The 72,089-nt window shown below is 38.8% G+C and overlaps 1 pseudogene; it reads right to left on the bottom strand.

Annotated features, from left to right (window-relative positions):
- Positions 1-2,973: 2,973 nt before the first annotated feature.
- On the bottom strand, positions 2,974-41,126 carry LOC129511579 (tigger transposable element-derived protein 1-like; annotated as a pseudogene).
- Between the last annotated feature and the right edge of the window lie 30,963 nt (positions 41,127-72,089).

Consider the following 72,089-nt stretch of genomic DNA (forward strand, 5'->3'; position numbering starts at 1 on the left):
CAGAATCCCCACTGCTTGGTGACCCCACGGAGCAGCACCAGCCTTCACAAGAAAACAGCCCACTACCCTGAGCTGACTCTGCAGTGCTGGTAATGTTGCACAGGGTGAAGCTGGACCCAAGGATGAAGGTCACTTCACAGAGGTCAGGCCAGCATGTTTTCTTTCAGTGGTTGTGCCAAGCTTCTGTGAGCCATTTAGACTAAGAGGAAATGGCATCAACACCCCTGAATCTGTCCAGGGACCAGGGATGCATGTGTGCTAGTCTCAGAGAAACATTTGCTATTATCTTCACGGAGAGCTATTTCCTTCCAAACACACTGTAAAAATCTCTGACGATACTTCTGCTGGGAAGTTTGCCTGAAAAAGGACATAAATGTAGGACCAGGGTAGGTAAACGTTGTTTGGAATTTTGAGGCCCTCGGAGATATTTCTCCTTTTACGAAGCCCAAGATACCCATTTACCATTCCAGATAGTATCTTCTGAGTGCCAAAAAAAATGCAAATTCTTCTGAATGCTTAAATCCCAGCCAATCACAATTAATTAACTGAATTTCTGTGAAGCAGCATGACCTAAACGATATGGGAATTATGACATCCCAGGGCAGCGCGAAATGATGGAAAGATTCTCTCCAAACCCAGTGAAAACTGTCATTTCACTTACAGGATCCCATTTACAATGTGGAAAGTCTGGAAGTCGTTGTCAAGACCAATCACCTCGAGTTTTCTGAAAACCTTGACATGCTCGCATTGATTATATGATCATCTGAGTAGGATGGAAATGCAAGCCGCTCCTGGTTTTTCAAGGGTTAGTTTGTGAGCTAACTAGTCCTTGGAGGCCTCACCCATTTCTCTTTGATTGTTACATTTAAAAAAAATACTCCTGGGATAAAAACTTTAATACAATTAGAGCTCCTTTTATATTTTTATATCTAGTTTATCATCAACTCCCCATGCCAACCACAGTCACATAAATAACACATAAGGCATAAAAAGGGGTGGCAATGATTAGTGACAGATAAATCTGGCAAAATCACCTTAATATTAACAAAGGCCATTATTTGGTTTCCCCTCAGCGTATGCCCTTTTCATCCATGCTGCCGCTTTCTCCTTCCTTCTCCAAGGACCTTCTCCAGATTTCATTAATAGAATTTTGTTCTCTGCAAACTAAAGTAGCATGGCAGTGGTTAATTTTAAGTTATGTTTAGATAATAATGGCAAAAGTTATATTCTTTCAGAAAGGCATTTGCATTTTAGGACTTGAGCTCAGTTTTTTGTTTCATGGGATATGTCAGGATACTTCTTGTGTATCCCTTCACATCCTTTTAGCCCCATATTTTATTCCAGCCACTGGAGACGTTTAAGTTCTCTGAAATTTGGCAAACTCAGATCAGATGAAATTGGAAACTTGCCTTCCTCAGCTCTGTACCATGTACTTCTCATTTTCTGTCCTGAGGCTCCAGAAGACTTCCTGTAGGACACCCACTAGAGCCCTGTTGGTACCCAGACATGTGAAGGGACATTTTGTGTGGAAAAAGAAGAAATCTGAAGTAGGAACATACATTATCCTGGGAAGTGACCTCTGGTCTAGTAGGAACATACATCATCCTGGGAAGTGACCTCTGGTCTAGTCATTTGAGCAGATGCTTGACAGGAAACGTTTGGAAGATTCGTGGTAAGGAGGTCTTGGTGGAGAAATATGGATGGACAGATAGGATTTGGCAAAACACGTGAAAATTCCTGTACAACTAGAAAGTAGCCATATGGAAGGGTCACTGAAGAACCAAGCAGACAAAATGATCAGCCTGCTTTCGTCATAAGCACCCCAGAACTGAAAAAATGGGTACATGAAGGGGGCAGATGTGCTGGCTCCATATGGGCCCAATAGCAAGGACTCCAGCACACTAAGGCCTGTCTGACCAATGATGCTGCCTCTAAGTATCCAACGTGTGAAGAACAGAGACAATCATTGAGCCTTTAGTAGAATGGAAGGTGGATTACAGTGCACCCCCTTTTGGAAGGGCCGTAAGTTCGTCTTTACAGAGATAACCACCTATCCAGGTATGTGCTCACCTTTCCTGCTCCGGGAGTCTTAGCAATCACCACTGCCTGAGGGCTTAACGGAGTGCCTGATACACAAATATGTAGCCCTACACAACACAGCACCTAACTAGGGGGTGTACTTCACAGTAAAGAAAGCATGAGAATGAGCCCATTACAATGGGGTCAAGTGATTGTATCACATGCTGCTCCATCCGACGAAGCTAGACTGATAAAGCACTGCAGTGCTCTTCCAAATGCACAGCTGAAGTGTCAGCTAAAAGCACATTCTGAAAGGATGGTGTGCTGTCCTTCAGGATATGAGATATGCATTAAATCAGGGACGGTTATAGATGCTATTTCTCCAACAGGAAGAAGCTGAGCCCAGGGACAAAGAATGGAAGCAGGAGTGCCCTTATCCTCAATCACCCACTGAGGAACTTCCAATCCCACGACTCCGGGCTCTGTAGGCTAAGACATCCTGTTTCCCAAAGCAGATGCATTCTTGCCGAGGAACACAATAAAGATCCCATTGGGCTATAAGCTGCAGGCGGCCACCAGGATAGTTTTTACTCCTTGTGTCTAGGAACCAACACGCAATAGGGGAAATCATCTTCTTTGGGAGAGTTATTTACCCTAATCAGGAGGACCTAGTACTGTTTTAACACTTTGGAGCCAAGAAGGAATATGAGCTGAATGCAAGTGATCCACTTAGGTGCCTCTTAATATTCTCTCGCTCCATTGTAACTATGAATGCAGCAACTCTGGCCTGAAAAGAGTATGAAGCCCTTTTAATGACGTCCTTGAAACTTCCCTCACCCATCAATATGGTAAATTAGAAGCAACAGCACATCTCAAAAGAAAGTGTGAGGATTGATGCTGCTACCATCGAGGGTTTAAAAGATTTGGGGTTGGCAATGTCCATTATATCCTCAATCAATAGGTTTGCTGGACTGTAGGAAAACTGAATGGATGATGGCAGGTGATGAATTCCGTAACTATGCCCGGTGGTGGCCCCATCACAACTGCCGTGCCAAATGAGGTGTCTTTACTGGACAGGATAATGAAGCACACGGTACTAGACGTGTAGCGATTGATCTGGTCGGTGCACCCTTCTAAGTCTTCCTCAGTAAGCAGAATCCAAAGCAGTTCTTTGTCATTGCACTGAAAAACCCATAAACTCTCTTTGCTCTATGACCATATTCATTCTCCCGCTCTGTCATAATATGAACCTTAATTATTTTGATATTACAAAGAATCTCATGCTTTTCCTAAATTGGTGGCATCATGTGAACAGGACATGTTGAGCAGATTGGAATCACTCTAGATGCCCTAATAAGGCATATGCATACAGAAGGGTAGGAGATTAGTCTTAGATATACTCAGGGGGCTGCCCTATAGGTGAAATATTAAGGGCTCCAAGAGTCTGGAGCATAGCAAGCATACAGAGTGTTGCAATTTGGGCAACACTACCACGAAGAATAAGGCACCTGGTAGGCCGCCTTGAATTGTGGAGGCAGTAATACCACACTTTGGAATCGTGCCCTATCCCATTTTTTAGGGGACCTAGAAGAGTGCCGATTTGGAGTGGGATCTAGAGAAAGAGAAGGCTTTATGGCAGTTTCAGGCTATGCTGCCTGGAGCCCTGATTTTGGGGCAATATGGCCAGCAGATATGATAGTGCTAAAGGCGGCTGTAATAGATGGGAGTTCTGTACAGTTCTTGACAAGCCTGAATAGAAAAATTTCATGATATACCCCTAGGATTTTGGAGGAAGGCCCTGCCTTTTCTTCTAGAGAACTGTTCACTATTTTAAAAAATAGTTCCTGTTATGCCCCTCATCTCTAGTAAAAATAGAGTGTCTGGAAATGAGACAAGTGATCATGAGACCAGGAAAAAACAGTAGGAACTGGGTATTATCATACCATACCATATGATGCCAAGTCATCATGGTGGATGGGCTCAGCAGCAGTTCCTCGTAGAGTGGAAACTAAACACTCAGAATTGGGCACAAGTAATTATAGAAATTACAAATAAATCACATGAACGAGTAGCCCAGATTTGCATGTCACCCAACCCCGCTGTATTGTCACTTTTTTTCAACTCGGTCATTTGGCCTCACGGAGGATTTCTTATGTTCAACTGATAGAGAGAGAGAGGAAAAAAAAAGACTTTATCAAAACTCATGCCTACCACACAAATGTATTTACTTTCCCTTCCCACTGTTCTTTTGCCGGCAGCCCCAGAAGTAAGGGAATGCCTGCCTGGATCCCAGATTGATCAGCACAAAGTAGAATTATCGCCATAAAGGCACTGCTGCCGTACTAGGACCCCCCTCAGACTGGGCCGCATGGTTAATGGTGAAGGGTGACTCCCTCCTAATGGCAAAGCTGTGAGAAGAATCACATTTGATTATTCAGTTCATTGGAAGAAATGGCCTGAAATAAGATAGATGCCCTGGCTGGTAGCACAAGGATTGGCTGGCTTAAAAGACCTAAAAGAGCAAGCTTGGGATTTGGGGAAGAGGCACCCAGTTGGACATATCAGAGAAGGCCCCAAGCGTGGGGATCTCTGTGTATCATGTCAGTACCACCAGAGAGCGAACAACAGAGCGGAGGCAGGACGGAGCCCAGCGGGTGGGGTGACTCAGCCACCCTCTTTCTGTAGTCACCCCAGTAGGGACACAATTGGTGCCAACCCCCACGGTGAGGGAAATGTACAATGGCTAATGAAAAGGGAAATGAATGATATGATTTACAGCCTCTGCACCCACTGCAGCAGGGAGGATTGTTTTCCCAGTAAACCTCTTATATTAAGTCCTTATAGAGTTTATGGTCAGCAGCAAGTTAAAGAGGACCCCACGATATTGAGGATTTAAAAAACGACACAAGCACCACTTCACATCCTCTCAGGCCCTTTTCTCTCTTACTGAACAGCTGTGACATGACCAGTTTTGTGCAGGATTCATTCTGCCTCACACAGTACAAGTTTCAGTGCCTCCCACAGGCCTGTACGGCCTCGTGCTGTTCTAGGTCTTCTCTGGTGTCCGGGCATGGGATGCTCAGGGCACCCAGTCAGCACTCACACAGGCAAAGTTCCTAAGTGCAAAAGGGCCACCATCGACTACAGGACTTGAGAGCAGATGGATGAACCTTTGTGCTTTTATCCTCTTGGCAAACGGTTCTAAGGCATGTTTTCTGTGGTTCTTTAGAAGGTGCTGTGGGCCTGAGCACCTATGGTGGACAACTTGGTCAAGCATCCTGTGTCCTCTGTCCTTTTCTGTTCAGTCCCAGTGTCCCCTGCCCTGGAATCACCTGGCAAATCAACTGTATGAAAGAAAGCCTTTATCTCAGGCTGTGGTTTTAGAGGATTCTAAGATTCAAATTTCTTACCTAAGACATAGATTTCGTATGTCTATAGAGTAAGTCTGCGTTCATCTGTTTGCACTTTTAAAAAGTCCCTTAGATTTCTATATTGCAACTAAGTAAGCAATTATAACGTTGTTTGAGCATTTATAGCTTTTCACGGATTATAGAGATTAATACAGACTCTTTGGACGTATTAATGCAATTGGGAGATACACAAGGGAGAAAATAGAGTGCATCTGTAACACCAGCACTAAAATAACTCCAGTTCCCATTTCTTTGAGGTTTTTATATGCATCACATACACACACACACACACACACACACACACACACACTCCTAAAAGGAAATGGACCATATCATACCTACTCTTTTAGAAGATGATTTAAGAAAAGAAAAAAAAAAAAACTCATGGAAACAGATTCTCTGTATATTTCATACCAAAATTACAAATATATTTTTTACTTTAATACTGCAGCATATTGTTAGATTATACTATAACTTAATCAATTATCTCTAGATAATTAAGTTGTTTCCAATTTCCTCTGTAAACAATGGTCCAGTGATTTCCTAGATAATGTGCTTGTGTGATTTGTCTGATGATTTTCTTAGAATATGGAACTAAAATTGAATTTTAGTGGGCCAAAAGATACATAACTTTTAAAACCTTAGATGTATGTACAGAATGTCACCTCCACCTCCAGGAATTTGATCCTTTTGCATGGCCACCAACATTTCTTCATACCTTCACTGACATTATATAACAAGAATGGAAGAATGTCATTTGGCAGTATCTTCCTTGGGTAAATTTGCCCTCCCCACTCTATTTATTTGGTATTTAACCCCCCCTCTCTCCCCTGGGTTATTTTAGTAATAGAAGAGTAGTACTAAACCACTTTCTTAGGTGCCTGGTCCTTTTAAATAGAAGAGCCTTTTAAATGTCTTTTATTGATGGTGATGAATTTGAGTGTTGACATTCGGAAGTAAAAGATAAAGCCCATTAGACTGTTCTGTGAAAGAAGGAATAAGGAATTGTGAGATCTCAGAGTGTGAGATGTGGAGACCAGAAGAAAGAAGAAGAGCAAGGGCAAAGGACAAGGAATGCCTGTGTGAGCAGAAAGGAAAGAGTGAGGGAGAAAGGAGACAGAAAAAGATGAAGAGAGGGCAGGGAAAAGGGGGGCAGGAGGGAGGAGGGAGAGAGAACATAGGTGAGCATTCACATTAATGCAAAAACCATAGGGATCCCTGGGTAGTTCAGTGGTTTAGTGTCTGCCTTTGACTCAGGGTGTGATCCCGGGGTCCTGGGATCAAGTCCCACGTCGGGCTCCCTGCATGGAGCCTGCTTCTCCCTCTGCCTGTGTCTCTGCCTCTCTCTCTCTCTCTCTGTCTCTCATGAATAAATAAATTTTAAAAAATCTAAAAAAAGCCCCCACTATATTCAAAGGGAAAAGAGAAGTGTTTAAAAAGGAAAACTAGAACTAGAACGAGTGATGAGGACATCTAGAAGGGAGGAAAGCAGGAGCTTTTAAATGGTCTGTGCTAAGATGTCCAATATAGGCATTTAAAAAAATCTTCTGTAAAGTCAACCTTTTGTATTAATGCTATTGTCAAGTGCAAAAGAAGAGGAACCTGGGATAATTCTGAATCCCCAATTTTTCATCTGCTTAGCAGTGATTCCCAGGGTTTTGTCAACATTTCTGGTGTATTCAAAGGGCGATTATGGGCAGTTTAGGATAAGTGAGAAAACACTCAACCTGTGGGCAGAAGACTAAATCCCAGTTCTAATACTATCATCTTAGTGATTGTAAGACTCATTTAAAGCCCTCTTGGAAAAAAAAAAAACTCTTTAGTCAGAATTTAAATGATAATACCGAGCTTTCTAGGTTTATTAGGCTGATTAAGGAGATCATTTTTGAAGGGGGGGGGAGATTTACACAATGTCTTCCATATAGTAGTCAATCAATAAATGTTTGCAGAATCCAAAAAGACCATAATTCTTAGAAACACAATAGACACAACCCAGAATAAAATATGCAAAGCAGTGGGACTAGGTAAGAGGAGGCAAAGGGATTTCGCAACTCTGTAAAATAAGAATTGCCCATATTATTTGACTCTAATTTGACTCCATCTCTTATTCACAAAAATCACCTTACTGAATTTCCATATAAAATAATAATATGTAACTGAAAACGTATTTGAAAATTCCTACAAAGGAAATATAAACTTTTCTTTTTTTCGGTGATTATCTTTTGCCCTCAAATAGTTAAAAAAGGTTGATTTAAGAAATATTTGACTAAAAACACCAACAATGTTGTCAATTCTTATGATTGTTTAAATATTTTTAAATATTAAAAAATACTTATATTGTGATAAGAATTTTCTGCTTTTTTCAGTTTCTACATACTTGTTTCCATAATCAGAGCGGTTTGGAGGGGGTGAGTTGTTTAATTTTAATTATCATTGCCTATTTGATTGACATAGGAATATATCTGATTACTTACAAAACTGCTAACTATATAAGTCTATCTCTTCAGAAGATATTGACTGAGAAAACCCTAATAATCTAGCGTCAAAATATGTACTCCAGGTGTTGTTAAAATATGAATTATTGATCCAACTAATAGCTCCAAAGGAGCTGTTAATGTCCATCATTAAAAATATTTAATGACATTTTAAAGCAATAGTTATTCACCTAATTGACCATAGCAGTTGCTTTGGTAGAGTTATGATATGTCATCTCATATCTAGTTAAAGACTTTTTTTAAAACTACAATTATTACTTCCTTATACTGTCACAGAAAGGTAAGTAATCACTACTACCAGTCATCAATCGGACAGCAGGATTAGCAGCTCACTTTCACTGTGAGAATAATTTTCAACAGTGTAACATCAAGATGTCACAATAGGAATGAATTGACCTATCAAGATGGCTTGGAGGCTTAAGTGTGAGGGTTACTAGAACCTCATGAATCGAATCCATTTTCCTAAATTCTTTCCCTCTCACTTATTTTTTTTTCCTTGTCCTCTCCTTCCTTGCCTCCCCACCTCCTCATGTCATTCTCTCCTAACTTTATTAGCGATTTTATACTGGTCTTGGGTATACTGCTTGACCCCGGGGAGCACAGATTGAATAAAACCCCTTCCCTCTCTCATATCTGGGTGGAATAGACAAAAAAGTTGATGAAGAGTGATGGCACAGTGCATTAGATGTTATACAGGTACGTGCAATGGCATCATAGAAAGATGTCTTCTCATTCAGATGGGAGAGTCAGAGAAGGATCCCTAGAAGCAAGGATGGCACGGAGCCTGAGCCTTTATGGAAAGAAGTCTAGACAAATAGATCTGGAGAGAGAATGGGTGCACCGTCCATGGCTCATGGCATGGAATTGTATTTAACTTATCTCAAACTCAACCATCAAGGGAGTTGAATTTTCTTGTCTTGGACTTGCCAGAAGCAAATGCAACTCCTACTGTCCATCTCTTAATTAAGAATTTGCATTTACATTTAACTAATGTTACTTCAAGTAAGTTGATACTTGTTACAAAAGAATATCATTCACGCATCACAAGAAAAAAGACCATTCTCAGTTTGAAAAGCTTAGCAGACTGCCAGGTGCTGCTTGCTCTTTGCTTGACACGGCTATGTGGTATCGAAGGTCCTGTAAAAAAAAAAAAAAAAATGAAGGTCCTGTATCTCACCCTTCTGATGCTTGGACAAGAGAAATTAAAGGTAAATTTGTAGTGTTGTAACCCCTGAGTCATCTATTGTTTCTGATCCTGATCCTGGTGCCTCCTGTTATTTGTTTGAATTAGTATCATGGTTTTTTCAGAAGTGGGGGACACTCACTCAAAATGTCCTTGCTTCACTTACTCGATGATCAAGTCCTCTCCTCCTCCCATTACTGACAAGCAAGAATGGGTAGTAAATTCAATTACTGACGGGATTTATGATAGCAGAAAAAGTCTGGAATTGGAGTGTCCATTGCAAAATTAGTTGACATTCTAAAGAAGAGGAAGGAAAACCCCTCAGGAAGATTATCAGGGAACAAAAGGATTAGAGGAACATTATTATTTGCTGAAGCACATCCCCACCATCAAGTTGGACTGAAAATCATACTGTCCTGTCCACAGATGCTCAGTCTTCCTAGGGCAAACAGGAGAACAGTATAGCAACCTAGAAATTTATAAGAGCAAATTTCTGACTTTGGATTTTGTTTTGTGCTCATGTGTCTGGGATCTGAAACAGGCCTAAAAGAAATATTACAGCCCTAGTAGAAATATGTGCGGCAAAGAAACAGAATATAGTGTAATCGAATAACTAAGTATTTCATTTCAGTATGTCTGGAGTATAAGATGCACACATATATGTGCACACATGTTCTCATGTGGGGTTTGTGCCGTGGCTTTGGGTGGAAGTAGGGAGTCAGTAAGGCATGAAGCTACACAAGATAAGTATGGAAGTGATTTATTAAACTGGTTTTATTTGGCCAGTTTGGGAATTTAGACTTTATCCTACAGATTAGATAGAGAACATTTGAGAGTTAGTATGGGAGAGCAGTGTTGGTTTCTGGAAACAACTGTGGTTTGCTTTCACACTTGAATGCAGGATAGATAAATGGGATAAAGGTCTGAATGAAATTGAGCTGATCAGTAAGGAGGTCCTGGGTATTGCAAGAATTAATCAAGAGATGGCCTGTGCTTTAATTAAGCATTGCCAATAGCACTAAGAGGAATGAGTGCTAGATAAAAAGCATTCTCGGGTGATAGTGGTGATAGCTGCACAATGATGTGAATGTACTCACTACCACTGAACTATACACTTAAGATGATGGTGATGGTAAATTGTGTGTGCATTTTGCCACAATTTAAAAAAAAAGTGAAGGAAAAGGAAATGAGAGATTTAAGAGATATGTAAGAGGCAGAAATGTGTTTTAGGGTCTGTTTACCATGGTGGATAAAAGGAAGGAGGCTCTGAAGCTTTTATTTCCAGGTTGTGCAAGTAACTGGGGAAGGTGGAAGTGGGGAAGAGTAGATTCTTCGCCTGGAGGAGGGGACAGGATAGGTCATGTGTTTACTGTTGGGCATGTTGATTGCGAGATGTCAGCTGCTGTCGAGCATATGCTGTCCAGGAGGCAATGAGAAGTATAGACACCCAAGGGAAGAAGTCTGAGTGAGGGATATTGGAGACATAAATTTAAGTCATAAAATTTGAAGTCATAAATAGGAGTCATAAAATTTGAACTTAAAGCTATGGAGGTGGCAGAGAGAATGCCAAAGAGGCTTAGATGGCATGAGAGCAGTTCCACGCTGAGGATCGAACCCTGGTTGCCCCTGTGTGAAGGGGGCAAGTGGAGAAGAGTAACCCTGGAAGAGGGAAGAATCAACTGCCAAGAAGGGGGAAAAGATAATAGGAGGGATTGAAATCATAGGATCTAAGAGAGGATAAGATGTCAAAAGAGAGAGACCTGAGCAGTGGCAAATGGTCCAGGAAATAAAAACAAGACCATGGACAGGGATACATGCCATTTATAATTAGGAAGTGTGAATGCGGTGGGGGTGTGATGAGCAGAGCTAAATGAGGGTGATTGGTAAGGAAGTGCTACCAGCAGGGGGAGGGATGCAGTGCAGACGCCACGTGGACAGGCGACAGTTCATGCTTCCTGTGAAAGGAAGTCAGCAGATAAAGGCTTTGACCTCGACGCCCTGCAGAATGCACAGATGTGGGATGAAGCAAAGGTTTTTATTTTTGTTTTCTCTTCACTTTTAGATGGGAGAGACTTAGATGTGTGTCTGTGTGAATGGAGTCAGTGTACAGAGAAAGGGTGAAGATGTACATGGGAAGAAGAGTGGGGTTCTAGAATGCATTAGCCTGGAATAAAAGAAGAAACAGTGTCTTGGCCAAATGGAAGTGTCATAGACTCTCTTAGCATCAGAATAACACTGTTACAAGCTGGGGCTCCGAAGAAAGATAAACGGTGGGTTCAAATCCCAGGCACCCTGCTTGGGAAGGTCACCTAGGTTCTTTCAAGCCTGTTTCCTTATTTGGAAAATTGAGGGTGATGTGGAATTAATGGAGATAATATATATATAATCAATATATATAACAATCGAGTGATTATTATATTGCATAGCAAGTGCTCGATTCAGGTTGGAAGCTAATATTTTATTTAGGAAACAAAAGAGAGAGAGAGAGAGAGAGAGGCAGTCACCTAAGGAAGTCAGATATATGGTGAAGGTCTAGGGAGGAGGGGAGGGACTTGGGAGAGTTGGCTGACTGCAAGAAGTTCCACATGGCATTGAGAATTTTGCTGAATGAAGCTGGGAGACCAGTAACACCATTCAAATATACTAGGCTCAAACACCTAGGTATTTTGCAGCTTTTTTTCTCATTTCATTTTTTTCCCATCCAGTCTTGTATTTATATGGCTTCAGTGGGTTCCCATTAAAAGCTTCCCCCCACAACTGATTTTTATTGAGCAGCTTCTATATGGCAGGTGCTGTCCCAGGTGCTGAGGATACAACACTGGCTAAAACAGTGGCCCTCATGGGATTTCAGTTAAGCAGGGGACTTGTAAGGAACAAGATACATTAGTGAAACAAGATGGCATGTTCACTGGCGGTAAGTGGTGGGAAAGCACAGAATAAGACGAAAGAGGGCTACCCTGTTAGGATGACAGGGGAGGCCTTCCTTGACAGGTGACAGTTGAGTGAAGATTTGAGAGCAGTGAGGGTCAGGGTGATGAGGGCAACTGAGGAACCCCAGGTGCTGATAACAGCACATGTGAATACACTGAGGCACAAACACACCTGGCACAGCCCAGAAGCCATGAAGACTGGACACAATGATTAAGGAAGCAGTAGAAATGTAATAGACGATTGTGCTCTTACTCTAAGTGAGAGAGGAAGTGGCCAATAACATTTTAAAAGACTCACTCTTGGGATCCCTGGGTGGCTCAGTGGTTGAGCGTCGACCTTTGGCTCAGGGAGTGATCCTGGGGTCCTGGGATCAAGTCCCACGTAGGGCTCCCCGCAGGGAGCCCGCTTATCCCTCAGCCTGTGTCTCTGTGTCTCCTATGAAAAAATAAATAAAATCTTTAAAAAAAGAAAAAAAGTTCACTCTTGCTACTATGTTCCACAAGGGAGAAAAGGAGAAGCAGAGAAGTCAGTTTGAAGACCATTACAGTAACACAGGCAGGAGATGCTGATGATGCCCTTGAGTGGTAGGGTGAGAAGTGCTTGGATTCTGGGTACATTTGGGAAGTAGAGCAAATATAAGGTGTGAGTATTGAAAGTGCTATCTGGATGTCCGTCTCTCTGGCCGCTGTTCCTACCTCTTATTTGCCTCTAAAGATGGAAACAGAAGACCAATATTAACTTACACTCCACCTCCCAAGATCCCACAAATTCCCTTCTGTTTGTTTCTGACATCTGACATCGTAAATTTCAAGACAGGATTCAAGGATTTTACACTATTCTCGTTTAGGCTTCTTCTATCATGACTTAAAGTATATTTACGTAATTTATTCTGACGTAAATGTCCTGAGTTGGGTCTAAAAAAAATAACATTTAATGTAAACGAGAACCTCTCTTAAATCTCAGTTTTTCAAATGATAGAATTAGGATATTAATTTCTGCCCTTCTAAATTCACTCACAGCAGTATTTAGGTCAAAATTGATCATGTGTGCTGTAGAAAATGTCCTGGGGTATTTGTATCACTTCTTATACATAAGCATCTTCTAGAAGAGCTTTGCCTTTTACAGATTTTCAGTCTGCCATGTGATAATTGGTTTGCTTACTTTTTATTCATCTTTGATCCCTTATGTGACAGAGCAATTAGAAGAAATTAGAAAGAGTCGATTCTTCCCAAGGTACCATCATAGAGATCAACCGTTGCTATTTGTGAAAAATAAAAAATATTTTGAAATAAAAGCACACCAGTATAATTTCTTTAAACTTCCTTATCTTAAAAAAAGAGGTACTTGTCTTTCTTACTTGTTCCATTTTAGTCCTGCTGCAGAATTGTAATTAAAATCTAAATATATGTCCAGACGTCATTTGCTAGAACCCAAAGACATATTATTAATAATGGACATTTTTGTCACAATGTCCACATACTTTGAATGAAGTGGAAGGAAACTAAATTATCATTCCACTCAAACAAGTTCCTGTGACTCTGTACAGTGTACTTAAGCAAACTGTTATTGATATTTGCTTGTTAGAAATTAGCTGCTTTGGATTGGGGGAGGAAAATAAAGCTAAGTAGGTATAATCATGTGGAAAATTGGTTTTTAGTATCAAAGTTCAACCCACTTCATTTAAAAAAGAATACTTAACTATTTTCATAATAATGAGCTGCACACGCGAGGTCTAGAAAACCACTTGATTACAATGCATTGTTAGTTGTCCTGAGTTTTAAGCTGTTTCAGGGAGGTATTACGAGGCTGTCAGTTTAAATAAATAACTAGTACTACTGAACAATTTGAACTTCAACTAAAATAAGTGGAAATTTATCTCCCAGAGTTTATTTAAAAATCCAACTGCAAAATGTTTTAGAACTAGTATGATTTTTGCCATTTGTTTTGACATTTTAAAAATAAACCTTACAAAACTTTCTTCCTTTTGCACTAGTTCCTTTTAATATATATATATATATATATATATATATATATATATATATATATAACTTATATCTCCCTGAGCCACATACTTGATAGGAAGTATTAAATTATAGGATACTTCAAGACAATGGGAAGTCGTAGAAATTGCATACGTCAAAATTTTACTTATACAATGAGAGTTTGGCTGCTTTATTATTCATCGTTTTAAAAGACACCGAGAAAGTACATGTGTCCATTTAAAGGAGAAACTATATAGATATAAAACCATATATAGGGACTGTTCTGGGTGACCAAGAGCCAAAATGTTGTAACTCTTAAAATGCACATTTTTTTTTTTTTGGCATTTTACTGTTTCTGACATTCTGGTACCTCTTACAACCAACAAATGGTATTTTAGCTTTAATGAAACATGGTAACCCTAATTCCCTTTACTAATACAACATTTTTTTCAAAGGAGATTAAGTCGACTAAACTGGTGTTAAGAGTTTGGGGGATAAAGATACAAGTATCTTGATCTCTTAGTTTATACACTGGGAGGAATCTTACTTGGATATTTGTGTCATGCTTTAAATCATGTGTATGTGTGCGAAGACTTTAGATTCTCAAGTTTTGAGCTCCTTGAAGCAAAGGGTAGCAGAGTATTCTTCTGTTTCCTCAGACATGTAAAGAATAGGCACTTATTAAACATTTATGAGGGAATCGAGATGTGATCATGAGGACAAGCTACAAAAGGAAGCATTTTTCCTTTCTCCCATTTAATTTGTATTTTTATTCCATAAATCATAAAAGATAATTTGTAAAGAGTCATTTGCTTGAACTTTTAACTATATAGGTATTTTCAATGAATATGTGTATGTGTGTGTATATATATATATATATATATATATATATATATATTCACAAACATATAATTTTCTTTATTATGGTATCTGTACTTAATAATATTGTGTAATGGGTTCCTTGGGTCGTTCAGTGGTTTAGCACCTGCCTTCGGCCCAGGGCGTGATCCTGGATATCGGATTGAGTCCCCCATCAGGCTCCCTGCATGGAGCCTGCTTCTCCCTCTGCCTGTGTCTCTGCCTCTCTCTGTGTGTCTCTCATGAATAAATAAAATCTTTAAAAAATAATAATAATAATATTGTGTGAATATTGACACTCACTTAAAGATAATAAAACATTTTGACCTGAAGCTATATCTATATTTTGAAAAATCCAAGATTAAAAGCTACAATAATTTTAGATATTTTGGTATTTGAAGTGTTCAAAATCATGTCTGTCTGTCTATACAGGCAGATAGAATCATGTCTATCATGTCTATACACAAAATCAGTGTATAGAATACTGTAAAACTATTTTGAGTTCCTTCAGAACATAAAATAAAGCACATAATAGGTCCCAACCAAATACGTGGGTGTTGGGCTAAAGTTATGTTCCTAGGTAGGGTTTTTCCTCTTGACCCAGGATTGTAAGAGTGTGTGTGTGTGTGTGTGTGTGTGTGTGTGTGGCTGTGCGTAATGCTAAAACTCCCTTCTTTCCTGCCCACAGAGACACAGATGGAATCCCGCAGGGATGGCTTGTAACCCTTTCTCATCTGCTTTTAGAAATTTAACTTGGTTCAGGGCAGCTTCGCCCCAAAAGCAGGCCAGTATCTTGCTCGGAGGTTGTTAACAAGGACTTGGATTTTGCATGGGGCGCAGAGAGTACCCCTAGCTTCCAGAACCACATGGGCCAGTTCTCCTGGAGGCCTGGGACGATGGTACCCTTTCTCCTCTTCCTCCCACTCCTGCTCAGTACCCTTGGCCTCTGTTAACCCTTCCGTTTAGTTCGCATTTTGTGGGGTTAGCTGTCTCCCGGTTTCATAAAATGGATTTGTGAACCTTATGCTTTGTATTTCCTGTTGCTTTCGGGTAATTCTCAGGAAGGAAAAGAAATGCCCCAATTACCCCATCATCCTCAAAGCACATACTCTCTGGAAATGTTTCACTATAGCAGGAACCACTGGATGTATTTTTACTCTAGACACAATGACTTTCTAAGGAACTGCTCTCAATAACTGATGAACAGCTAACTGTTCACCTACGTATTCCTGCCTCCCCTGAGTTACTGCTGTTTCCTTACTTCTGGCTCTAGGATCCAGGGAAGCCACACTTGTAAGCTGGATTTTGCTCCACCAGGAATTATATCAATTCCCATTACTACCTCCTAAATTGAGTCAAACAGGTTAGCTCCCATTAAGCAAGGTAATTTTGCGATTGGTCTGCTTTCTCCCAACCACCCCACAGACACAGTAGAACATTTTTCTACCTGTAGACAAAATCATTCTAAGTATTTGCCTTTTATTCTGCTCGGTGGCAGTATTTATGACCTCTGACATCAGTAGTGTATTCCTACATCCCAGGATTGTTGTTGGTATTTGTTTTTCCTCAAGCATTCTTCTAATAGGATTAGATCTCTACTCCAACTTTAGGTATTTATATATTAAGCTTTTCCAATCTTTTGGGAATTTATAATCTAATGCTTTCTCAGCCTTCTTGGGGATGCTGTACTGCTGGCTGACTTCCCTGTTGTGACTTTGAACCTCACTGAACTTCAAGACCTGACCATGCATTCACTCAGCACTATCTACTGGGTTCTAAACCTCTAGCTCTGGAGCTGTTTCCATGCCCCGGAACCCTAGTCTCTGCCTCAGCAAACCGAATGCGAGCATCTTCCCGATGTAAACAAAATCTGCTGCCACTGATTCTCTGCTGTGTCAACATCCTCAGATACACTAATTTTTTAACTATGCAGAAAATAATATTCTCCATAGTCTTTGGAAGTGCGGTAGAACCTATTTGTTAAGTAACTTATGCTGGCTTAAAGCAGAAAATTTCTCAAGAATCAGGAGAAGCATAACATGAAAAGTAAAGAAAAAGTGCCAAATTGTGGCTGAAGGAACAGCTGTGGCCTAGATCTAGAAGAGCTATAACAGTGGTGCTCTCAATTTAAAACTAATCCTGTGAAAGTCCTGAATGGCAGATCTCAGAGAAACCATATTTAAATGTCCACATATAAAATTAAAGAACTTTCTTTTATAAACAGAGCAGTAGGTATCAGGAATTCAAAGCTCGTTTCTCTTAAACAAATTTTCCACAAGCTCTTCTATAGTATTTCTCTGTACCTCTCTTTTTATCTCCCTAGAAACTAATTGCCGATGTTCATGTATTACCATTTGAGAATTGGTCGATTTAACAATATTAAAGTGGTAGGAAGTCTGAATGTTACTGAAAATATTTTTTGGAAGGCTTAATGAATAAGATGCCGTTTTGTCTATTTTGTTTTGAGAAAGTGTTATGAACATTTATGGTAATACACTCAAAATATAATATCATTAATAAAGGTGTTTTACAGAATACAAATATATTAAAGATAAAATTAAGGCACTCTGAATTTTGAATCAGTTGATTGGCTTGTTCAGTTGTTTCCTTTTTTTAATTGAAGGAGTGAGGCAATTATTCAATTATTCAGGCAATTATTTGTTTCCCTGAGAGCTTCTCTTAGAAGAAAAAGTGTATATTTGGAATGAGGAAAATATTTCTACAAAGATAATAAACCCAAAATGTATAACATAAGAAAAAAATATAGACATATTTGTCTTCCTACAAATGAATAAAATGGGTATGATAAATATAAACAAAGTGCAAAGACACATGCTAGATCGAGACAAATGTTGATAAAATATGGAGTTAGATGAAGGGTCAACAATCCTACCATTACCAGATGTCTATAAATTGTGAAGGAAAAGACAAACAACCTAAAAAAAATTAATGAATGATATGAGTGAGAATTTCATAGAAGTAGAAATTCAAATATTCAATGAATCCATGAATTCCCAAGTTCATTCATAGCCTGGGAAATGCAAATAAAAGGAATAATAAGATGCTATTTTTAAGCCATCGCATTGGCAGAAATTTAAGATTCATGATCCAGTCCTACTAAGAACATGGATGAATGTGCATCCCAATGTACTACTAGTGAAAATGTAAATCGTTAAAAATATTTTTGGAAACTAGTCTGGTAATATCTATTAAATTAAATATGAATGGACCTTTTGAGCTTGCCTGGTTTGGGAATCATTACCATAGAGTTAGTATGTAAGAATATATATGCTTACTCGACAGGATATTAAACAATTATTTAAAAATATTTATTTAATTAATAGCTGTTCATGTGGAATGACATCCAGGATAAACTGTTAAAGGGGAAAAGAAGTTACAATATAATGTGTACTAAATGTCCTCATTTTAATAAAAACAATTGTAAAACTAAGAGCACCATTTAAATGGCTTTATATGTTCGTGTATATTTGTATTAGCATGAGGAAAATAGTGTATGGATCAAACCATTAAAATTAATAATCCTACATGCAAGAATGAGAGTTTGAATGCAAAATTCATTTGCAATTTGAGAAAATGATTTCATAAAGACCTCAAATATAAAAAGTTAATAAAAAATAGACATAATGTATCTCTATCTCATATTTATCAGGGTTTAAGGAATGAAGTTGGAATCAAACCTTAATTTATCTTCTTCCCAAAGATCATTTAGTTGTCTGAGCACCATTTATTAAATGTCCCATCATTTCACCTACTAAGTTGAAATACAATTTTTATCTTCCATGAAATCTTCATATTGATCCATCTTATTTTGTACCGCTACTGCACTGTTTTTCATTTCTGTAGCTTTATAAAGCAATCTGTATTATGTAATTGAAATAATATAGCTATACATATATTATATAATTGAAATTATATAATTGGATTATATACTTGAAAAATTATATTAATGCTCTTTATTATCATTTTCTTAGATACTATCAGATGTGAGTTTTGCCATATAAACTTGAGCATAATCTTGTCAAATTCCAAAAAAATTCAATGGACAGTTGATTAGGATTCTATTTAATTTGCAGTTTTATTTAGGGAAAATTAGTATTTCACTATATTCAATAGTTCTTTCCCAAAAAGTATGTATTTTTGTTTATTCGAGTATTCTTTCAGAATATCAGAAAATTTCTCATTTTCTTCCCGTCAGTTTTGCACATTTTTTTTATTTGAGAATAGGTTATGCAGCTACGAAATACGCTATCTGATTCAGCTTTAGTTGAACAAAACTTAACTGTATATACTCTTTAAGTTTGAACCTGAATAATTCAGGAAACTATCAAACACACTTCAGTAACTGGAAAAATACTTTCGTGGTTGGAGACGGTTCTTAATACAAAATGTATTCTATGTCCTTACAATGTATAAATAATGCCTTATTTTAAGTTCTTTGGTTTTTAGTCTTATTCTTTATTCTAAATTGCATCGTGCTAATAATTTTTCAATATGTATGAAGGAAGAGAACACGGAACTGAAGTCAGTCACAGTTTTGTTAAGTCTTATGGGAAGTTTCTGATAGAATGTAGCTATTTCTCAATTTGTAGCTTATTGAGTCACAATGTTTCCTATAATAAGCATTTAAAAATAGCATTGTCTATATTTGAGGTAACTTCTAAGTATCTATGATAAAAATATTTTTATAATCTAAAACCAAAGACCACAATTAAGGTATAACTGGAGTAGTATTATATCCCAAACCAATGAGGTAATCTGACTCTTCCTTTCATTGCAACAAATTTTATTCAACAAATATTTATTTAGTCATTCATTCAGCAACAGTTCTGAATGCTTAACATGCACCAGGAATGACTAGATGCTGAGAATATAGAAATGACTATCAGTGGAGCATCTATGCAAATACTCCAGCAATTGTAACACAGTGTATATATATAGTATTTGCAACTTCAGATGTAAGCCCAGGGTGTAGGATAGGCTCCCTGGGTGCTCAAGCTTTTGGTGAGATCGGGAATGTGGGATGTCAGGGAAAACTTCAGAGAAGTGATGTTTAAGCAGAGAATTAAGAAGGAGTAGGAATTAGTATGTACAAGGTGGGGAAAGAGAGTCTGGCCAGATAGCTCAGTGTGAGGAAAAGCATGATAGGTTCAGACATCTTCAAGGGCTGGGCCAAGGAAGATGTATATTTGAATTTGATGTGTTTTTTGTTTGTTTGTTTGCTTGTTTGCTTTTTTTTTTTTCACCCAGGAAATGGTTAAAAACAAAAAGAGAGAGAGAGAATTCAGTAATACCCCTGCTGTATGCAAATGTTGAAAGAAAAAGTTTGTCTTCAGTATTTATTAATAAAACATCTATTGACAGAACACATACAGTTACAGCTATAGATTCTTAACATACTATGCAAACCTCAAAACATCTTTGGTTTCTGATTTCTTCTATACGGGCTTTTTCTTTATTGACCCTTAAGGCATTTAAAAATGCTGAAGCAATATTATATTTTACCCAAATTTTTAAGAATTCACTTAAAAAAAACTAAATGAATATGATCTAGTTGAATAACTGAGTAAGTTATGTTTCAGTGAGGAATATCTTCTTCCAAATGAGACGAGCCGAAAGAATTGTGATACACTTAACAATTTGAGCATATACTAAAATATTTAATATGCAGAGCTTGCGGAAAAGTAAAAAGCTAAGACTTCAAAAGGGTCGGAAAGGGCAAGCAAAATGGTTTTTTTGGCACAGGAAACACATGGTAATTCAAATAGTATCAATAATATTAAGTACATTTGTGTTCTCTACAGCAAACCCTTGCATTCTCAACATAAACTCTTTTCTCGTTAGACTTTTTATCCTCAGCGACTTCCTTGCAAATAGCCAAATTCATGCTGCTTCCTTTCCTTTATATAACTTCAGAGGTTGAAGGGTTGACCCAGTTCCTTCAAGAGCCTCCTCCAGGTCTTCTTCCACGTGAAGCTTTCTGTGAGCATTCTAACCCGTATCGATCTTCCCATTCTCTCAAGTTACCTGTATTATCAATAACATGCACCTTGACCTCATTCATCAGCCAATGAGTGGTGCCTGCCCTGAGCCAGGCACTCTGCTAGGTGCCAGGGAAGCAATAATAAATGAGGCATGGTGCCTTCTCAGTTGCTCACAGTCTACTAAGGAACACAGACATGGAAAAAATTACAAGGAAAATGCTATGTTAAATATATTCTCCACTTGGAGAAGAGGCTAGAGTCAGTCATACTCTACTTGTATTTAGTTATTCCAAGTGACGTGTATACTGCTGTAGATCTCTTCTTTGCCTCCTAAACTCATAGCAAGTACTACCACACTGAACACCTAGTGGCCTGTTGATAGAATGTTTAAGTATTTTTATTCATGGAAGAGGTGCACCTGAGTGGCTCAGTTGCTTAAGCATCCAACTCGATCTCAGCTCAGGTCTTGATCTCAGGGTCCTGAGTTCAAACCCCCCATTGGGTTCCATGCTGAGCATGGAACCTACTTAATTTTTGTTTCCTTCATGAAAAAAAGCACATTTTTTCCCAATTATTCTGTGAATCTAAAATGTCCTAAAGTAAATGTTTACTTTAAAAGATAATACTAGGGGCAGCCCAGGTGGCTAAGTGGTTTAGCACAGCCTTTGGCCCAGGGGGTGATCCTGGACACCCGGGATCGAGTCCCACATCAGGCTCCCTGCATGGAGCCTGCTTCTCGCTCTGCCTGTGTCTCTGCCTTTCTCTTTCTCTCTCTCTCTCTCTCTCTCTCTGTGTGTGTGTGTGTGTGTCATGAATAAATAAATACAATCTTAAAAAATAAAAGAAAGAAAAGATAGCACTAAAGACTATGTCTAAAGGGAAGGAATATTTATAAATTACTCAAATTCCCATCCATTCCACGTATATTTTGCCTCTTAATATCTTTGAGTCAGATCGGATCACCTCTTCCACAATATCTGTGTTTTTTTTTTTTTGTCTACAATTCTCCTACATCTTTCCAAATTAGTTAAAACCTTAAAGATGATGCAAGTTGATTAACATGTAGTAGTTTGAACATGAGCACAAATTCCAATTTTGAAAAATAAGTGTATCCATTTTTAGCATTATAGCTTAGAAATATCTTTTGGCTGCATGTGCATGTGAAGCCTAGACGCTGAGTGTCTGCTAGTCTAGTTTGACCCTTAAAAAAAAGAGATTTGTAGTTCTTTGTAGAGGCAGCCTCAGATAACAGAAATATTCTCCACATAACAGCATTTTTCTTGCACCTGCTGGAATGTGCTTATATCTGTTTCCTATTGCTACCATAGCAAATTACCTCAAACTTTATGGCTTGAAACAACACAAATTTATTATCTCACAGTTTAGGAATTCAGAAGTTCAAAGTGGGTCTTAGTGGCTAAAAATCAAATATCAGGTAGATCTGAGTTCCTCCGGGGGAGTCCTAGGGGAGAATGTGTCTCCTTTTTCCAGCTTTGAGAGACCACCCATATTCTTTGTCTCATGGCCCCATTCCTCCATCTTCAAAGACAGCAACAGTAAGCTGAGTCCTTTCCACACTGCTACCTCTCTGATTTTCTCTCTTCTGTCTCCCTTTTCCACTCCTGAGGACTCTTAGGATTACACTGAGCCAAACTAGATAGTCCGGGATAATCTCTCCATCTGTAGGTTAGGAGATTAGCAACTTTAATTCCACCTGCTTCTTTAATTCCCATTTGCCATGTTACCCAACGTATTAGAAGGTTCCAGGGATTAGAACATGCTTATCTTTGGGCGACTATTATTATGTCTGTCCCAACATTAATAAAATTTCTACCCTCCTCTGGTAGGACAAGACAGTCCAGCTTTTCAGGATCCCACAGTGTAGAAACTACACTTGATACTTTGCCCTCAGAAAATGCAGGACCATAAATAGCATAATGAGTAATGAAAACCTCTATATTCTCTTAAGTTAGGGATACTCTCCTTCTCAGGAGGCACATCTGTTGAAATCTGTTTTGTGTGTGATAAGGCTCACTGGGTTAAAAGCAAAAGAGCTTGTTTGCAGTGTTCTTCCTGGAACTCAATTTTAACAATTTTCATGATGGAATATTAGCTAAGATTTATTGTTTGGTTATCAGATTAAGGCCAATCTTGATTAGACGTTGCTATTGAGAAAATTCAGGTACTGTATCTGTGCAGTGGATGGGATAGCAACATTGTTTTAGCAGGTTTTTATGCTGATCATGAGTTTGGGCCTCATTAATGATAGGCTTAGGATCATTCTAGACATTCAACCGGAATTTGTCTTCAACGCAGTGAGCTAACAAGTGGGGATTCAGAGGAAATAAAGACTGATATGGTCTTATCTAAATAAACTTAACATTTTACTAGGAGGTAGAGATGAAACTTAGTCATACAATGAATCAGTAATGAAACTACGATCATACAATGAATTATTTAATTACAGCTGTGGCCAGTGTTGTAAAGAAGATCAAAACTCTATATATCCAGTAATTCTCCAACTTTCATCAATTAGGTTAGACAGAGGTGCTCACAAAAAGGAAAAGAAAGCATTAATGTAGTGAAAATTCTGCCTGTTTAGTTCACCACTGTGTATGTATCACTTTGCATAGTGCATGGCATTTACCAGAAATGTATTAAATATTTACTAAATGAAAGAAGATGCTAGAATGGAAAAACCAGGGTGTGTTTATTAGGAATTATATTATTAAAAATGTATAGTATTTGGACAACAGAGCAGTCTTACATAAACCACATTTCCCATAGGTTTATACAGAGGGAAAATGACTACCTGTGTTGAACAACGTAACCCATCCTGTTTTATGCCAGGTCGTTGACAAGGCCCCCTCACAGTTTTCTGAGCCCACACTGGAGACGGCACATAGATTTGGCATGCTCAAAGCTATGGTTTGTGGAGTAAAATATAAGGCCTAAACTCACTGACATCACATTTAAATATAGCAGCAAGTCTGAGAAGGGACTAAGATAAGAACCAGAAGAACAAAGAGAGAACAGATCTGGCAAGTTCTCGTGAGAAGGCAGGCACAGAAGTTAGGAATATGTTTGTTAACGTTTGCCTAATTACATTTGTCCAGAACTACACTCTTCTGTCTCAGGTTGTCTTATGAAAGTCATAGGACTTACATCCCATTTTCAGCCTCCACAGACTTATCCAGACACTTCAAATCTGATAACTGACAACGCTTGCCTTCAGAAAAAAGAGGTGTGGAATGAATGACAGGAATGTTTTCTTCTAAATCATCATGAAATAAAACTAAAAGTAAACATAGAAGAGGGGAAACAAAAAGTTTTATTCATGTTATTTTCAAAATATGTATAATCTCCTAATACAGTAAAAAAATTTAACCCTATGGTCTTCTCACCTTACATATCACATCTCCTCCAAAGAAGAAATCAATTGTAGCCTTTCTTATTTTTCTTTTCTTATTCTACTATCTTTTTAAATCTGTCTTGGAAGCTTTAAGAAAGACAAAGTAGTCTCACACTTCTTTCAGTCAAAGGGAAAATAACCTTGAAATCGAACAAAGAATGTCTATCATCTAAAGTAGAAATGAAGGAGATCTGATTAAAATCAGAATTCCCATCACTACATCTCTACTCACCACACCAAAATCGGGAGCTATTGATTCCTTTAATTAAAACAGACCTGATATGGAAATACTACATTGAGACCAATCCCACATGGACAAGTCTGTCAGGATTTTTTATTTTTTGGCTCACACCTCAGAGATAGACATACTTAAATTTCAATTAAGTATTACAGGGCCATGATGCATGCTCATCCACTGGAAAATTCTAAGGGGAGAGTAGGAACAAGTGGAGAGAAATGTGGGAAAGTGAGTAGACTCTCATGTGTGAAGGGGAAAATACAATAAAAGCCCAAAACACAGAAAATAAAGAAAAAAAACTAATGGAAGCAAATCATTAAAATCAAGGTGAACGATATAGTAATCCCTCAAATCTCCAAAAGTGCATAGCCAAAACACTATTACTTGAAGTTAACATGGAGTATAGACATGTGCTAAAAGCAGCATCTAAAGATTATTTTTGCATTAGACCTAAAAATCTGAATAGACCTTGTTTGTTGTAACCCCTTGTCTTTCTGATACTATCATTCTATAATTAACATTAGAGGAAAAAAAAAACATTAAAGAGAGATCTCTGCTGAGTAATAGGAGGCACCATATTCTCCTATTCTGAGTAATAGGAGGCATTTATATTCTTTCTTTCTTTCTTTCTTTCTTTCTTTCTTTCTTTCTTTCTTCTTCTTCCTTCCTTCCTTCCTTCCTTCCTTCCTTCCTTCCTTCCTTTTTCTAATAAGCAGTAATAACTACAATGCAAAGGAACCATCACCTTTGTGGAAATATGCAAGTTGACACCAATTAATGACTTTATGTAGGTTTTCTCTTTCTCATATATTAGTATTCATAACATTAATGTGGCAGCAAAGTAAGGAAAAGAGGAGTAGGAATTGGAAGGAGAGAGAAAGGCAAGAACATAGGACAAAAAAGAGGAGAGAGAAAGTGTGTCACTTCATAAATGGACCTGGTTATTAAATTTTCATGGCAAGTTATTTCAGTTTTACATTTCAAGTACTTAAAGTATTTTAAAATCCTCACACTCCTTCTGTTTATTAAATGGCAAGCTGGTTTAATGTTCTTCGGTCTGGGACCATGATGCTGGCATCTAAAGCACAGCCAATTCTCTACACTTATAAAACTGTCCTAAATATCTATTTTCTCCATGTATTATTTATAATAAATTTTTCTCTCCCTGGGACAGACGCTTTTATATTTGCACATGGGGTGGCGCTTACATGCAAAATGCAGCATAAAAGGAATAAAACTACCACAGCAACTTGCAAAATTCTGAACGGAAAATAAGGAAAGCATAAAATAAACAAACCTACAAGAAATGATAAAAAGCAAATGGAAGTAAATGAAGAAACATAAATTGTAAAACAGGAAACGATGCTCAGAAAACAAGGTGCGGATCAATTTGCCAGAAGAATGATTATAAACTGTTCCAGACATGACATCTGGTCACCTCGATTGTTTCCATTGGGGAGACTGATTCTTGCAGACCTTTGTCAATGATTTCTCTCCCTGAAGGACCACAGCTGATTGATTAATCTGTCAGATAAACTATAAACATTTCAAAGGCGTTTCTTCTAGTGTGTTTGTTGCACCTCGAAGCTCAAAAATATTCAGGCAATTCAAAATTTTCTTTACAGTCTACCAAAATGGTAGGGAAAATATCACTAAGTATTACCATCCAGTAAAAGAAAAAAAAAAGAAAAGAAAAGAAAAAGATTGAAATCATTAGTTTTTAGGGGCATGGTTTATATACCAAAGGGTTGATGATCATTTTCAATTTACAGTCTTCACCACCGTAGAGAAGGAACACTCCTTAGAAAAGAGAAAGCAGTTTGAAGTCATGGAAAATGTGTAAGTTTCTTAGCTGTGATCCTTAAAGATCTGAGGAAGCCAATCACAATTAAGATGGCTGCCAACAAAAGGCTGTGCTCCCTCTTGCCAAATTTGCCAACAGCAGGGAGGGTCCTTTTAAATGTCAAAGATCTTGTTCACAGAAGAGTTCATGTGATTCTAAGAGGTTAAAATTAGGGGCAAATTCTCCCAGTGGTCATATATTCTGGGAATGTATTGCAGGAGGGGTGAATTTTATGGTCATTGAAAGTGATCATAAAAACTTTCTTGGCCAGTGTCAACATAATTTCACACTAAGCAGATAAAGGAGGGGAAAAAGCGCTGCAAAGGGGAAGGATGGAAAAATAGCTTACTATTTGTTAAAAAATACAAATAATAGGCCTTATTTTATTTTTTTTTCCCAAAGGAAAGGGGTTGGTGAAGAAGGAAGGAAACGCAACAGGAGGATGAATTGGCTACTCCAGAGGTCTTAGTTGAAGGCATCCCGTAGGTCCTTAAGACCATCAGTGGTAATATCATAACAATAACAACAATTAAAGTTTAAGGAGAGTGTACTAAGGAATGTACCAACTGTTTTCCATGTATCCTTCTATTTAATTTCCAAAATAGTGCTAGGAGATTGCCATTTTTCTACTATAAATAGGGAAACCTAGATACATGAAGTTTAAATAACCTGTAACTGAGCTGATAATGGGTTACTGTTACATTAGCTATACGTGTCTGAAATTGAGGGGACGCCCCCAGTATCAGTCAGGGACCGACTAAGAGACATCAACAGTCATTTGAACAAGAAATTTAGCAAAAAATCATCAACTAAGAGTAGGACAGTAATAAGAGTCACAGAAAACTCTAAAGAATACAGGAGAAGCAGAATAGAGAGGGACCACTAGGTCTTGGCTGAGGGGGAGCTCACTGGGAAGGAACACATCTGGAAGAGCTGTGCTCCACCAGGCTGAGATCCAGACTTGTCCCAAGACAGTGGGGCCTGGTCCACTGGATGGCAGAGGAGACTGCTGGGGGCTGGGGTTGGGGCTGGGGCTGGAGCCAAGGGCACAAAGAGTCAGCTGAGAGGCCAGGGAAATGGGAGTGGACGCCCCACTGGTCTGCATACACATGTCACAGCTCTCCACAGCTGTGTGTCAGGCTGCCACACCATAGGATGCAGAAGGAAATTAGAAACTTGGGAAAGAGGAGGAGAAAGAAGCGCCTGCCTCTTCCCCTGTTCCCTCCAACACCCTCACCTGTAAGGTGGACGTTGAGCTCCTGGGAACATGAAGAAGCCCTGAGAAAGTCCAGCTCACAGATCACAAAGAGCAGAAAGGGGATGTGTGAATTAACAAATTGATACCTGGTACAATCTATGATGACAAACACAGCTTTCTTATCTTTTAAAGATTTATTCATTTATTTGACAAAAAAGAGCAGAAACAGGGCGAGTGGCAGGCAGAGGGAGAGGGAGAAGCAGGCTCCCCGCTGAGCAGGGAGGCTTGATCCCAGGCCCCCAGGAAACAGCTTTATGTTCAAGTGCATCATTGGAGAGAATTTTCATATTTGAAAAAATAATCTGGGGTTAAATTCCTCCAGATATTTTAAAAATCTTGATTATATCTGCATTTATTTTTTTCTGCATTTATTTTAATTGATTTATATTGGAAAAGGGAAAGTCCAATTCTTTTTTTTTTTAAGATTTTATTTATTTATTCATGACAGACACAGAGAGCGAGAGAGGCAGAGACGTAGGCAGAGGGAGAAGCAGGCTCCCTGCCGGGATCCTAATGCAGGACTCAATCCCAGCACCCCGAAATCACACCAGAGCTAAAGGCAGTCAGTCAACCACTGAGTCACCCAGGTGCCCCAGGGAAAGCCCAACTCTATGAGTTTCCTATAGATGGTAAAGTACGCTTCATCAAATAAGAGTTATAGGGAAACATACTCTTTTAAAAGCCAAGGAAATGGTGGTGACCAGTACGTTCTCCAAGTGCACAAGGTATTCATGCTTTTCTTGGTGTGAGAATTTGGACCCTTGACTGTCCCTTACTGAAGAACTTGGGCTAGGTCTATTCTATTTCTTTACTTCCTCCCTACTCAACCCTCAGTGTCTCCCGTGATCTCAATTGGATGTGTCTGTTCTAGTACTTGTTCCCATGGGAGCCTAATCTGTGCTCTGGTCTCTCACTTGGGTCAAAGCCATCCCCTTAATAATTAGGTGGGTTAGGTGTTTTTACTGAGAGTAGTTCGAGAAGTTGTCTCCACACTTGAATAAATATTTATATTGATTGGTACATATTATGACACTCCCCTCACCTCCAACTGAGACAACAAATATCCTACCATAAAAAATCCACTTACAGAAATGCTGTCTTTTCAGTAATATCCTGGTGGTGCCCACTCCCTTACCTGCAGGCAAGAGGGGATCTGGTGCCCCAGTATCTCACTGGTTATACACCAAAAGTATTAAAAACAAATATAAAATTATAGAAGAGTTGTCAGAAAAATAAAATATTTTTCAGATATGTAAAGTAGTGATAACTTTCTCAGCTACGGAAAAATAAAGAGTCAGGAAGAAAAGACTGACAGTTTCAAATTTCCAGAAGCATTTTTTTTTTATTCTTTCAGTAAATATCTAGTAGTGCAGTTGCTGGGTCATAAGGTAGTTCTATTTTTAACTTTTTGAGGAACTTCCATACTGTTTTCCGGAGTGGCTGCACCAGTGTGCATTCCACCTACAGTGCATAAGTGCCCCCTTTTCTCCACATCTTGGCCAACACCTGTTGTTTCTTGTATTGCTGATTTTAACCATTCTGACAGGCATGAGGTGACATCTCATTGCACTTTTGATTTGTATTTCCCTGATGATGAGTGATGTTGAGCATCTTTTCATGGGTCTGTTGGCCATCTACATGTGTTCTTTGGAGAAGTGTCTATTCATGCCTTCTGCCCATTTTTTAACTGGATTATTTGTTTTGGGGGTGATGAGGTTTATGAGTTCTTTATATATGTTGGCTACTAACCCTTTATCAGATATGTCATTTGCAAATTTCTTTTTCCATTCCATAGGTTGCCTTTTAGTTTTGTTGATTGTTTCCTTTGCTCTGTGGAATCTTTTTGTTTTGACGAAGTCCCAATAGTTCACTTTTGCTTTTGTTTCCTTTGCCTCAAGAGACATGTAGGTAAGAAGTTGCTATGGCCAATGTCAAAGAGGTTACTGCCTGTGTTCTCCTCTTGGATTTTGATGGTCTCCTGTGTCATATTTAGGTCTTTAATCCATTTTTAATTGTGTGTGTGTGTGTGTGTGTGTATGGCATAAGAAAATGGTCCAGTTTCATCCTTTTGCATGTTGCTGTTCAGTTTTTCCAGCACCATTTATTAAAGAGATTGTCTTTTTTCCATTGGATATTCTTTCCTGCTTTGTCGAAGATTAAATGACCATATAGTTGTGGGTTCATTTCTGGGTTTTCTGTTCTGTTCCATTGATCTGTGCGTCTGCCTTTGTGCCAGTATCACACTGTCTTGATCACTATAGCTTTGTAATACAACTTGAAGTTCAGAGGTGAGATGCCTTAACTAACTGGAATTAAAAAGAAATTTTTAAAAATTCTAGAATCATCTTTATAATGAAAACCAGCAAAACGGAGTCCATCAAGGAAAACATATCCTGGTAAATGTAAATATTCAGGTATGACAAGGAATTAATGATCCTATTATGCATAGATTGCATTTGGATTTCTGAGAAAAATATCAAAGACCCCAGGAGATATGTAGGCAAGAATTATGAATATATTATTATTAACCAAGGAAATGCATATATACTGTAATGGCAAAAATAGCTCATCCTTACTGCTAAACCTAGAAATGTATATAAAATCAATTAAAATACCATTTAATACTTCTAAGTTGTGGGAGAGGAAGTTCTACTCAGAACTATTTATATAGGGGGATAAAGAGATATACAGGCCTTGTTGAATTTTGAGTTTGCAAAACCCTTTAGGCAAATAATATAACAATATGTGATAAGTGCAAAAAAATGCTCATATTGTCCCAGGAATGTTCTCTGTGGAAATTTGTCATGAAGATAATAGAATGGAAGAAAAAGATCCGTAGGTAGAAAGGAACTCATCACAGTGTTGTCAAATAATAACCCACACACACACACACACACAACTACATTTTTTATTAACACATAGCAAACCCTGAAAGAAATATTTGCAAACATTAAATAATAATTTTGAAGACTGTAGAAAAGAAAGGCTATATAGGAAATTCAACATAGACAAAGCAAATGGGAAAAGAATAAACATAAAAGAAGGGAAGAACTTATATCATGTTTATAAATATATAATACAAATGCTTCAAAAGACCAACAGCTAATTTGTAAAACTAAAATCATGTTAAGATGCCGAGATTATAAATAGTCTATTTTTCTAACATGTTAGGAATTTTATATTGGTCTTAATATATATCAAAAAAAGAAAGAAGCTAGTTCTTGCAGAGATTTGTTTCTGGTAAGGTAAATCATTTGTCATTCTCAGCACTGTCATAAGAAAATTATAAGAGTTTTGACTGCTACGGAAATAAATAACTTCAGATTTTAGTTCACACTAAACCCTATTAAAATTTTGATCCAAAGAGAGGGGAAAATCTTGGAGTGAACTGGAAAAGAAGGTCAGATCTCTTCCCATTTAAGGGACACCCCAACTGTCATCAACACCCCAAAATGCAGCATTTCTCTCTGCTCACTTAACTGTATAAAAGGCAAAGGAAAGTCATGAAGACAAGGGAGCTGGAACATGTGTAAAATTATTAGAGCATCTGTATGTCAAAGAAAATAACAACAAGTCAGCCTCGGATCTAAAGTAGCTATCGGTCCAGCGACAAGAAACGGCAAAAACTTCTGATATTGCACTGACCTGAAGCTCCAGAGACCCCTTTAAACACTGAGAAGGATTTGGACAATAAAGTGCAAGAAATAGCTACATGAGTTCCAAGAAAAATAAACAAGTGACTGAATTGTAGATACACCTCGGGATTTCTTGTTAGGGACTAACAACAACACTCAAATATTTCTCACCTTTTAAGCATCACAACATGAAAGTGATTTTTTTAAATTAATTTTTGTCAACAAATAAGTGTGCCTGTGTTTTAAGGAGTCAAATAGTTCTTTAAAGATGGTTTATTAAAGAGTAGTATCCGGCACCTGGGTGGCTCACTCGGTTAGGCACCTGCCATCGGCTCAGGTCATGATCTCGAGGTCCTGGGTGGAGCCATCATCCAGCAGAGGAGGGCTCTCTGCTCAGGGGAATCTGCTTCTGCCCCCCTCCTTGCTTGTTCTCTCTTTCTCTCTGTCAAATGAATAGATGGAATCTTAAAAAGATACAAAAATGGTATCTTTTTGCATATTCCATTTCCTCTTGCACCAGAGGATTCATTTTAGCTAAAGCTTTTCATATCTGCTTCCTTATCTTGAAATAATTGGTCATAGTAATATTTTTTAATTTATTTCCATTTTTAGGCACTGTGAAGTAGGTAATGACCATCCTCTACACACACACTTACACACACACACACACACACACACACTCACATTTCCCAACCTTCTAATCTCCGAATTTGGTTGATAAATAATTCTCAGTTTTACTTAACTAGGTGTGTGATAGTCACATCTGAGATATGTTCTCTGCCATGATTACTTTTATTTTCCTGAACAATATTTTGTTTTCCCTATAGCTAATTTTTTCCCTCATTTGCTTGCTTAGGTCTCTATGTACCTACGATTAATTTAACCCTCCTAGCTCTTTTCCAGATCTGTAAGCCTCTCCTCAATACACTGAAACAATTAGTTATTACATTAATTTCTTTTTACTTAAATCTTTTCCAGAACAATTTGCTCAGCATTAGTCTGGCCATCTTTTAACCCTGATGCATTGTTCTTTTCTTGGGAACATCTCTCACTGAGCATTTCCTTTGCTTCTCTTCTGTTTTGTATCTCTGTATTTTTCATTCTCTATTTTCCCTAGTTAGAAATAAGCACATAGATAGGAAATAATTTTCCATAAGAGTTACTGAGCTACTGCTTAGTAATTTCCAGTGTGTTTATTGAGATTATCTAATGCCATTCCAAAATACAGATCTTCTTGTCTGTACTATTTGGAAATTTCAGAATGGTGGGCATCCCAGTGGATCTGTTTCCTCCCACATGCTGTACACCTGGAGGGGGGACTTTCAATCTTGGAAATGATGTTCATTTCTACATATTTTCCTTGAGTTGTATCTTTGATGACTTTTCTATTCTCTGCTTTCTATTTTCTCACTTTCTGGCAAATTATACCATTCTGGTATTGGACAACCTGGACTGATCCTTTAATCTTGTAATCTTTTCTCTCCTGCTTTCCTATCTTTGCATCTTTGCCCTATTTTCTGGAGATTTCTTCAGCATTATATTCTTAGTACTTTTTGAATTTTTCCTTTTTATAACATTTTCAATATCCAAGAGCTCACTTTTACATATAAATGTTCCTTTTTATAGCATAATTTTCTAATTTAATCAATATAGCATATTTTCCTATTGCTCTGAAACTCTTAGTGGTATTTTAAATATTTTCCTCTCCCTTAAAAGTCCCTACTTATTTGAAATTGAGAGGCCGTATCATGTAAGTGGCTATTGGCCTGGACTCCTGTAATGAAGTGCTTGTCTTCAAGTCCTGGTTCCACTGCTTATTACTTACATGGCCTTGGAAAAGTTAGTTAACCTTTCAGTGACTCAGTTTCCTTATCTATAAAAATGATGATAAGTAATTGAATTGTTCTGAATATTACATAACTAATACATACAAACAACTTAGAGCAACGGTTGGCATAAGGTAAGCATAAGGTTGGCATAAGGTAAGCATAAGGTTGGCATAAGGTATAGTGTTAAACGAGAAGCTGATCATTTGTTTTTCCACCTGTTAATTTTAGACTCTGCCATTCGTAGATCATTTATTTAAATATCTTGTGATTTCCAACTATATCCTAATCTATTTCGAGAGTACATAAAACCTGAGTGGAAGTCCTGTGCCTGTCAGGGGTCTTTCTATTTGCAGGCTTCCCTGTAGACCATGCAGTTGGAGAATCCTGGATATCAGTATGTTCATATTTTGAGCTTATCAGATCTGCCTCAAGGTACATACCTATCTGCCAGGTAAGAGAAGACGGCTGGGGAGGTTTTCTTTAAGAAATTCACTCCATCGCTCCGCTTTATACTTTCTGGAGAAAACACTCCAGTGTTCAGTCTAGGAGGGATGAGCTAAATTAAGGAGAAACACTAAGGGCTTAATTTCCTCTTAAGCAGATTTCTTCATTTCGGTTATTTCTCAGATTTCCCTATCACTGGCTTGAGAATTATATCCTCTGATCTGAAAAGTTAGTAATCACTTAACCACAACATTCCAGTTTCCAACATTCTCAACAGAAGTAGTATCGTATCTCGTTATAAATCCCTTTGCTAGCTTTAATTGGATTTTACAGGGAATAAAGTAAAAGGGACTGTTGAATTTGCCATCTTTAACCAGAAGTTGAAATGACTATTTAAGACAATGAAATTTTCCCCATTCTTAGGGGGGGAAAAAAGGTGTTATTGTGTCTAGGCATTTGTCTCCATAAATTTCCCCTTCTTACCCAGCATTGATGCTTTGGGAACAGCACTTCTGAGTAATTGCACCCTGTATCCATTAAATTTTTTTTTCTCAATAACAAAGCAGAAATAAAACCTTTGTTTTGAACCTCACTGTGGTTTTCAGCCCTCTGCTTAGCCAGCACTGGCCCTCTTCTGAGAGACTCCTGGCAGTGCCAGTATTTGCATCAACCACCAGGCACTGCCTTCCTCACTTTGCGCTTACTTGTGTAAACACACTTGAGGTTGCCTGTTAGTGAGGTGCTGCTTATCAAATATTATTTTTGCAATCTTCTATGGAAAGAGTTCCAGAAAGAGATTTAAAAGGGGGGGGTGTCTAGTGCTTCTGGTGAAGCATAGAGAAACATCGTCTTTGGAGATAATTTAGAAAAGCTCAGCAGAAGAGAGTAAGAGAGCAGAAGACATCCATTTTCTCTGCATAGGGTCTGGTGTGTGGAGCCTTGCTTGTAGGTTTGAGTTTGCTACAAGCAACACTGTTCTTTTAAACAGAATGTGCTTTATGGTGACAATTATTTCAGGGAATTTTTTTTTTTGTCTTACACTTCATTTGAGGGGAAACAAATTAAAAGCACTTAATTGGTAGTAGGTGTATTTCTTTTCTAAAATATGGTTTCAGCAATGCTAATTAATATTGCCACGCTTAGCTATTCATCTCTTCTATTTTTTAAATTAAATAGCTTTAAATTGAATGGAAAGACATCTTGTTTTCTATCTCCTTCACTACTGCTGTGGGTTTTGAGGCAACGGCTATTACCAAAACATTTCTTCAGTGGTACCATGATGGTAGCATAATTCCTACTGCAGGAAAATGTCTAGTGGAGATCTGTAGCCCCTTCAGTACTATGCCATCAAACCAACTAAACATCCAACATGACAACAGCATCTGGAGCAGAACATCTCAACACCAAGTCAACTGAGCTTATCCTCTTTGGAAGCACTGTCTCTGTCTCTGTCCATGACGTATTAGCACTGATCCAAATGTCCCAACCAGTGTGAATATCAAAGGAACATAGTGAATGATTTAAGCATATGAGGAATGCTAATGAGTGAAACACTTCTCTTGCTGCTTACTACAATCCATCTATTTTGTGTGGTTAATTCCTGGTATGATCAATAGCTGTTACAATGCAACTGCTCTGCAGATGTCTCCGCACTAAATAGAATTACTAAATTTAAAAAAAATTACTAAATTATTTATGTTACCAAATAAAAAAAGATATTCAGTTCTTTTTTAAAAAAGATTTTATTTATTTATTCATGAGACACAGAGAGAGAGGCAGAGACACAGGCAGAGGGAGAAGCAAGCTCCCTGCGGGGAGCCTGATGTGGGACTCGATCCCGGTACTCCAGGATCATGCTCTGACACAAAGCCAGATGCTCAACCACTGAGCCACCCAGGCGCCCCTAATATATTCAATTCTTAAACTTAGGTATCCTGAGGATGTTCTATTCTGCACTAAAATTTGAGATAGTCATCCTGAAAAAACTTTTTGATGTGAAAACGATTTGTCTTATATTTCTAAAATTTGTTCCATTTGGCACATATTAAAAATTAGATCACTGATGGCCAATTATTTTATTTGGAAGAACTGCACAGCTATATTTACAAATGTAAATATGTATATATATACATATACATATATATATACATATACATATGTATATATAAATTTTTTTTGGCCAAATAGTTAATCTAGTCAGACTTCTTGAGTAAATTTGCTGACTCCACAGAGGCCTATCTCTCTACTGTCCAAGATTACCCATGCCTCTCACTGTGTGTTAGGATTTGATTTGGAGAAGAGTGGAGAATAAGATCATGTCATCATGTGGAAAAGAGAATTTAAATCATCTCAGATAAGCAACAGTATTCATTATAAAATATCAGAAACTTAAAATCACTGATTCCCCTTTATTTTCTTTTCTTAAATTGTACACAAGCTGTAAGATAGGAAAGTGGCCTTGTAGCCTCACTGAACAACAAGAGCATGTGTCACATCTTGCCTATTCAAAAGTGCGCTCCTTGATAGAGATTGAAACTGTAGAGAATGCTAATGGAAGGACAGACTCTGAAGTTCTATGGAGGCTGTTGCTCAGTGCAAATGAAAAATGCAGAACACAGCGCTCTGGGCTCTTTGGCCCGTTCTGCTGAATTGAAAGGGAAAATTGAAAAGGTTCCAATTATTCCATTTATTACCCTAATGAGTTTTTATAACATGAAATGTATTTTGTGATTAATGAGGATTTTATGTAGACGGTGCATAAAAAATGTCATCCACAAAAGGCAAATAGCATTATATTCTGGCTAGAGAAGGTGAAAATGAAATGCAAAATAAAGTTGATTGACTTAGATTTAATATATAAAAGGTAGCCCTAGTTAATAGAGTATTGATTAAAGATATAAAAAGGGATGGTGACAATTCATCAAATATCCTTGTTCTAGGTCCCCAGGGTGACTGATTAATAAACATCTTTTCTTCTGACTTAGATTTTCCTATTACTCTTTTCATATCTTGTTTCTTTTTTCTGTAGACATATCAAATTCACACACTACCATCACAGCAGCACATCCTCACACAAAAAAATATTGTTTCAAAAAACTCTTAGTTTATTTTAACATCTTAAAATGGGCTGAACCTAAAATAGGAGAGGTACCAAAAAGTTAGGGATAATAATGAAAACACATTAGCCCGAATTAGTCAATTCATTCAGGCACAAAACTATAGTGGAAAAATAGAGAACTATATCTGTAATCTGTATGCATTTAATCCATGTAATAATAATTTTACAAATAATTTAAATATATGACTCATTAATATATGAAATTAGTAATATAACTTGTTTCTATAAAACACTTGTACATAGAACCACCTTTATAATATATCAAATTGTAAAAAATTTCCTAAATCTTAGGAAAATGCTTGGTTTTCTAATTGAATTTATCTTCTCTTCCATTTTACTAGATATTGGACTCTCCACACACAAGACAACTTGAGCCCTCAAAACACACACACACACACACACACACACATTCATTCATTCATTCATTCATTCATTCCAGCTTCAGTTCAATTTTTAGCACTGTTAAAAGAAAGCCACAAGCAGCCGCTCCTCAAAGTGATGCAAAAACAATTCTGAATCCTAATTCAGGAAAATATCTAACTACTTTATATACAAGAATTTCCTTCTTTGCTTTCCTCTAAGTCATGACACATGAAATGATGGGCAAGTCCCTAAGCATTACACTTTGCTTTCAAGAGAATATGTCATAGAGTGTATAACATTCTGCAACTCACAAATCTCAGAAGTAAACAGAATGATATGGGGGAAAACCACCCTACTTATCGCAGAATGTGTTAAGCATTTTCTTCTTTATCTTAACAGATAATTTTGTCCCATGCTTGGCAATTTGAGTCTAAGCAAGATCAGCGATTCTGAAAAAAGTGTCAATCGATTCTACTCTGTGATTACATATGGCCAAATAAATGGACTCTGATCCAGCACATGGTGAATGGCCAACTTAACAATCGATCCAATTGGCAATCCAGTCAGTTGGCCCAAGAAACTTCTAGCTAGAACCAATAGACAGCTCAAGGGAAAATACATTAAATGAATATATTATGCCCTACTTAGGTTTCATAGATGTTTTTTTAATAGATAAAAACAAAAAATACAGTAATGCATTCTATTTATTGATGATAGAATAAAGAAACAGGATTAGGAGTTGCATTACTTCTGCTCACAAATAGGATCCCGCATAGTTGGGAATAATCTATAGCTCTTCCTTGAAATGATATAGTAACAATAAAAATATTTGCTAGATTGGTATTTTAAAAGGGTTTTAAGCTTAAAATAAAAAACAAACACAAATGTGGCATATGTTTTTGCTCCAATTTCTCATTTATGGTAAAAAGAAATGTATAGCACTTCTCTGTATGTCTGTCATTTATAGTCAAGGGTAACCATTCTTGCCATTTACCTCCCAAGATAATAGAAACTAATGGCATTGTGGTGGAATAATTTTGAGCCCTCATAAGAAAGCTGCTGACTATGGTTAAGTATTATTATTAATCACTAACTATGCTCAGGATCAATATAGCTACGCATTAAATTTAGCTTAGCCTGAATTATGCCTGAAGACATATTTAAACAATTATGTGATGCTTTTACATAGCTGTGTGGACCACACAACCCAAATTTTCCAGCTCAATTCCAGTGTTAAGTATTATATTTCACTGTCAGCCCATGCATTCAGGTTTTATTTTGAAAAATTGAGTCACTTTATATATTGGTGATATTCCATGATTCACAATATTTATCTGCTATATTATAATTAAAGTTTCCTCTTGCTGCTTTACTAAATCCAACACCATATGGAAATAATTTGGAAGTGCCGTATTATTTCCAAAATTCATGAGCATAGATTTTTCCTTTTATAATTAGTCTAAAAGTTAGTGTAAACAACAAAAGATAATACTCTAGTGTTTGCCATCTTTCCTTCTTCTGTATAGTCATCAAACTGTTAAATCGCTAAATTATAGTATACACAAAATCAATCAATGCTCAGTCTAAAAATGTGGGCAAAGAGATTTTCCCACAAATAGTACAAGAAATATCTTCACAGAGGATATATTAGGAACACAGTAGGTAAAAACATGTAGCTACTCATAAGAACTTAAGTCTGTAATATTTCTAATAGTTTACAAAGTACAGGTATACTTTGGAGATGTTGAGGCTTTGGTTCCAGAACACCACAATAAAGCAGACATCACAATAAAGTAAGTCAAATGGATTTTTTTGGTTTCCTAGTTCATATAAAAAGTTATGTTTGTACGATTACTATAGTTTATTAAGGATGCAATAGCCTCATGTCTAGAAAAAAAATGTACATGCCCTAATTTAAAAATATTGCTCAAAATGTTAACCATCATCTGAGCTTTCAATGAGTCATAATCATTTTTCTGGTAGAGGATCCTGCCTCAATATTGATGGCTGCTAACTGACTAGGGGGGGCGGTGGCAAAGGGTGGGGTGGCTGTAGCAATTTCTTAAAATAAGACAACAATGAAGTCAGCCACATTGATTCATCTTCCTTTCAAAATCGGTATCTCTGTAGCATGTGATGATGTTTGATAGCATTTTACCCACTGCAGAATTTTCAAAGTTGGAGTCAGTGCTCTCAAACCCTTCGGCTATTTTGTCAATTAAGTTTAGGTAATATTCTAAATCTCTTGCTTTCATTTCAACAGTTTTCACAGTATCTCCACGTGGAGTTGATTCCATCTCAGGAATCCACTTCCTGTGCTCTTCCTTAAGAAGCAACTCTTCATTTGTGAAAGTTTTATTATGAAATTGCAGCAACTTTGTCACATCTTTACACTCTATATCTACTTCTAGATCTCTTACCATTTCTACTACATCTGCAATTAAGTCTTCCACTGAAGTCTTGAATCCCTGAAGTCATCCATGAGGGTTGGAATCAACTTCTTCCAAATTCCAATAAATGTTTATATTTTTACCTCCTTTGATAAATCATGAATATTCCTAGTGGCCTCTAGAATGATGAATCCTTTCCAGAAAGTTTTCAGTGTATTTTGCCAAGGTCCATCAGAGGAATCACTATCTATAGCAGCTATAGGTTTATGAAATGTGTTTCTTAAATAGTAAAACTTGAAAGTCAAAGTCACTTCTTGATCCTTGGGCTAAAGGATAGATGTTATGTTAGCAGGCATGAAAACAATACTAATCTCATTGTACATCTCCATCAGAGCTCATGGGTGACCAGGTTCATTTTCAGTGAGCACTAATTTTTTTAAGATTTTATTTATTCATGAGAGACACACAGAGAGAGGCAGAGGGAGAAGCAGGCTCCTTGTGGAGAGCCTGATGCAGGACTTGATTGCTGGACCACGGGATCACAACCTAAGCCAAAGGCAGACGCTCAACCACTAAGCCACCCAGGTGCCCCGAGCAATAATATTTTGAAAGGAATCTGCCCCCACCTTCCCAGCCCGAAGCAGTAAGTCTCAACCATGAACTTAAAATATTTAGTAAACCATGTTGTAATGAGATATGATATAATCTAGGCTTTATTGATTCATTACAGAACACAGGCAAAGTGGATTTAGCATAATTCCTAAGCACCCGAGGATTTTCAGGATGGTAAATGAGCATTGGCTTCAACTTCAAGTCACCACCTCCATTTAGCCCCTAAAAAGAGTCTGTCCTTTGAAGGTTTGAAGATAGACAGACATTGATTTCTTCTTTCTAGCTATAGAAGTCCTAGATGGCAACTTCTTCCAACAGGCTATTTTGTCTACATCAAAAATCTGTTGTTTAGTGTAACCACCTCCATTAATTATCTTAGATAAGATAATAATTTATTGTAGCTTCTACATCAGCACTTGCTGCTTCATCTTATACTTTTATGTATGGAAATGACTTCTTTCATGTTATGGAAATGACTTCTTTCCTTAAGCCTCATGAACCAGCTTCTGCTGGTTTCCAACTTTTCTTCTGCAGCTTCCTCACCTCTCAGTCTTCATAAAATTGAGGAGACTTAGGGCCTTGGTCTAAATTAGGCTTTAGCTGAAGGGAATGTTGTGGCTGGTTTGATCTTCTATCCAGATCCAGACCTTTCAAACTTTCTCCATATCAACAATAAGGCCTATTTTGCTTTCTTATTTATCATTTGTGTGTTCACTGGCATAGTACTTCCAATTTCCTCTAAGAACTTTTCCTTTGTATTCACAACTTGGCTAACTGTTTGGTGCAAGAGACCTAGCTTTCAGCCCACCTTGGCTTTTTTTTTAAGATTTTATTTATTTATTCATGAGAGAGACATATAGAGAGAGGCAGAGATACAGGCAGAGGGAGAAGCAGGCTCCCTGCAGGGAACCCGATGTGAGACTCGATCCTGGGACCATGGGATCACACACTGACCCAAAGGCAGATGCTCAACCACTGAGCCACCCAGACATCCCCTACCTTAGCTTTTGACATGCCTTCCTCATAAACCTTAATCGTTTGTATCCTTTGATTTGAAGTGAGTGATGTGTGCCTCTTTCTTTCACTTGAACATTTAGAGGCCATTATAGAGTTATTATTTGGCCTAATTTCAATATTGTCATGTTCCAGGGAATAGGGAGGTTTGAGGAGGGGAAGAGAGATGGGGAGAATGGCCAGTGCCATTTATGTTAAAAAGCAATTCACAGCACATCTCTATATGTCTGTCTTTCATAGTCAAGCATAATCATTCTTGCCATTTGCCTCCCAAGAAAATAGAAATAATATCATTATGCTGGAATAATTCTGAACCCTCAGCATGCATACAGCATTTTCAGATGAAGTTCACCATCTTATATGGGTACAGATTGTGGTGCCCCAAAACAGTTAAAATAAAAACACCAAAGACTACTGATAACAGATCACTATACAAAATATAATATACAATATAATACATTCAATAATATAATAATGAAAAAGTTTGAACTATTGCCAGAATTACCAAAATGTGGCACAGAGACACAAAGTGAGAAAATGCTGTTGGAAAAAATGGCACCAGTAGACTCGCTCAACAGGGTTGCTACCAACCTTCAATTTATAAAAAAAAAAAAAAAAAAAAAAAAAAAAAAAAAATGCAGTGTCTCCAAAGTGCAATAAAGCAAAACAGAATAAAATGAGGGATGGCTATAATTTCATATTTTTTTACAATTTATTAGGACTAGCTCTGTAGATTCCACTTAAAAGAAACAAAGTTATTAAAGTAAGACTCTAAATGATGAGGTCTTGTCATTTCAGCCATGTCTGTTGGGTCTTTGGAGAGATATTATGATTAAACTAGTGGGGCAGACAACCAACTCCCAGGAAACAATTTCCCCCAACCTGCTGCTTAATGATTTTATCATTACAAGTGGTATAGAAGGAAATAAAGTCAAGATTCTCAAAGTTGGCCCAAAGAAATCTGGATGGAAGTTAAAAGAATAGATGATTCTGAAAATAATTTAATGGAGACTTTGTTTTTTAGTGTATGTTCACACCTTGTCTGGTTGTTAGGAAGAGGTTGGCTGATCTAACCAAGAAGGAGGAAGCCAAAATAAGAAAATAAACTCTTTAAAAATAAGAGTGTGGTAGTGCTAAAGCATGGACACAAATTCTTCAACACTCCACTCATCAAGAGATAAAGTCTATGCCCCTCCCCCTTGATTTAGGTGGAATTGTGACTGCTACCATCATAGAATGCAGTGGACATAACACCAAATAACTTCTGGGGATAGTTCACATAAAACCATGCAATTTGCCCTTGTCTCATTGGAACACTTGCTTTCAGAGACCTGAGCTCCAAGTTTGACTACCTTCAAGTCTTCATGCCATGAAGAAGCCCAAACTACCAAGAGAAACTTCTGGAAGTCTCCAGATGATGCCAACCCCCCCAGGCATTCCAGTCACTCACAGCCATCTGGGTCTTCCCAGCTATGGCCCAAATACTGTAGAGACAAACCATACTCACTGTACTCGTTCTAAAGGTCTGATTCACAGAACCTGGGGGCATAAGAAAATAGTGGTGGTATTGTAACCTTAAGCTTTGGGGTAGTTTGTTACACAGTAATAGGTAATAGATACGAAGGATAACTTTGACATGTTTCAGAACAGGGTTTTATTCTCCACTTCTTTATAGAAGTAAGAGTTCGATGAAACAAATAAGATCAGAGGAAAGGGGAGGGAAGAAGGGAGGGGGGGAGAGGGAGACCCAGTTTGCCTTATAAGGGATACCAAGTAGCTAAGAGAGGCAGTCAAAACCAAGATAAAGTTTTATTGTTTTTACGGCTGTTTTCCTCTGGAAAATGTGAAGGATTTAAATTTTCCCATCACACTCAGCGTAAGGACCAGAATGATCTGTTGCCTCTTCTGATTCAATAACAGAGAAACAGAAGAACCTTGTTCATCCTTTAAAAAATGCAGTCTGGATCTTAGGAGGACAGCATTGTAGTAGAAAATGCAGAGAGAAACATGGACAATGAGGGGAGACGAGAGACTCCAGGATATGTATCTGAGATAGATGCCACATGCACCAACAAAGGAATCCAGGAAGTTTTGCACCATGCCTAGACTCAAAAGATACACACTCTCAATTGCAGTTTTCTAACATCCAGTTCTCCACTTCTAGCCATCTAGAAAGAAGAATAAAACAACTGCAATGAACTAAATTGGGTCATCTAGATACAAATAGGGTACCTTGGGTTAAAAAAAAATCAGTATAGGAATGGAGACTAATTTTAGTTGCTGTGCAGTTGTACAATCAGCAAGGAGAACCTCTACTTCTCCACTTACTTTTGGGGAGTTGAGATATAGTAAAATGTAGAAAGGAATCACCTAAAAGCCTAATCCAGCAGACTGAGTGCTATCATTTTTCAGAGAAAGCCACTTTTTAAAATTTTGGACACTTCACTTCTTTCTCACTAGTGGTTTATATTTCTTCCAGGAATTCCTCTGCTTATTTGTAATAAAAAAAAATCAGTCTTTAAATTTTATCTGACCAGGCCCCTGCTATGAATAATAAAAAAGTGATCCTTTTAGAATTTGTTAATAAATTTCAGCATACAGAAAAAAAAAAACATGTCTTGACAATGACAAAACCTAATGTAGTTCAAAATTATTTTATAACTAGGCTGGAATGTCTGGGAAGAAGGCAGAAATAAGGGAAAAAAAAGACATTGTTTATTTGCATTTTAATAGAGTAAGAATCCCATTTTGAAAACTGCTGCAGTTTCGTTTTAAACCAAGCCATGTTTGAGTACACCCATTTCAGCATTTTTAAACACCTCTGTTTCCCATTAAACCACTACACACATTTAATTTCCTCAATTGAAACTCCACTGAGATAACAACATACAGAAAAAAGCCTGAGCATTTTGGGCAATCCACTGACAGACGTAATAGTATTCGTGTGGTATGTTCCATCTCAGTGCCTAAAAAAGCACTGAATCTGACAAAATAGATTCTTACTCTCCTAAATGGACAGACTCCACTACACTAGCTCAAGATGACTACATAATATTACCACTTTTTAAAGGAGAAGTTTGTTTACACATGCTTCCTTTCTCCTTGGCTCTAAACCAAATGAATTACGTTAGCTGGAGTATTTTGCTTTGCCCAGTGACATTATAAATCATATTGAACATCAAAAGAATCCCTGTTGTGAGATAGTTGATCACTAGATATTTACAACTGGTAATGTGAAAGGGCTGTGGTATGCATTCATATAGGAAAGAAAGTAGAAAATCGGAACCGTTGAACTACTATTTATGTAATGAGGTTTACAACTTTTAATTTTAAGTTAGTGCCACTTATTTCTCTGTTAGGAAACTAACTTTCACTCAAGTTGATTAGAAATAAGTGCATTACACTGAGAGGTTATCCTACCCGTCAATAAAACTGATCCTAGGATGTTTTGATGCCTGCCATTCTAAAACTCATAAATCTTGAAAATAACACTGCCAATTCATTATTTTCTCAAAATCAATCTCATTTCTCCTCCTCCCCTGCTGGTCCAGTGGAGAAATTATCCCTAGCCTTTCTCATGACTAATGTCTCTGTATCTGTTCTTGCTTTTATCTGTTACTGCTTTTTTTTTTTTCAGATAAATCCTTCTCTAGTGGATAACACTCTAAGAGTTGAAAGACGTAGACTTTCAGGAATAAAGAGACTTAGGTTCAGACCTTGACAACTTATTGCTTCCTAGTTCCTAGAGGTGTGACCTTAGGGAAATTACTCACCTTGCCCTTGTAGGTAAAGAGTTTGCAAAACTCTTTTCCCTGTGACATGAAACACAGCTGTGGGTTAGCTTTAGCCAAATTAATCCTGCATGGTAAATTGCACTTGGACAGGGAGGAACTATAAACATACTATGAGTGCTTTATGTGGAAGCCATAGGTATGGACTTCCCTAACTATAAAGACTCTTCCAACTAGCACCTTCTTTGCAAGGGCTCTAGAAACTGCTCTTGCAGGTTCAAAAGCTGTTGGCTTCTGTAAGCATGAGGCTTCTAAGTCAGACCCATTTTGCATCCTCTTAATGAATCCTATCTCCTAATACCTGAGCTGTCATCTGCTGCACTGTCCCTTGGTCTCACACATGAGACAAATGTAGGATGCTTCTCAGCTGGCATTCTGTGCTCCTGTCTTACATGTCCTTTTACATATTTAGTGTCACATATGGCCTATGGTAGTCTCATAAGTCTAAATGTTTAATTGAGACCAAGAAGATCAGTCCCCTCAATGAGCAGTGTAGAAGGATGATAAAATCTACTTTACGATGATACTATGAATATGAAATAAGACTGCACATAAATACATGCACGCATAGTGATTCAATACACCTTTATATGTTTCCCCACATATATAGTAAGAGAAGCTCATTGCATTGGAATTTTATCACAATTATAATTTAAAATGTTTTTGTATATATAATTTATAATGTCAGTCTTCTGCTAGTAAATTATAAATTTGATAAGGGCAGGGGTCATTATTTTCATGCTAGCAATTCCCAACTCCTGTCAAGAACGCTGCCACATCATAGGTATTCAGTTCATGTCTGTTCTTTCCTATTACTGCCTGTCGCTGGAGAGATCCCAAATTGAGATCAGTGGGAAGCCACTTCCTAATAATTTTGACATGTTATTCTATGTAGGGCAAAAAAAAAAAAAAAGACTCCTTGGCCAAATAAATTTGGGAAACAGAAGGTTGGGTGATGCGAACACATTTTCTTTTTATTAGAGTACTTCTTGTAACTCTCCAAAATGGAGTGGAATTGGAGAAAGACATATACTTACTGCTTGTGCAGTTTCATACCTCTCTTTTTTTAAGGCCAGCTTTTGAGATGGGTTTTATGCTGGAAATACTGCCAAAAATCTAAAGATAGGTCCTCTTGGAGCCATAAGTATCCCTGAATATAAACAGAGGCAACTAATTCTCTCATATACAAGTGAGGAGAATGAGGACAGAAAAATTTAGTAAATTTCCAAAGATCCCACAGCAAATAATATTTCTCTATAGGGTTCACTCTCTTGCTGATGAAAATTGCTCATACAATTGCCACAGCTTGACTGTATTTACGCTCCCCTCCCCCAACACTAATCACTTCAGATGATAACACGATGAGATAAATTAGAAAACAGAGCATGTGTCCAAGCACCAGAAAGATCCTCGGATGCTAGGGCTGTGGGGGTAACCCTGCCTGGTCCTCACACATAAAACTGTTGGATGTCTGCCCTCTACAAGGGCAAGTTGAAGTTTTGCATTGTATCTGCTTTCCCAGTCTCCCTTGCATCCTCGTCCCTCAACTCGGTGATAATAAACCTGTGTTTCCCTTAGTGTTTTTAAAGCTCTTTAAGAGTTTCAGATCCTGGAAGGGCCTCATACCCACATTTGTTTCTTTGTTTGCCTGCCCAGCTCAATCATAAATTCCATGACAAGAAGAACCATAAATCACTCATTACTGCACCCCAGCTTTTGGCACCCAGCATCTACTTCCCAAACATTTTAGAAATGAATAGATGAACCAATGTGATGAGAATTTTAAAAACCAGAGCTGATCTGACCTAGGGACACTGGAAAATACAGAACTGAATAACTCTAGCTCTGAAAATCAAGAATTTTAGAGACAGTGGAGACAGCAATATTTGCCAGATAATGACCAATCTTTCTGTTTCTGCAAATAGAGTGTGCGGAGCAGATGGAGTTAATAAAATTCCATCATTAACTACTATAGCCATATAAGCGTTTACTGATAATTTAGGACCCTTTGACAATTCCTGCTATATTTCACATAATAAAGACTGTGTCGAGTCTTGAGCATCTAGGCTGTCATAAGTGTTAAGGTAAATATTTAAATATGTAAGTTTTTTTTTTTTAAAGAAGCCTCAATCGGAGAAGGACAAACATTATATGGTCTCATTCACTTGGGGAATATAAAAAATAGTGAAAGAGAATAAAGGGGAAAGGAGAAAAAATGAGTGGGAAATATCAGAAAGGGAGACAGAACATGAGAGACTCCTAACTCTGGAAAAGAACTAGGGGTGGTGGAAGGGGAGGTGGGTGGGGGGTGGGGGGTGACTGGGTGATGGGCACCGAGGGGGGCACTTGATGGGATGAGCACTGGGTGTTATTCTATATGTTGGCAAATGGAACACCAATAAAAAATAAATTTATAAAAAAATAAAGAAGCCTTAATCTTTTTTTTTTTTTTTTACTAAAGATAGAGCAATTTTATTGTTGGTTATTATAAAAGAAGCCATAAAACCTCTAAGCCTCAGAAGTCTTGAAAAGAGAATTGAGAAAAGGAATCTATTTTATTGATAAAGAGATGCTGGGGGGAGAAGAAAAGAGGTAAATTTATAATTAGATTGTAAAAATCATGAAGCTTATTGATGCATTATATGATGTATTATATCATCAAATTTTACTCACAAAAAGAAAAATTGGCCTTTTGTGAAGCATTTAGGAGAACTTTGCCCTATACTTGTACTAAGACAGAAGGAGAGGTCTAAGGGTCATATGGATGGGTTTCAAGAAAAAACTCTTATTTTCACTGTGAGGCAAAGGAAATCAGAAATGTGGTTTGAAACCATGTGCAGATATCAAATTTGTTTGACTAAAAAGGAATCTCTCTACCTACAATGACTCTTAATCATCATCTTACAGATAAGCTCCCCCATTCTAAAGGTTCTTACTCATTCAAGCTCTTGAGATAGTAAGGAATGTGTTGGTTACAAAGAAATCCAACTCAGAATAGGTTAAACAGAAGAGGGGATCTGATTGGATAGAAACTCCAGTACTTCATGAAAGAGTTGGCCAACCAAACCAAATGAATAAATGAGCTTATATGGTAAGGGCAAGAATACAGGCTGGATCTCAGAAAGCACAGGAACAGGAGCTCAGGCACCCACTATTTTCCTGCTTCAGCTCTGCTTCCTTTCTGCTCACCAATTTCATTAGTCTCACTCATTACAAACTTACAAACTGGGTACATGGTAAAGGTATGGTTTCCAAAAACCCTCAAAGTTTATTTTTTAATGTTTCAGCGTTGAAAAACTCAATGGGCCTTTTTCTCAGGGTTCCAAAGGTGTGGCTCAGCTGGGATCAGGTGCCCAAAATATATTAGTTAATTGTAATTAAGGGAGAAAGTTCATATAAAAACATAACCGTTTCCTTAGTTCCCATATGGATAAAATGAGGAGAAGAGCTAGTTCCAGAGGGGATCTATTCCTAGAAGAGTTGTCACCAGACAAATCACACTACAATAAGTAGAGTAATAGTCCTCCAACAAAATCCACATCCTAATCGCCCTACTCCCCAGAACCTGTGAATATTGTACTTTGTATAGTAAAAGGGACTTTGTGGATGTAACTTAGAGGTCTTGCAAGGGGGAGAGTGTCCTGATTACCTGAACACACCCGACATAATCACAAGGTCCTTATTAAAGAAAGGAGGCAGGAGGGTCAGAGTCACAGAAATAAGAGATGCTAAGCTACTGGCTTTGAAGATGGAGGAAGGAAACCTAAGCTAAGAAATACAGTCTGCTTCCAGAAGGTAGAAAGGCAAGGAAATATTCTCTCTGAACCTCCAGAAGGAACACAGCCAAACTTACACCTTCATTTTAGCCTAGAAAAACCTATTTTGAACTCCTGGCCTCCAGAACTGTAATAAAATAGATTTGTGATGTTTTGAGCCACTGAATTTGTGGTCATTTACAGCAGCAGTGGGAAACTTATACTTAATAAACTGAACTCATTTAACTTTTATGACATTCTTTCTCTTTAAGTCCCTCAAAATGATCAAACCAGAGGTTTTTCTAGGATCTCATGTATCTTTAAAATGATATACAGCTAAGGCTGCCAGATATTTTTTTAAGATTTATTTATTTTAGAGAGAGTGAGCGTGAGTGGGAGGGGCAGAGGGAGAGGGGGAGAGAGAATCTGAAGCAGACTCCACGCTGAGTGCAGACCCCAGTGATGGTTTCGATCTCACAACCTCGAGATCACAACCTGAGCCGAAATCAAGAGTTAGTCCTTTAACCCACTGAGCCACCCAGGTGACCCAAGTTTTAATTTCAGATAAATAATGAATATTTTTTAGTATGGCTGTGTCCCAAATATTGAATACAACACATTTACACTAAAAAAAGTAGACTGAAAAGTATTCATTGTTTAAATGAAATTCAAATTTAATTGGGTATCTTGTATTTCTAGTTGCTGAATCTGATAATGCCCTATATGGTGATTAAACATTTTTCAGACAATCTAGATTGGAAGAAGGGTATTTAGTCCTAAACACTAGTTTCTTTTTAAAAATTATCTGTTTTGTTAAAGTATAATTAACCTACAACGTTATATTAGTTTCAAGTGTACAATATAATGATTCAATGGTTTTATACATTTCTCAGTGCTCATCAAGGTAAATGTACCCTTAATCTTATCTATCAAACACCAATTTCAACTTAATAAGATGAGATTATGGTTAGACACTTAGTAATCAGAGAGTGGATATGATAGAGAGTACGGGAACATCACCAAAGAAAATGGGATCAAGAATAGGGTAAAGGCGCTGTCCCAAAGCTCTTCTATTTTGAATTATCACCTCGGTCTTTTGAGGTATTTATTTTTCCTGCTTTACAGTTGAGTAAAACAAGACAAAGAGAATTGTTAAAGATCATACAGATGATAACTGAAAGAAGCATGGAATTGAATACAGGTCTTTTGAACTCTTAAACTTGGGCTAGTTCATCTTTTTTTATTTTATTTTATTTATTTATTCATGAGAGACACACACACACAGAGAGGCAGAGACACAGGCAGAGGGAGAAGCAGGCTCCCTGCGGGGAGCCAATGTGGGATTCGATCCCAGGACCTCAGGATCCTGCCCCGACCCAAAGGCAAACGCTCAACCACTGAGCCACCCAGGCATCCCTGGGGTAGTTATTCTTAATTGCCATGAGGTTTTCCTTTTTCAAAGGTAGATGGAATGGAAAGGTGGTTTTTCTTTCTCTGATATAAGGAGAAGGGTAAGAGTACGATTGAGATGTTAAGAAAATTTGAGGTGAAGAGGTAGCAAAATGAGGTAGCTCATACTGAACATCTTTTTCATCAAATTATAAAATAGTATCGTTACAGAAAGCAAAGATGGTAGGGTTAGAAATCAGAACTTAATGAAAATAGAAAATGCTTGGAAATAGCAGTGTGGATGCTGTGTAGGATTCAACTGAGATATTTCATGATCAACTGGTTTTGAGAAACAGCTAGTTGGAAGGCAACTGTTAACCTTACAGTCAGGGTGAAAGACTATTTATAATTCTGTTAGGATGATAAAAAGCTCAGAAGAGGTGCAGCTGTGGTCTATAAGAGGGGAGAAATGAGAAGGATTTCAGAAGTGTGGCTGCAAGGGCATCCTTATGGAGATGTGCAAGTAGGTGGTTTCTGAATTACATAGGGAAGGGCAGGGTTACAGAAAGACGACTATAAAAGGATGAGGGGAGAAATAAATGATGTAAAATAATAATGTGACAACTGTATTAGCAGGTGTTCTGGTTATTTGGGAAATGAAATGTTGATGAACAATCTGACAGTATTACACAGCTATTGATCATCATGGACAGGATTGAAACCTGGGTGCTTGAACGTTGTAGGAAGCCAACGTTCTTTCAAGAAACTAGGCAGAGAAGAATAAATCATACACTGGAGGAAGGGATGTTTATGAATTGGTAGAAGAAGGAACAACAAAAGAAATCGGGAATAGAAAAGAATTAAAAGAGCCCATGAACCTGTGTATGTTACTTAGCTTGAATGTGGGTGGTGATTTTTGTCCACATATAGATATATTCATCAAATCACCAAATTGTGTACCTAATAATTCTTAATTACCCATTATACACAATGTGTGTGTGTGTGTGTGTGAGAGAGAGAGAGAGAGAGAGAGAGAGAGAGACCACACTCAATGTGTGGAGTCTACCAATGTGTCTACATTTCATACACAAGGAATGAGAAGTAGAAACATGATTTCTCTATTAAGTCATAAAAGTTAAATGAGTTCAGGTATGCACAGTATCCGGAGACATGAAGTACACATGGTAAATATCTATTCAGTGCACATTATTTACCATAACTTTTGAAATTCTTATAGGTACTTCTGTTAACCCTGACAAATATTACTATTTTATGATAAAATTTAGTCTCAGAAAGAGTAAGTGACATCATCAAGGTCTTGCTAATGTATAATGATGGGAACTCACATCGTCTAACTGCCAAGCTGATGCTTTTCCTTACTATTCCATTCTGTCGTTTGAGGTCATTGCCATGAACTGTTAAGTCTTGCTTTGTACAGTGAAACATGGTGTTACCACGGAGTACTAGGGTCTCGGCCAACTTGACAATATGGTTTAAAAAGGTAAATCTGCTTTAATGAAATGAAGGAAGAAAGATAAAGTGGGGAAGAGAGGAGGGGATACAGTCCACTGAAAACGGGTGATCCATTATCACTCTGGGTTTTGTGGTTTAATAAAGGTAAGCTCATCGCAGATCATAAAGCATGAATACACTCCCTTCTGGTGTGTGATTCACACAACAGAAAAACATCCTGTTGTCTTTACCCCCCTCCTGCCAGTGGGCAACATACTCTCTTCTAAAGAGTTGTCTTCATTAGATATGGTGAGGACAGTATTTAAGATAAACTCTTTGTACTCCATCCACAGACAAGAGAATTCAGTTCTGAGAAAACCAAATTGCTGTCTTCCTTCTCCACGATGCAGGTTGATTGTGATACCATTTCCTGGGTAGTAGCCATGAAGCATGACCAGCTAAACAGGGTCAACCCGCGAATGTGTGTAGGCACAGAGTACTCTCAGGTTGTCTCATTGTAAAGACACCCTGGAATATGCCTGTCTTGTGTGATTTGTAACCTCTGGCACAGTATTAGAAAGCACACGGTGTTGAAGAGACAAAGTACAGGAGTCTCGGTATCAAGAGCTGCAGAAGTAACTAGAAGAAATGTATGTTTGACTTGGAACAAACATTCAAATACATATGAAGGATTTAAACCTATTTTGCTTTGAATCAGCCGTGTTAAACCTCCTAATCATCTAAATGGACACATGAGAGACCTGATTTTATCATTTAATTCTTTAAAAAAGCAGATGGTTAATATTTGGCTTTAAAACTAAATGGCTATACCTATTGGTGACACAACAAAGTCTCCCCACATACAGGTTGACCTGAACCCGGATACAATGGGCAAGTAAGGATTATGGTGAAGAATAACACACAGCTGACTTTCTAATATTATCTATTAACTCATTTGAGAGCCAGAGCATTTGCCACCTGTACTATCTAGGTTGAAGACCAGTAGCAACTGAGTGTCTGGACTCCTGTTTTTTATGATATTTTAGTAATTCTCGGACTGCAGGGGTTACTCCAATGTCATCAGTAAAAATAAAGCTATTAAAGAAAAGTATAACATCTTCACTAACCTCCCTAAAAAACTCGCTTCTAAGTAACCACTTCAATCACTTCTGCTTGGCTAGCAGCAGGGTTTTTCCTAAAACTTTTTAGCGCTCACAGTGGCCCACACACTTTGACAAGTCTACCTGCTTGTACTTCGTGGTCAGGTTGCAGGAGTGCAAGGAGTTAGGGGAGCAAATATACTTTCCCTCAATCAGAACTCTAGGTGCAACCCGCAGGAGACTTTTGTAACAACCAATTTGCTGTAGCCAAATCAGTCACAAGCCCTATGCAGGGGACATTTTGCAAGATGGGTTCACAATAGGTGGGACAGCCTCTGATGAAGAACCATTAGGGTAACTAGTGCCATCAGCATCAACGAGACCTGACTGATTCAGTTAAGCATAGTCCCTTCCCCAGGCAAACATATCATAATCAGAAGACTATTGTATCCAAAATATCAGACATCTCAATTTAAATCCCTGAATATAATTTGAGAGCCAAAGGACATAAATAGATGACCCAAACTATCGCAATTGATAAACTACATATAATTGATAAAACAGTAAATAATTAACAAAGAACCTCTCAATTTTATGGTAAACCTTAAAATTGCTGTAAAAAAGTGAAATCTTTTGTAAAAACCAATAGTTAACAAAGGTGTATGCATCATCAGGTATTATGTGAACAGTGACAATAAAATAGTGCTTCCAGTTTAAACAATTCTTAGGCTCCAATCTGAGTTTTTTAGCTACAAAAGACAGGCCATTTTTTTTACTTGAATTATTTTGTTGTAACACAAATCTATAATTAGTTGTAAACTTAATGTATGAAAAGCTATTCCAAATTTATAAAGTCTTTAAATAAACAAAAATTATAAAGTTATCAAACCAGTAATATCAAATTTTATATCATTAATTTAACAGGTTGTGTTATTGTACTAAAACTAAGCAATTTCAAGTTTTAAACAAGATATATATGACGCATAGTGCGATGATAAGGGTTCTAAGCTTAAAATATGTATATCTACTTTTTTCTTGTGGCAAAATATACACAACATAAAATTTACCATTGTAGCCAGTAAGTGTACCTTCTGTGGTATTAAGTGCGTTCACACTTTTGTGTAACCACCACCACCCTCTGTCTCCAGAACTTTTTCAGCTTCCCGAAGTGAATCTCTATGTTTATGAAGCACCAGCTCCCCATTTCTCTTTCCCCCAGCTCCTGGCCACTACCCTGCTACTTTCTGACTGTATGAATTTCACTATTTGAGGTTCTTCATATAAACAGAACCTTATAGTATTTGTCCTTCTGTGACTGGCTGATTTCCCTCAGCGGAAAGTCCTCAGGGTTCATCTATGTTGTATCATGTAATCTTCTTCCTTTTGTAAAGCTAAATAATATTCCATTGCGTGTATGTATCGTATCTCATTTATCCATTTGCCTGTTGACAGACACTTGAGTTGCTTCCACCTTTTGGCTGTTGAATAGTGCTGCTCTGAATATTGGTGAGCAAAGATCTGTTTGAGTTCAAAGTTCAACTGTTCAAGTTGAAAAGTTCAACTCAACTGTTGGGTTGAAAGTCCCAGCTTTCATTTCTTTTGAGTGTATACCCACTTCTTTTGGGTGAAATTGCTGGGTCATGTGGTTAATTCTATGTTTTATTTTTTTGAGTCTTGTCATACCGTTTTCCCTGTACCAGGGACCAAGTTATAATTTTATCCTAACCCTTTTTAGCTGTACCCTGATCTTGAAGTCCTCCAGCCTAATTTGGACTGAATGTGTTTGCTGCTAATAAAAATGATCTTGAAAATTATGCTGGCCATGGTGGTCCTCAGATAGTCTTGATTTTAATGGATGAAGATTTCTCCTGAAAGCCCTGTTAGCATTCAATGACTGTTACTTCTAGCCTCTGCCTCTTCGGGGCTCTTTGCATTAGGACATGCATGAGATGTAACAAAGAGAGAAAGACACTTCTATTCAGGAAAGACACAGTCTATTCAGGAAAACAGGTTTTCTTTATTTGTCACCCTGCATTCATTTGCAAAGCACTCAGTATTATTTTCCTCTAGTAACTGATCCTAGTGTTCTTCTTGTGCTGTTTCCCAGGACTGAGTTTTCTCTAGGTACAGTCTCAGATCTACTAGTCTTCCGAGCACTGTGAGTGATGTCCCTGGGCACACGCCTGAGACATGGGAAATTCTGTCCTGACTCTGAGATCAGTAAGCTCACAGAGCCTGTCTTCTCCTAGGTTCTTCAGGTGGCTACACCTTTCAAATCTACCAGAAGTGGCTCATCTTCATCACATTTTCCTGATCACCCTTGACATTTGGATTCCTGCCAGGTACAGTTTCTGAGCTCTCACAGCCTCTGTTTGAGGCGGCAAGAAATAACTTCTGAGCACCACTCTGCTGAGAAAACAATCACCCATCCAATTTATTCTGATCTTTTCTAATCTCTCCCTTAAAAAAAAAAAGAGTAATTCAGGATATATCTAGAAGAAAAGGAAGTAGAAAATAGATATATTCATCAATATTCCTTATAAGAAAGGATTTCTGTCCTTAAGTATAATGGAAAAAGTCAAAGAAAAATGTAACACTTAGGGCAGCCCAGGTGGCTCAGCGGTTCAGCGCCCACCTTCGGCCCAGGGCGTGATACTGGAGACCTGGGATCAAGTCCCACATCTGGCTTCCTGCATGGAGCCTGATTCTCCCTTTGCCTGTGTCTCTGCCTCTCTCTCTCTCTCTCTCTCTCTCTCTCGTGCTCTGTGTCTCTCATGAATAAATAAATAATTTTAAAAAATGTAACATTTAAAACACTGGTACATCAAGAATTTCTGGGACATGGACAGAACTGGAGAATGTTATGCTAAGTGCAATAAGCTAGACGCAGAAAGGCAATTGCTGTGTTGTCTCACCTCTATATGCAATCTAAAATAATCAAAGTCACCAAAGTGGAAAGAAGAATGAGTAGGGACTGAAGGGTGGGTAGGGGGAAGTGCAGAAGTGATAGTCAAAGGGCACACATCTCAGTTATGCAAGATGAATAGTTCTAGATATCCCCTATACAGAATAATGTCTATAGCTCACTGTATTATATACTTAAATTTGCTAATAGATTAGATCTGTGTTAAGTGTTCTTATCTCCCCACCGCACCCCCACATACACACACAAATAAATGAATGAATAAAAGAAAATAATAATAAAAGGGGGCAGGTAGAAATTTTGGGAGATGATGGACATCTCTTTGATACTGGCATTGATAGTGGTGATGGTGTCACAGGTATATATTTACCCCAAACTCATGCAGCTGCGTGCATTAAATATATACAGCTTTCTGCAAGTCATTCATACCTCAGTAATTTATTTTTCCTTAAGGAAAGACAGCATGTGACCTAGAAAGAAATGCTTCAAAATTCTAGGTGTAATTAAATGTTGAGACGATCAGTGATTTGTTTCCTCATAGGTAACTTTGTGTTTTCCTCCCCAAATAGTTATATGTTATTCTCATTATCAGCAAAAAGATGAAATAAGTTCATTAAAGTAATTGATGATTTCAACAAAGTACATAGGAGTGGAAAGACGGTGTGCATTGGAGGCAGATCGTGTTGAGCGTGAGTCTTGTGTCGCACCACAAATTAGCCATACGGGCTTGGTAAGGTACATAAGCTTGCTGAACCTTAGTTAACTCATCTGAAAATCAGGACTATTTTTAACTTGAAGGGTTGACAGAAGGACTGTGAGTAAACATGGATGTGAAGCTCCAAGATGTTACCTCGTAAGTGCTCAACACATGAGAGCTGCCTCTTGCAACGTTTTTACTTCTTCATCATTCTTTTTTCAGCCTCTGGAGAGAAAGAGACACTATGTTTAATACCCCAAACCTGTGGCTTGCATTATTCAACTCAGCAGGAAATCCATTTAAACACCTTTAACGCGGGTTAAAAGTTAAAAAAGACACAAAACTGTGTTACATCCTCATTCTCATCACTGTAGATGCATAACTTATCTTAATCCCCTTATTTTCGGGATCCCTGGGTGGCGCAGCGGTTTGGTGCCTGCCTTTGGCCCAGGGCGCGATCCTGGAGACCCGGGATCGAATCCCACATCGGGCTCCCGGTGCATGGAGCCTGCTTCTCCCTCTGCCTGTGTCTCTGCCTCTCTCTCTCTGTGACTATCATAAATAAATAAAAAAAAAAAATTTAAAAAAAAAAAAAAAACAAAACCTTTCTTTAAAAAAAAAAAAAAAAAAAACACCTTTAACGCTTAGAAGTTTCCAGCCCTGCCTGTGTGCCTGTACTAATGGTCCCCAGCCATGGGAGACCTGCCTTGATGCCTCCAATGAGGCTCTGGCCCCCACACAGTGACTGGTTAGGTGCCTCACATTCTGTCTTCGACTGGCACCACTGTTTAGGGTACCATAATAACGTCTCAGAAAGCAGACTCTACGTCCACCCAGGTAAACTTTGCTATTCCGTGGCACCTTCTTGCTAAGTCATTAAATGCCCTAGAGTAAATCCTCTGGCTCTGCAGTCTAATAGGGAGTCACTCCGAGTTGTGGAATCAATTACATTCCTGTTGCCGGCTTCCCACTGCAGAAGAGGATTGACAAATGACACACAGAGGCCTGGTTAGTGAAATGAGTCACTTTTCCCTTAACTGCAACTTAATCAGCGTGGTAGTCTCAGTGCTAATGAACATTAGTCCAACCACATTTCGGCTGGAGGCTACCCAGAGACCATCGCCAAGGCAGTCCTTGTACAGATGAGAACATTGAAGTCCACGGAGGGAACGCACCGCGGGGACACTGTAGGCGCTGAATACAAGCTCAGTCAATGAGTGCACTTTTATGTCAGAGCGCTAGATTCTTGTACCAAAAATGACAGCTAATATGTTTTAAGGGCTTAGTATTGTCACATACTATTCTAAGTGCTTTATGGGTATTGGCTTAGGTGAGCCTTGCTGCAACACATCCTTACAAATGGGAAAACTGAGGCCTGTAACGCTTTGGTGACTTGGCCAAGGCCATAGAGCTGATAAGTATGGAGGCAGACTTTGGTCCTAAAAAAAAAATCTGTCCCCAGGTCGCATACTCTTAATAAATAGCCTCTGCTCCACCTCAGATTAGGGCTGCAGTCCTGCATTTCTGTTTTAAAATGATCTCGTAAGTCTGTTATTTCTTTCCACCATTAACATCAATCAGGTTCAGCATCCACCCTCTCTCACCTCCTTCCCTAAAACATCTTCCTAACCATGTTTCTTCCTAACCAGGCTTCTTATGTCCAGTCTTTCCCCTTGACTGTCCTTCCCAGTACTGTCAGATGGATGTCTCTAAAAGACAATTTAACCATACCATTCTCTATGGTTAAAAACTTGTAATGCCTTCTCATTATCCTTAGTCTGTAATTCAGCTTATCAATGGCTTGGAGGACCCTTCATAATCATTTCGCCCTGAAACTCATACGCCTGTCATACTGACCTTCTTTCACCTCCTACGAAGCAATACTCTCTTTACCCTCTACTCGTCTCGCCTTTGCCCTTGCTGGCTTACTTCTGTTGATTCTCTGTTGCTGCGTAGACTACTTGGATGGAAAAGCTTTCACCTGACCTCTCTCACAGGTCTTGCTTCGCTGCCCCTTCTTTGTAGTGCTTTTCTAGCATAGCCCTTATCATGCCAAAATTCTTCTGATTTGCCTGTTTCCCCATTAAATGATTTTACTTAGGCAAGAATCAAACTACATCTGCCTTTTCATCATTGGATCCCATTTGCCTTAGTAAGTTTGTTGACCTAGAGAGGTCAACTTTGATTGTACTTTGATTTCCTCAACAAAGATGGGGAGGATGATACTTAACTTCATTGAATTAAATGAGAAAAGACATATAAAGTATATAGTGCCTGGTGCTTAGTAAAGACTTTACAAATGGCGATAAATATAGTTTGCAGTATATAAGACTGTGTGATATTTCATTAGGAAGACGGAATCATTATAATACATTATGTTCGTTATCAGCTAAAACGGTATCTTATGTGTTTAAAATGAAATACTGGGGCATCTGGGTGGCTCCGTCAGTTAATCATCTGCCTTCGGCTCAGGTCATGATCCCAGGGTCCTGGGATTGAGTCCCGCTTTGGGCTCCCTGCTCAGCAGGGAGTTTGCTTCTCCCTCTGCGCCTCACCCCCTCATGTTCTCTCTCTCTCTCAAATAAAGATATTAAATCTTTAAAAAATGTTTTTAAAAATGAAATGACATATAAGTTTGATTTTGAACAGCGCCAAGTGAAAGAAATGCTAAGAGACAGGATGAAGAAGAGAGCAAAGGGAAGAGAAGAGGCAGGGTGGGGAGGAGAAGAGGGGGCAGGACAAGCTCTCCTTCCAGTGAGACTGCAGGGCTCAACATCATCCTGTGCAGAGTCCTCAAAGCCTCAAAGCCGGGGGAGTTCAGCCCAGATTCCTAAGGGAAGGAGGAACCTACTGGAGTGGAATAAGAAGTTCATAAGGCATATTGTTCCAGTATGGAATATTCCATATTAGTTAGGACATTTTCATCTAAATTTTGGGGAAAGAAAGAAAGGAAGGAAGGAAGGAAGGAAGGAAGGAAGGAAAGAAGGAAAGAAGGAAGGAAGGAAGTTAGTTCTATCTACTTGCAAAATCTCGCGTTTGCTTAAAACAAGACATGTATTCCATAAGAAAAGGTGAAAGACTTAAACCTTACAAAAGACCTTGAGCTAATAATTTTAAACTCTTTCATGCTAAAGTGTAACCAGTCTATCAGCAAGTTGCTTGGCAGTTGTTAGTCTGTCCATCTTCATTTCCAGAGGTGAGTAAAGAGCAGGCCAACTTGAGTACACCAAATGTTGAAGTATGGGTCAGGGTAGGCAGGGTTGCCCATAGTGGGCATGGCATCAACACGAGAATAAATCAGACTTCCCAGACTTACCTCGGTTTGCCGTGGCTTGTAGGGGAGGATAACATGGGAGTGAACTGAGATTGTGTGCAATGGTGTTTTTGTCTCATTAGACTTTGAATTCACAAAGTTCTGCTTCATGTATTTTAAGGAGACATGTAATTATTTAGTGTAGAATCTCCGTTCCCGGGAGAGTTCTTCATTCTTTGGTTGTGTGCACAGGAAAACCGCTCTCCAAGAAGCTGGCAACTTAGGACATGAACTACAGTGATACCTGTGTGGACTTATGGCTCAACCACGACTGGGTTCATACTCACTCAGAACCCCCTTTGCAGAAGTCACTTTCTCATCCTCTCCTCCTTTTCTCATCCTGATTTTCTAATACCAAGCTTGCCACTATCAGAAGCAGCTGAGTATTCAAATGTGTTGATAATTCAGCCTTCTGTGCCATTTGGTAACACTTTCAGAGAAGGTCTCCAGCTCCAGAAGTAGCACTTTCTTGTTACCTGCCCAGGACAACACTGCTGATAGCCTTATCAAGATCCAAACTGCATCTACCTGAAAATCCGTGTTTCTTTCTAGGCTGAGACTGCCTCCCCTCAGAAGAAATCATAGATAAAGAACATAGTCCACTTTAAAAAAGATTTACATCACAGTAAAAGTTCTCCAGTGCACTTCGTAGGCTTTTGCTATATGTATACTCCGTGTGCGTGTGTGTGTGTGTCTGTGTATAAAGACACAAAAATGGTTTGTGATATAACATATATATATTTATATATTATATTTAATATAATTTATATATATAAAATGTATACTTGAATTAAATTACAGGTTTGTATATATATTTATGTGTATATATATGAATGTATACATAAAATAAAAATAATGAAACAAATTATTATAAACTATTTTTTTCAGTCATGGCTAGCAAAATAGGAGTAAAGTTGTTGCAGTAAAATCTTTTGACTTGTGAGCACTAGCTGTGTGATGGCATTTTAGATGACCCCCCATTCATCCTCACAACAACCTAGAGATAGTCAGTCGTTGGTATTCCGATATTACTGTCTAAGAAGTTGAGGCTCATAAAGATGAACAAAATAGCTCAAAGTGATACAGCATGTCAGAATCAAAACTTATGCCCTGCTCAACTTTCCTAGCCTAAAGATTAGGCGATAGACCCAAACCACAGTACAGATGACCCTTATGTAATCTCCAAGCGAATTAGCATCATTACAGAAGCACCTGATTTAGGGCACATGCAAACAGAAGCAAAGGCAAGTAAAGGCCACAGATTACATAAACCCTAAAGAGAGAAACAAAGTCCAGGTTGGACTATCCAGAAAGCATTCCAAACTATAAAGAATGCTATTACTTTTTTTTTTTTTAAGATTTTATTTATTTATATGAGAGAGAGAGCTCGGGCACCAGCAGGGGGAGGGCCAGGAGAAGAGGGGCACAGGAGATGGAAAAGAAATAGATTCCCTGCTGAGTACAGAGCCCAATTTGGGCTCCATCCCAGGACCCTGAGATCAAGACCAGAGCTGAAGTCAGACTCTTAACCAACTGAGCCACCCAGGCATCCCAAGAACGCTATTCCCTTTTAAAGGCACCCTCAAGTATTTCCTTGGCAGGAAGGTATTGTCACAATTTTCACAGGCTCCCAGGGCTTCCTACTCCTTGAACAACCCCATGCCTTCAGCCTCCTATTTGCTTTCTCCTTATGAAAATGCCCTCCAGACCCAAACGTAGTATCAAACGAAAATAGCTTTTATTTCATTAAAAGATAACTTCAGGCCAGAACAAGGATTCTTACAGCTTAATCTTGTTTTTATATCAAACATCTTAGTTGAAAAAATAATTTACAGTCATTGATTTCCCTAAATTCTCACTCCCAAAGCATATTCCGAGTATTTATCTCCTAGGAAGTTCTGTATTATTAGATTGTTATTTCAGGTACATTGAATTATGATCTATCAGACATTTAAAATAATCTAAGCAATAACTAAAAATACAACCTTTCAACCATCCAAAGAGAACATAATAGGCCTATGTTTCCTACACTTTATGACAGTGAATGAAAGGAGACGAATGTATAACTATCAGCGCAAGATAATATTCTTCAGAGATGGAAGTGAAAATAGGAAGTAAATCCCCCGGTAAAATTAAGAAATCCCATACCATGTTTGCAGAATTTCTCAAACTTTAAAGTGCCTATGAACCACTGTGGGATCCTGTTAAATTTGAAATTCCATTTTAGTGTGTCCAGAGTAGGACCGAGATTTTGCATTTCTTAGCAGACGCTGGATGGATACTGAGCCAGGTATGACCCTTCCAAGAGCAGGAGTGTGGTGGTTAAGGGAGTGGCTCTGGAATTAAATAACAGGTTTGGATCTAGTCCTGCAGCCTAACAGCTGTGTGACCTTGGGTGTGCTGTTGACCCCTCTGCTCAATGCCAGCTGTACAGCAGGGCTAATCAGCGTGTTGTTACCTAAGATGGTGTACGTAGAACATTTGTCATGGTGCTCGGCACATAAAAGATAATTGGAAGAAGAAGCATTTTCTGTTCATGTGGCAGCTTAACAGACACCGAGGGGTATGTGGTCAGCCGTATCAAAACAGTGGAATGGTGTGTGAATGTGCATATGCATGGTGGGGGGGGGCGGGTATGTATTCACCATTTCACAACTATTCCAGTATTTATGCTATATATTCATACTATTTCAGGGATAAACATAGAGTTACAGTGTCAGCTCACATCTTAGCCTTTCTCTGAAAATAATGAGGATGAGTGATACAAGGTTGAGAACCCCTCAGGTTCTAAGAGCAGATATCCATGGGGCACCCAATGTCAGCTTCTTGGCCATGCCCAAAATCCTAGGGCTGGCCCGAAAGCCAGAAGTTTCAGAGAAGTTGTGAGCTCATAAGACTGTGGGTAGAGTGCTGAGAAGTTTCAAACAGCCATTCAGAATCGATCTCTCAGGCAGAGGAACATCTGATCAGCCAGTGGTGATAAACGATTTTCAGGAGGAGAAAAAGCTAACTGGTAGGAAGAGAAAGACTTTTAGGACAAAGGCAACAGCGTGTGAAAAGGCAGTGTGACCAGAGACAGCACGGTGGGAAGGAATCACTGCAAATGGCTAGCACTGGGGGAGGGCAGAGACCCGCAGGCTACCTGGCATGGGATGAAGGTGGTCACTGGGGCAGGTGCCAGACTATGCCTTACCCGGAGGCCACACTAAGGAACTTTGTGGTGATCTGAAGAGCATATGCAGGTTTGAAGCAAGCACTCACATGATCAGACTTCAGAGTCACTGTAGACAAGATCTGGAATGAGGCCAGAGCTAACACTAGTTAGGAGACTATTAAAATAGCTGAAGACGGGATCCCTGGGTGGTGCAGCGGTTTGGCGCCTGCCTTTGGCCCAGGGCGCGATCCTGGAGACCCAGGATCGAGTCCCACGTCGGGCTCCCGGTGCATGGAGCCTGCTTCTCCCTCTGCCTGTGTCTCTGCCTCTCTCTCTCTCACTGTGTGCCTATCATAAATAAATAAAACAAAAAAAAATTTAAAGTAGCTGAAGACAATGGTGGAAGAATGAGAGGGGGTGGTGGTGCATTGGCATTGGAAATCATAGAAGGATTTAAGCAGGGGTCAGGAAGGTGTAAGGTTGTCATTTTAGAAACACGTACAGTAGATTGAAGATGGCAAGCCCAATGGAAGCCCAGTTAAAAGGGATGACGAGCCTACAGGGAGAAGATATGAAGGTCTGCTGTATGGTTAAGGGGTTAGAGAAGATGGATTTAAGCAATTCTTAGAAATCCAAATCCATTTTTTTAAGCCAAGATTTTGGTGGTTCCCCCAGGATTCGGTGACATCACAAGGGAAGGACACAGAAAAGGAGAAAGGGATCTGAAAGGCAAGATTAGAAGTTCACGACTTGCAGTGTGACTTAGTTGAGATACTTACTATACTTTACAGTTCACCAGCGAAAGTACATCTTCCCTCAATCCTTCCACCTTCCTGCTAAGAACATTTCAGAGTGAGCACAGTTCTCAGAACAACACCCCAAGTCAAAATAATGCCACTGAAGTGGAATTCCCCAAATATTTTCTTAAAGGGGAATTATGTCCTGACCAAGAGGTTGATATCCAGCGGTTTAAGAGCCAGACCTCAAGTGTCACATTTAATCAGCTGTAACTTGATGTGTGAGTACACCGTGTGAATAAAAACCATTTTGTCCAGAGACAAATGCCCGGTTTGTAAACCACACTGAACTTCAAGAATAATGCTGGTTATCCCAGGGTTTAGCCATCTGAAACCCAAAACTGGAGAATCGAATCCTATGAACTGAAACACACTGGGAGTCAATAGGCCAATGTAGTGTTGCACTATTTGCTGTAATGGCACCAAGCAATCACACGGATGGATTGGCAGAGCGACGTACGCGGGAATCACTGCTGTCAAGCCATCCTGAGCTTGTCTTTAGTCTGAACTATCCATAAACGAGCTAGAAGAGCCACCTGGCAATGCCCCTAAAGGAAATGCTGTGGCTTAAAAGTAGACAATGCCAACATGAGTGTCTTTCTCCATTACAGAGAGCTAGATGGCGGTGAGGCCTGGGAAAGTTCCAGAGACACAGCTCAACCTTGATGATGAAGAGATCAGGGCTTCCAGAGAAAGAACAAAACACAGGCGTTGAAGCAAGGCTAGATAAACCTGGTTTTGCAGTGAGGTGTTGCCCTTCCTGGCTTTGTGATCTTGGGGGAAAAAAAGAGCTGAACCACACTGTCTCCTGTGAAATAATGACTGGCTTCTGCCAGGCACAAGGACTAAAGTGCTAATGTGCAAAACACATGGAAAAGTGGCAGGACAGGGGGGCTCAGGAAAGGTGTGCTCTTTCCTCCCGTCTCTTTGTTTGGTGGCTCGAGACCTTAGTGTACATAAAAGTCTTCTAGGGGGCCTGTCGTGATGCGGGTTCCTGGTCTCCAGTAATTCCAACTCATCATCGGGACTGACTACTTGTGGCCAGGTGTTACAGGAGAGTGCAGACAGTTACTCAGGGACACGAAGAGGCAATTCTGTTATAAAACAACTCTAAGTTCTGACTCAGAATATACTGCAAAATAGCCCTCACGCTCCCTGGAGTGGCCCAGGATCTCCATCAGGAAAGGAAGGTGTTCGTTATCTAGGGCCAAATGTAGAATTTTGCTCAGAGACTCCGATGTCACCGACATTGAAGACCACACTCTGCAGAGTCACCTTGGGTTTAACACAAAACCGTAAGCGATTGTCCTGGAACCAAGGATATTTTATTTCAACAAGTGAACTCTCTCGGTGGATGAGTTTTCGGAGCAAAAAATAAACCAGATATTTGAGTGTTAAGACGTATGTTTTTCTACTCAAACCCATCAGTTCCTGCTTTGCTATCTCAGAATTCCTGAAGAGCAAAGTCGGTTTTCTTTGCAGTAGCCCTCTCCCCACACTTCCCATTTCCGTGCCCCAATTCTGTACGTGGAGCTCTCATCTTTAAGAACAATGAGTCAGTCCTCCTCAAGCAGGAGAAGGTGGTTTATACAGTGTTCAAACACAGCAGCAAGTACAATGACATCCTACCTGCATTTCCAGAACTGTTCATTTCGCTAAGCAAGCTCCATTCATTTACCTAAGCAGCCAGCTTGGCCCTCGAGCAGTGTTAGTGCGTGAACCAAGCATTTTCACTCCCAGGTATTTTCCTATTTATTGAATAGCCTTGCTTTTCCAGATGTGTGAATATATTAAATCACTCAGTGCCGAGGGGTGGTAAATCACAGCTTTGCACGCCCGACTTCCACTAAAGCTGCTGACAAGAAAACCTCATAAAAGGAGATCACTCAATATAATAATCTTGTTCCAGATATGATTTGGGGGGAGCCAGGGCCATAAAGGGAAGAAAAGGAAGAGAGGAAGAAGATGTGACCATGTAGCATGAAACAAAAATGAAAAAAACGAAAAGGAACATTTTTAGGTTGCTTCTTTTAAAATAGCTTTGGTATATGAAAGAATGAGAAGAGATTTCCCCTAAATCTGAACCTGGTAAATGAGAACTTAATAGATCATTTAAAAGTTGCTTTTCATGTTCAAATTCAAGTGGACCTTCAAACGCTCAAAAACAAAAACAAAAATCACCAGAGAAACCCACAAAAAACCAAAACTCCAAACACCTCTCTCTATTAGGTCTTTTTAGGGCTCCGGAGAGAAATCAAGGAACTGGTAATCAGCACTTTTGAAGATTAAATCCTAAGAGTCCCCAGACAATCAGAAAATGGAACTTTTTTCTCTTTTTAAAGGTTTCTGTAGTATGTGACCTGACAGTGCAATCAGGTAAAGAACATAAAAGGGCTGATTCTGAGTTTAGACCCAATTTCCAGAGGTACAGGGGAGAAAGGGAACCCCAGAAAAGGAAAAAGGAAAAAAATTCATTTTTCAATCTCTATCTCTCAAAGCTCTTAAAACAGCATATCTTACCATCTCTGCAGTTTTTGCAGCTGTAAGATGTCGCCTCGAGCTAGAGAGACAAATGAATTAAGGAATAGCTTAAGGAAAGTATCACTGATATAAAGAGCGCTGGGTATTGTCCGAGACTGATGAATCACTGACCTCTACCTCTGAAGCCAATAATACATTATATGTTAATTAATTGAATTTAAATAAAATTGAAAAAATAATAATAAAAAAAGACCTGAGCTGAAATCAGGAGTCAGGCGCTGAACCAATGGGGCCACCCAGTAGGTCACAGTGTATCCCCTTCAAAACCTGCCATCATCCTGGGCAAGACTGGATTCCCCACCCAGCATGCTGGTTTCTCACTTTCCTGAAGGCCTGCAATAGACCTCTCTGCAGACATCCCCAACTCTTATCCAGATCTCCTTTCTCTGCAAACCGACCCTTGCGCGCAGGGATATGAGGCCTGGAAGTCATGTTAGCAGTGGGTAGCCCATTCCTGAGACACAGTTCATCAGATCAGCAGAGATCCTTGACTGCGACCATGCGAATCATCTTCTCTCTCCTAAGAGTTTACAATCGGGCTGCTCAGTTGAACAGAGAAAACTCTGGGCCTGTGAAGTGGCCTCCTTTGTTCATGTACATGCCAAGCAGTGAAGTCCAGTGTGCAGAAGGAGATTACTGAAGCAGAGACACAGAGCAGAAGCAAAAAAAAAAAAAAAAAATACAGAGTATCCCTTGAATTATTAATGTTTTATATGTACTTTTGTAACATGGATTAGTGCCAGCCTGCCCTTGGATTTGTTCCAGGAACTATCCGTAGATAACTATATCCAATATATTTTCTTTATTATTTTCTTGAGTTACTTGGAGAGTTTTAACTAGAATAATTCCTCATGTCCTGTTACCTTCTCCATCACTTTTCTTCAGTCACATGGGCCTTGGCAGCACCCCAAAGAGCTCTACCTCCGGTATCGGCAGGACCAACATCCCTCTTCTGACCACAAATTTATGTGCTTCCAATTTGGTTTTCCAACTAATTCTTCTACCTATTCATCAATCCCACCTGCTCCTCCAGCCCAGCGGCACCTTCAACCTTCTCTCTACCAAAAGCACCCTCTTGTGTGTTCACTTCCCTCCCGATTCAATTTAAATGCTATGGTTTTTCACTCCGACCACTTGTCAATAAACTTAACATCCTTGCTGCTTTGACCTTCTCTAGGCCCACCTGAAAACCAAACATCATCAGCACAACTACTTGGATGAATCCAATTATCATGGTGGTGGTGGTGGTGGTGTTTTTCTATACCTGCTCTTGGACAGCGAATATATATTTAAAAGCTTCTATGCCAGGCACTATTCCAAGTTTTGGGTTTTTTTTTGTTTGTTTGTTTTTGGGGTTTTTTTTTTGCTTACAAAGACTCATTTGTATGTGAGGTAGGTACTATTAGTAATATTTTATAGCTAAATAAACTGAGGCACAAAAGAAGCAGCAGCCTCCCAAGGTCACACAGCCAGTAAGAGGCAGAGCCAAGATTCAAATCCAGATCACTCTGGCTGTACAGAATCTGCTCTTCGCTAATCCGATTTCACACAAAATATATAAACTCTGTCTTACAGAAATTCTCTCCATATCCCACTAACAAATCTAGAAGGAGGTATATGTCCCCATTCGTTCTTCCACTCCTCTATTCCTCCAGTTAGAATAAGCCCTCTATTGACCTCTGGATTGCCATTCCCTGGCCCCATCTTCTCAGAAATCTTACTCTGGTTATTATGCTCTCTCTCTTCTGCATCTAGACCCTAACATTATGATTTCTGGGGTATTTCCTGTTCTTACATTCCAAACTTTTTTTTTTTTTTTTTTACTTATTTTGCTATTATATTTTTAGCCACTGAGGGATATTTCTTGGTGCTGCTACTGCTTTCTTAGTTTTACTTTCTTCATGTTTAAGGTGCACAAAAACTTTCCTTGTCTCTCAAAGGACATTAATTATAATATTTCAAAGGTTACTTTGTTTTCTCCATAATTATCTCTGTGTCATCCATGATCCTTTCATATTTTTGTTTGATCTGCCTTTCACAGTAGAGATTTTTTAAAAGATTTTATTTTATTTATTTGTGAGACACACACACAGAGAGAGAGAGAGAGAGAGAGAGAGGCAGAGACACAGGCAGAGGGAGAAGCAGGCTCCATGCAGGGAGCCTAATGTGAGACTCAATCCTGGGTCTCCAGGATCACACCCCAGGCTGAAGGCAGGCGCTAAACCACTGAGCCACCTGGGATACCCCCAGTAGAGATTTCTAAAGCATGTTGTTTGCTCTTTAGCTATAGATTCATTTTTAAAGCACTGATGAACTAATGGAATCACTGTTTTGGGGAAGAGGTTTCCAATCCTGACTTCTTTGTGGGGTGGTCTGAACTTTCTGTTTGGAGATTCCAAAATATATTGAGTTAATTCAAGTTTGACATCTGTCTTGGCTTGAATAGTAGTCCCCAAAAATTCATATGTTGGAATCCCAACTTCCGTTACTTTGGAACGTGAATTTAATTGGAAATCAAAATTTTACTGATGTAATTAAGTTAAGATAAGGTCTTGCTGGAGTAGGGTCGGCTTCTAATCTGATGTGACTGGTATCCTTATAAAAAGAGGACATTTGGACAGGGACACACAGACGTTCATGTACACACATACACACATGCACACACCCACACAGGGAGAACATCCTGTGAAGATTAAGGCAGAGAATTGAGGTCATGCAATAGAAGTCAGGGAATGCCAAACATTATAGGCAAAACACTAAAAGTTAGGAGAGAGGTGTTGAACAGATTTTCCCTCACAGCTCTCCAGAGAAACAAATACTCGCTGACACTTTGATTTTGGACTTCTAGGCTCCAGAACTCTGAGACAATAAAACTAAGTTTTTTAAGCCATCCAGACTGTGGTGTATTTTCATGCAACCCTAGCAAATGAACACAACAGCTCTGAGTGCCTTGCAGGAGACCGTTCCTAGCTTCTGCCATTTAAGGGGCAAGGTGAAGAATATCACCTGGGATGCCCACTCTTCAGTATGTAAACTTCCACTTAATTCCTTTGTTTTTAGTCCTATACTTCACCACCTACACACCCAAACACACACACACACACACACACACACACACATCTCTCATGGTGTCAGGTGTCCTGAGCCTCTTCAATTTAATGTCTTCAGAGAAAAAGTCCTCTGGATTGCTGAGTGGAAGGATGTTTCTCCTGGCTCTGCTGACTGGGCAATCGATCAACAACCCCAGGTCCTCCATACACAGATCTTCGAAATCCCTCTCTTTTCTTCCTATGCCTATAGTTTACTTTCCGTGGTGCAGAGTGTCTCTAAGATCTCAAGCTCTGTGGAGGGTCTTGAGTCATTTTGGAGCACCGAAACTTCAACCATGTTGATAGCTCCCTTAATAAGAGCCTTGTTTCTAAATTCACTTGTTCCGTAAGTGATTTGTCATCTCTATATCTGCTTTCTGGCTTCGAAAGTGTGTTACACACTGAAGTCCACTCCTGAAACCAATATTGCACTGTATGTTAACCAACTAAAATTTAAATAAAAAGTTAAAAAAGACACAAAACTGTGTTACATCCTCATTCTCATCACTGTAGATGCATAACTTATCTTAATCCCCTTATTTTCGGGATCCCTGGGTGGTGCAGCGGTTTAGCACCTGCCTTTGGCCCAGGGCGCGATCCTGGAGACCTGGGATCGAGTCCCACGTCGGGCTCCCGGGGCATGGAGCCTGCTTCTCCCTCTGCCTGTGTCTCTGCCTCTCTCTCTCTCTCTCTCTCTCTCTCTGACTATCATAAAGAAATTTAAAAAAATAAAAAAAAAATCCCCTTATTTTCATTTTAGTTGGTTTTGGTAAGAAGTGGAGATAAGCCTTTGTGAACAATTTGTCTTCCTTCCACAAAACTCCATCAGCATCGTTTCTAGTTCTATTGAGACATAATTGGCATACATCACTGCCTACGCTTAAGGTGTACAGCATAATGACCTGACATATATATCATGAAATGACCACCACAGTAAGTCTAGTTGACATTCATCATTTCATATGAGGGTGTGAGAGCCTCACTTCTCTCTCACTGAGCTTCTGCTCCTATACCAGCTCCAATAAAAATGCCTGTATTATGTCCCTTAAGACTTCAATGTCATTAATTCCAATAAACACTATTCCGTTGACTTCTCATCGGCACTGGTTAGATGACCATCCCCTACTCCTTGTTGCAGACATTCTCATTCTTACAACATGCCTTCTACTTCCAATGCTGTGTCTTGCTGGGGTTCTTTGTTGGCCAAATCTCCTCTACCTGAACTTTAAATGTTGGGCTTCCCCAGGGATCTCTCTGAGGCACATTTCTCTGCATTCTTCTCCCATGGTTTCACTTATTATCTATTCCCTTTATGATCCTTAGATGTACTTCTCAGCTCAGACTGAGTCTGGGACCCACTGACCCATGTGTTCAGCTACCCACTTGACATCTACTTCCAGATTTCTTACAGGCGTATCAAACTAAATATTTAAGTAGTAAAAGGAAAGGTAATATACCAGAACTGTGATGTGAAAAACAGAAAAGCCGAAGTGTATAAAGAAAATGTCACAGTAATAATCACAAGTGTAGAGGAAACTAAGAGTGCTTGTTGTCAAGGAAGACAATGGAATAGAGTCCTAAAAGGATGGATTTCTAAAACAAGCTATTATTAAGATCTGGTAAGGAATAACACTTGGAGATCGGTATGAGGTGAGATAAATTTTGCAGGAAGATTGGGGTTTTAGCAAAACTGAGGTTGTGCTATTGTAGAGGCATTTAGTGAAGGTCTTTGGGCAGCAGAGAGATCAAATAATGGCATGAGGGATGGAGCCAGTTACTAGCCTCTTCCTGTATTCTCAGCTTGCCTTGATGTTGGTCCTGATTTTAGATTTAATCATTATTATGGTATTCATGTAGGAAATATTTATATTTTCAAGTCATTCAATGTTATGAACTACCTCTATCCATGCAGGGGTATAGACAGGACTCAATTTGAATATATACCCTTTAGTCCATAGTTTAGCTCCATCAGCTAGATCCCCACAACTCATGGATAAAAGCCTCTTCCTCACTATGTGGGATGAAGGTATGGAGCAAGGTCACTGGAAGCTGTGACCTCTGTAACATCTGAGCACATGTTTCTTGTTCTTCTTGGAATTTGTAGTTTTCCCCGCTGGTAAGGGCGGGGACATTTTCCATAAAAATATGAGTAACTGCTGCCAACATTACTTTTCCACCTGTGTCACTGGGGTGGAATGAGCCATGCTGGTTTGTCACAACAACAAATTTGCCATCTCTTCGGCAAGAAGTCTTGCCAGGGTTACTAGGGTGACTAAGGTTCATAGGTTAACACCAGGGTTAATAGGTTGAGCCTCTTGTTTTCTTTCCCCCATAGCTCTGACCCCAAAAGTGTGTAAAAGGCTTGTCCAGAGCCACCAGTCAGATCACCCTGTTCTCTAATTCTATCATTCTGATGGTTCTTTAGTTTTTGTTTCCTGTGCCTCATCTTGGAACGAGGTCTTGAGATTGTTTCTCTTTATTTGACATGGACGTTCAGTTTCACAGAGCAGAGCAGGCCCTGCCTTTTCCCAAGGAACTGGTCTTTCTCCTAAGACTTCTATCCTGCCACTCCTCCCAGAGTCTAGCCAGCAAGCTCAACTCAACTATGTCTCTCTTTGGAGCTGTAACTGTCCATCATCAAGCTCATTTTGAGAAACCAAATTCATTCTACATTCCCAGTTTAAGGATGCGAAAACTGACACTCAGCCTAGTTCACTTCTTTTAGCACATGCATAAAGCTAGCTAAATGAGATACTATCCATAGAATGCTCAGCAGATAAATTATTTATAGTACTTCCACATCGCCACCTGGCCAAATCACTCTCTTTCATCCAGACTATTCCACTAGGCTCTTACCTGGTCCCACAGTTTATTATTCATTCTCGCATAACATCTTGGGTGATACTTTTTTTTTAAATTTTATTTATTTATTCATGACAGACTCAGAGAAAGGGAGAAAGAGAGAGAGAGAGAGAGAGAGAGAGAGAGAGAGGCAGAGACACAGGTAGAGAGAGAAGCAGGCTTCTTGTGGGAAGCCCGATGTGGGACTCGA

This window comes from Nyctereutes procyonoides, unplaced genomic scaffold, assembly GCF_905146905.1.
Source record: "Nyctereutes procyonoides isolate TBG_1078 unplaced genomic scaffold, NYPRO_anot_genome, whole genome shotgun sequence".
NCBI classification, from domain to species: domain Eukaryota; kingdom Metazoa; phylum Chordata; class Mammalia; order Carnivora; family Canidae; genus Nyctereutes; species Nyctereutes procyonoides.